A 72,089-nucleotide genomic window follows, 5' to 3' on the forward strand; every position below is an offset into this window, starting at 1 on the left:
GGCCTGGAACAGGGTCCAAGGCGATGAGAGGCATCGATCGTGCGGATAGTCAGAGGCTTTTTCACCGGGGCTGAAGTGGCTAGCACGGGGAGGCAGAGTTTTAAGGTGCTCTGGTCACCGAATTATAGGAAACATGTCAACAAAGTAGAGAGAGTACAGGGGAGATTTACTAGAATGTTACCTGGGTTTCACCACCTAAGTTACAGAGAAAGGTTGAACAAGTTAGGTCTTTATTATTTGGTGCGTAGAAGATTGAGGGGGAACTTGATAGAGGTATTTAAAATTATGAGGGGGATAGATAGAGTTGACGTGGATAGGCTTTTTCCATTGAGAGTAGGGGAGATTCAAACAAGAGGACATGAGTTGAGAGTTAGGAGGCCAAAGTTTAGGGGTAACACGAGGGGGGATTTCTTTACTCAGAGTGGTAGCTGTGTGGAACGAGCTTCCAGTAGTAGTGGTAGAGGCAGGTTCGGTATTGTCAATTAAAGTAAAATTGGATAGGTATAAGGACAGGAAAGAAATGGGGGGTTATGGGCTGAGTGCAGGTCGGTGGGACTAGGTGAGAGTAAGCGTTCGGCACGGACTAGAAGGGTCGAGATGGCCTGTTTCCGTGCTGTAATTGTTATATGGTTATATGGGTCGGTGGGACTAGGTGAGAGTCAGCGTTCGGCACGGACTAGAAGGGCCGAGATGGCCTGTTTCCGTGCTGTAATTGTGATATGGTTATTTGGGTCGGTGTGTTTATGTGAGAGTAAGCGTTCGGCACGGACTAGAAGGGCCGAGATGGCCTGTTCCCGTGCTGTAATTGTTATATGGTTATAGGATCAGTGGGACTAGGTGAGAGTAAGCGTTCGGCACGGACTAGAAGGGCCGAGATGGCCTGTTTCCGTGCTGTAATTGTTATATGGTTATATGGGTCGGTGGGACTAGGTGAGTGCGGATCAGTGGGACTAGGTGAGAGTAAGCGTTCGGCACGGACTAGAAGGGCCGAGATGGCCTGTTTCCGTGCTGTAATTGTTATATGGTTATATGGGTCGGTGGGACTAGGTGAGTGCGGATCAGTGGGACTAGGTGAGAGTAAGCGTTCGGCACGGACTAGAAGGGCCGAGATGGCCTGTTTCCGTGCTGTAATTGTTATATGGTTATAGGGTCAGTGGGACTAGGTGAGAGTAAGCGTTCGGCACAGACTAGAAGGGCCGAGATGGCCTGTTTCCGTGCTGTAATTGTTATATGGTTATATGGGCCAGTGGGACTAGGTGAGAGTAAGCGTTCAGCACGGACTAGAAGGGCCGAGATGGCCTGTTTCCCTGCTGTAATTGTGATACGGTTATAGGGTTGAGATGCTGGCAGGGATGACAGCAGAGCAGCAACGGGGTGAGTTTCTGGGGGAAAATGAGGAAGGTGCCAGAAAGATGTATTCCAGAAACAAAGAAAGTAAATGCTCAAATGGCGAAATAGTACAACCGGGCCTGACGAGGGAAGTCAAAACTAATGTTAAAGCAAAAAGAGAGCGGGCATCCAACAAAGCAAAAAAATGGCGAGAAGACAGAGAATTGGGAAGCTTTCAAAACCCGACAGAGAGCAACTGAAGAATCATCAGAAGGGAAAAGGTGAAACATGGAAACAAGCTCACAAACAATAGTCAGATTTGACAGTAAAAGATTGTTCAAGTATGAAAAAGTCAAAAGAGAGATGACAGTGGGCCAGGAAATAACATTGGGGGCCAAGGAGATGGCAGAGGATCTGAATGAGTATTTTGTGTCGGTCTTCACTGTGGAAGACACTAGCAGTGAGCCTGATGTTGTACTGAGTGAAGGAAGAGAAGTGGGTGCAGTTACTCTTACAAGAGAGAAGTTGTTCAAAATACTGAAAGACCTGAAGGTACATAAGTCACCCGGACCAGAGGAACTGCACCCTGAGGTTCTGAAAGAGGTATCGAAACATAGAAAATAGGTTCAGGAGTAGGCCATTCGGCCCCTCGAGCCTGCACCGCCATTCAGTATGATCATGGCTGATCATCCAACTCAGAACCCCGTACCTACTTTCTCTCCATACCCCCTGATCCCTTTAGCCACAAGGGCCATATCTAACTCCCTCTTAAATATAGCCAATGAACCGGCCTCAACTGTTTCCTGCGGCGGAGAATTCCACAGACTCACCACTCTCTGTGTGAAGAAGTTTCTCCTCATCTCGGTCCTAAAAGGCTTCCCCTTTATCCTTAAACTGTGACCCTTCGTTCTGGACTCCCCCAACATCGGAAACAATCTTCCCGCATCTAGCCTGCCCGATCCCTTTAGAATTTTATACGTTTCAATAAGATCCCCCCTCATTCTTCTAAATTCCAGTGAGTATAAGCCCAGTCGATCCAGTCTTTCTTCATATGAAAGTCCTGCCATCTCAGGAATCAATCTGGTGAACCTTCTCTGTACTCCCTCTATGGCAAGAATGTTTTTCCTCAGATTTGGGGACCAGAACTGCAAACAATTAGCGGTGGAGATTGTGGTGGCATTAGAAACGATCTTTGAAAACTCGTCGGACTCTGTCATGGTGCCGGAGGGCTGGAAAGCTGCAAACGTCACTCTGCTCTTTAGGAAAGGAGGAAGGCAGCAGAAAGGAAATTACAGACCAGTTCGCCTGGCCCCAGCGGTTGGGAAGACGTTGGAGTCAATTGTTAGGGGTGAGGTGATGGAGTACTTGGTGACACAGGACAAGATAGGACAAAGTCAGCAGGGTTTCCTTCAGGGAAAATCTTGTCTGATGAGTCTGTCGGAATGCCATGTGGGGATTACAGGTAGGACAGGTAAAGGGGATGCAGCGGATGCTGTATATCTGGACTTTCAGAAGGCCTTTAACAAGGTGCTCACCAAGTTAAGAGCCCGTGGCATTACAGGGAAGTTTCTAACACAGTTAGGGAATCGGCTGATTGGTAGGACGCAGCGAGTGGGAATGAAAGGATCCTTTTCTGGTCGGACGCCGGTGACTGGTGGTGTTCTGCAGGGGTCGATGCTGGGGCCTCTGCTTTTTGTGCCGTATATCAATGATTCAGACGGCGGAATGGACGGCTTTGTTGCCAAGTTTGCAGGCGATACGAAGGTCGGGGGAGGGGCAGGTAGTGTTGAGGAAACAGGTAGGATGCAGAGACTTAGATGAGGAGAACGGGCGAGAGAGTGGCAGAGGAAACACAATGTCGGAGAATGCACGGGGTCATGCACGTTGGTAGTTGAAGTAACTGTGCAGACTCTTTTCTAACTGGGGCGAAAATCGGAAAGTCTGACATGCGAAGGGAGGCGGGAGTCCGTGCGCAGAAAGTTCACCCTGCAGGCAGTGGTGAGGGTGGCAAACGCCATGTCCGTGTTCATCTGAAGAGGTCCAGACTCTTGGAGCAGGGACGTGATGCCGAGGCTTTATAAGGCACTCAAGCACCGTGAACAGCTTTGGGCCCCTCGCCTACGACAAGTCGTGCTGGCTTCAGAAGGATTTCACAGGAGGTCCGCGAGGATGATTCTGGGAATGAAAGGGTTATCAGAGGAGTGAGGCCGGGACAGAGTCGATGTGAAGAGGATGCTCCCCATGGTGGGGGAGTCTAGGACAACAGGGCACAGACTCAGAATAGAGGGGCGTCCATTTAAAACAGAGATGCGGAGAAATTTCTTTAGCCGGAAGGTGGTGATCGTGTGGAATGAATTACCGCTGGCCCAGTGGAGTCCGGGCCGTTGGGTGTATCTAAGACAGAGGCTGATGGGCTTTTGTTTGGGCACAGCATTAAAGGTCACGTGGACAAGGCTCCTCAGGGGTCACTGGGTCCAAAGGGTTCTTTTACCTCAAGCTGACTAATCACCCCCGGTTCATTACACGACACCCAATCTAGTGTCTAGGCTCAATGACAAATTACTGTAAAACGCCATCTCTTAGGCATTCAACAGACTCTCTCCCCTGAGATCCATTACCAACCTGAATTTCCCAATCGACCTGCATGTTAAAATCTCCCATGACTATCATAACATTGCCCTTTTAAACAGCTTTTCTATTTCATAGAAACATAGAAAACCTATAGCACAATACAGGCCCACAAGGTTGTGCCGAATATGTCCCTACCCTAGAAATTACTAGGCTTACCTATAGCCCTCTATTTTTCTAAGCTCCATGTACCTGTCCAAAAGTCTCTGAAAAGCCCCTGTCGTATCCGCCTCCACCACCATTGCGGGCAGCCCATTCCACGCACTCACCACTCTCTGAGTTTTTTTTTGAATCGAGAGGAAGTTACAGCTTGTGATTCAGCTGGGAGCTCAGAGAATTCGACCGTGTAGGTAGGATTTAAGCCTACCTGGTCAATACCTGTGGAGGAGGGGGAAACTGCGCAGGCGCGAGTGACGTCAGCGTCGAGCGCGCACTTTAAAATGCAGGACTTCTTGTCAGAGCGGGCAGCGGAGTCCGTGGAAGCAGAGTCCTGGGCTTTGAAGCAGAGATTGGTGAGTAAAATCAGAGCTCATGGCATTGGGGGCAGGGTTTCAACATGGATAGAAAACTGGTTGGCAGATAGAAAGCAAAGGGTAGCAGTGAATGGGTGTTTCTCGGACTGGCTGGAGGTGACTAGTGGGGTACCACAGGGCTCTGTATTGGGACCACAGCTCTTTACGATTTATGTCAATGATTTAGATGAGGGCATTGAAAACTATATCAGCAAGTTTGCTGATGATACTAAACTGGGTGGCAGTGTGACATGTGAAGAGGACGTTAGGAGAATACAGGGAGACTTGGATAGGCTGGGTGAGTGGGCAGATACTTGGCAGATGTCATTCAATGTGAATAAATGTGACGTTATCCACTTTGGAAGCAGGAACAAGAGGGCAGAGTATTGTCTGAACGGTGTAGAGTTAGGTAAGGGAGAAATGCAAAGAGACCTAGGAGTCCTAGTTCACCAGTTAATGAAGGTGAATGAGCAAGTGCAACAGGCAGTGAAGAGGGCAAATGGAATGTTGGCCTTTATTACAAGGGGAATTGTGTACAAGAGCAAGGATGTCCTTTTGCATTTGTACAGGGCCCTGGTGAGACCACACCTGGAATATTGTGTACAGTTTTGGTCTCCAGGTTTAAGGAAGGACATTCTGGCAGTTGAGGAAGTGCAGCGTAGATTCACTAGGTTGATTCCTGGGATGGCAGGGCTGTCTTACGCAGAGAGATTGGAGAGATTGGGCTTGTACACGCTGGAATTGAGGAGATTGAGAGGGGATCTGATTGAAACGTTTAAGATAATTAAAGGATTTGATAGGATTGAGGCAGGAAGTATGTTCCAGATGTTGGGAGAGTCCAGTACCAGAGGGCATGGATTGAGAATAAGAGGTCAGTTATTTAAAACAGAGTTGAGGAAGAGCTTTTTCTCCCAGAGAGTTGTGGAGGTGTGGAATGCACTGCCTCGGAAGACGGTGGAGGCCAATTCTCTGGATGCTTTCAAGAAGGAGCTAGATAGATATCTGATGGATAGGGGAATCAAGGGATATGGGGACAAGGCAGGGACTGGGTATTGATAGTGAATGATCAGCCATTATCTCAGAATGGCGGTGCAGTCTCGAGGGGCCGAATGGTCTACTTCTGCACCTATTGTCTATTATCTATTGTCTATTGAAAAACTTACCCCAACATCTCCTCTGTATCTACTCCCAAGGACGTTAAACCTGTGCCCTCTTGTGGCAACCATTTCAGCCCTGGGGAAAAAGCCTCTGACTATCCACACGATCAATTCCTCTCATCATCTTGTACACCTCTATCAGGTCACCTCTCACCCTCCGTCGCTCCGAGGAGAAAAGGCCGAGTTCACTCAACCTATTCTCATAAGGCACGCTCCCAAATCCAGGCAACGTCCTTGTCAATATCCTCTGCACCCTTTCTATGGCTTCCACATCCTTCCTGCAGTGAGGCGACCAGAACTGAGCACAGTACTCCAGGTGGGGTCTGACCAGGGTCCATTCCCATGGTAATCTTTGGCCCACATCCCAGCTACTGTTGGGAGGCCTGTGTATAACCGCCATCAACGTCCTTTGACCCGTGCAGTGTCCTAACTCAACCCACAAGGACTCAACATCTTCCGACCCGGTCACATCTTTCTACTGATATAATGCCAGTCTTCACCGGCAGAGCCACACCACCCCCTCCAACTACTGAGCCCTCTGATCAATTCCGGTTCGCTGAGCAACTCCCAATGCAGAATAGCTCTACAGGGGCTGCTCCAGAAACCCACAGAACACTACAGCACATTACAGGCCCTTCGGCCCACAATGTGGTGCCGACCCTCAATCCCTGCCTCCCATATAACTCCCCACCTTACGTTCCTCCATATACGTGTCTAGTAGTCTCTAGTGTATCTGCCTCCACAACTGACTCAAGCAGTGCATTCCATGCACCAACCACTCTCTGAGTGAAAAACCTTCCTCTAATATCCTCTTTGAACTTCCCTCCCCTTACCCTAAAGCCACGTCCTCTTGTACTGAGCAGTGGTGCCCTGGAGAAGAGGCGCTGGCTGTCCACTCTGTCTATTCCTCTTAATATCTTGTACACCTCAATCATGTCTCCTCTCATCCTCCTTCTCTACAAAGAGTAAAGCCCTAGCTCCCTTAATCTCTGATCATAATCCATACTCTCTAAACCAGGCAGCATCCTGGTAAATCTCCTCTATACCCTTTCCAATACTTCCACATCCTTCCTATAGTGAGGTGACCAGAACTGGACACAGTACTCCAAGTGTAGTACAGCACATTACAGGCCCTTCGGCCCACAATGTTGTGCTGACCCTCAAACCCTGCCTCCCATATAACACTCCAACTTAAATTCCTCCAGATACCTGTCCAGTAGTCTCTGAAATTTCACCAGGGTATCTGCCTCCACCACTGACTCAGGCAGTGCATTCCACGCACCAACCACTCTCTGAGTGAAAAACCTTCCTCTAATATCCCCCTTGAACTTCCCTTCCCTTACCTTAAAGCGGGGAGTGGTCGCTCCGTGCCCTCCTGAAGTCAACAACCATCTCCTTTGTTTTGTTCACATTCAGAGACAGATTTTTGGCTCTGCACCGGTCTGTTAGCCGCTGCACCTCCTCTCTGTAAGCTCGTTGTTCTTGCTGAAAAGGGGTACAACGAGATCTAGTTCTGGATACCCCCCACTATAAGGAACATCCTCTCCAATGCCCACCTTATCCACTCCTTTCAACGTTCGGTAGTTTCAATGAGATCTCCCCCCCACAACCCGCATTCGTCTAAATTCCAGTGAGACCAGGCCCAGAGCTGCCAAACGCTCCTCGTATATTAACCCCTTCGTTCCCGGAATCATCCTCGCACACCTCCTCTGGACTCTGTCCAACGACAACACATCCTTTCTGAGACGCAGGGCCCAGAACTGTTGACAATACTGCAAGTGCGGCTGACTAGTGTCTTATAAAGGCTCAGTATTATCTGTCTGCTTTTATATTCTATTCCTTTTGAAATGACCAGTGGGGTACCGCAAGGCTCGGTGCTGGGGCCGCAGCTATTTACGATATACATTAATGATTTACATGAAGGGGTTAAAAGTAACATTAGCAAATTTGCAGATGACACAAAGCTGGGTGGCAGTGTGAAATGTCAGGAGGATGTTAGGAGAATGCAGGGTGACTTGGACAGGTTGGGTGGGTGGGCAGATGCAGTTTACTGTGGATAAATGTGAGGTTATCCACTTTGGTGGCAAGAACAGGAAGGCAGATTTCTATCTAAATGGTGTCAAGTTAGGAAAAGGGGAAGTACAACGAGATCTAGGTGTTCTTGTTCATCAGTCACGGACAGTAAGCATGCAGGTACAGCAGGCAGTGAAGAAAGCTAATGGCATGTTGGCCTTCATAACAAGGGGAGTTGAGTATAGGAGCAAAGAGGTCCTTCTGTAGCTGAACAGGGCCCTGGTGAGACCTGGAGTACCTGGAGTATTGTGTGCGGATTTGGTCTCCAAATCTGAGGAAGGACATTCTTGCTATTGAGGGAGTGCAGCGTAGGTTCACGATGTTAATTCCCGGAATGGCGGGACTGTCATATGTTGAAAGATTGGAGCGGCTGGGCTTGTACACACTGGAATTTAGAAGGATGAGAGGGGATCCGATTGAAACAGATAAGATTATTAAGGGATTGGACACGCTGGAGGCAGAAAACATGTTCCTGATGTCGGGGGAGCCCTGAACCAGAGGCCACAGCTTAACAATCAGGGTTAGGCCATTTAGAATGGAGTTGAGGAAAAACTTTTTCACCCAGAGAGTGGTGGATATGTGGAATGCTCTGTCCCAGAAGGCAGTGGAGGCCAATTCTCTGGATGCCTTCAAGAAAGAGTTAGATAGAGCTCTTATAGATAGCGGAGCCCAGGGATAGGGGGAGAGGGCAGGAACGTGGTACTGATTGTGGATGGTCAGCCATGATCACAGTGAATGGCGGTGCTGGCTCGAAGGGCCGAATGGCCGACTCCTGCACTATTGTCTATTGACTTCTGGTTGTGGTTTATTTCATCTGTTTTGGGACTGTGAATGTGCTAAAACATTTAGGGTTGGTGTTTGTCAATTTATAGATCAATACATTAATATAGATTTTACTTTTTGTTTTGAAAACATTTCATTAGGGTTTACTAATAATACCAAATCTCATAGCAATCCTTATGCAGATGATACTAAGGTAGGTGGCGTTGTGGATAATGAAGTAGGTTTTCAAAGCTTGCAGAGAGATTTAGGCCAGTTAGAAGAGTGGGCTGAAAGAGGGCAGATGGAGTTTAATGCTGATAAGTGTGAGGTGCTACATTTTCGTAGGACTAATCCAAATAGGACAAACAGTGTAAGTGCATTGAAGAATACTGTAGAACAGAGTGATCTAGGAATAATGGTGCATAGTTCCCTGAAGGTGGAATCTCATGTGGACAGGGTGGTGAAGAAAGATTTTGGTATGCTGGTCTTATAAATCACAGCATTGAGTATAGGAGTTGGGATGTAATGTTAAAATTGTACAAGGCATTGATGAGGCCGAATTTGGAGTATTGTGTACAGTTCTGGTCACCGAATTATAGGAAAGATGTCAACAAAATAGAGAGAGTACAGAGGAGATTTACTAGAATGTTCCCTGGGTTTCAGCACCTAAGTTGCAGGGAATGGTTGAACAAGTTAGGTCTTTATTCTTTGGAGCGTAGAAGGTTGAGGGGGGACTTGATAGAGGTATTTGAAATTATGAGGGGGGTAGATAGAGTTGACGTGGATAGGCTTTTTTCCATTGAGAGTAGAGGAGTCAAACAAGAGGACGTCATTTGAGAGTTAGGGGGCAAAAGTTTAAGGGTAACACGAGGGGGAATTTCTTTACTCAGAGAGTGGTAGCTGTGTGGAACGAGCTTCCTGTAGAAGTGGTAGAGGCAGGTTCGGTATCGTCATTTAAAGTAAAATTGGATAGGTATATGGACAGGAAAGGAGTGGAGGGTCATGGGCTGAGTGCGGGTCGGTGGGACAAGGTGAGAGTAAGCGGTCGGCACGGACTAGAAGGGCCGAGATGGCCCGTTTCCGTGCTGTGGTTGTTATATGAGAAATAATCCTTTGTTTATCACAAATCTTCTGGTAATTTACGGCAAATTTTATTATCCATAAGTGTGAATAGGGCAATAAGAAACCTTCATTTGTATTTTTACGTCAGACTTCAAGACGATATATGATAACGATATGATAACGATACTCTGTCGTTGTTTGCGTTCAATAAAACTTTAACTTCAAAATAAACTCTCTCCGCCGAGGAGCAAGGGGGACGGTTCGTCGGCACCCGCAGTCCAATCAGAAGCGGAGCGTAAGTGCCCCACCAATGGACGTGGACGGGGGTCGGAACGATCGGCCAATGGGAGATTGGGGCGGGATTTCCGCGCGGCCAATGGGAGAGAGAGTTGGGGGGGGACGGCCGCGACAATTGAGCGAATGATGGCTGGACGCCCCGGCCAATGAGAGGGAGAGGACTGAAAGCCCCGACCAATGAGAGAAGAGGGAGGGAGAGCGAAGGCTGGAGTCCCGCCCCATGGGAGGGAGAGTGATGTTTTTCTGGTCCAATCGGAAGGGGACAGTCGGAGGCAGCAGGGCGTTGGGGCGGGAGAGTGATAGAAACACTGGCGAATCGGAGGGAGAGTGCTGAAGGACGCGAGGAAGGCAGGAAGCGCGACTCAGCCAATCAGAGACGGGGGGGCGGGACGTATGCGCGGGTGTTTGCCCCTCTCCAAGATGGCGGAGGTTTGCCGCGGGTTTGGAGGGAGCGGTAAACGCCAAGCACACTGCAGATGCTGGCGCCCAAGCAACAGGTACAAACAAAGCTGGAGGAACTCAGCATCCGCGGGAACGGGCAGTCAACGTTTCGGGCCGAGACCCTCTGTCTGGAGGGTTCCCCGAACAAAGGTGGCGCTGGGGCGGCCCCACGTGACCCGGTCGCGTTTCCGCTTCCGGGTGGAGGGACATCGAAGAGGTGAAGGTGAGTGAGAGAAGGAGGCAAGTGGTTGGGGGGAGGGAATGATGGAGTGAGGGAGAGGAGGGGGAGGGAATGGAGTGAGCGAGAGGAGGGAATGATGGAGTGAGGGAGAGGAGGGGAGAGAATGATGGAGTGAGGGAGAGGAGGGAATGATGGAGTGAGGGTGAGGAGGGGAGGGAATGATGGAGTGAGGGAGAGGAGGGAATGATGGAGTGAGGGAGAGGAGGGGAGAGAATGATGGAGTGAGGGAGAGGAGGGCCTGCTGTGTTGAGTGTGTGTGTGTGTTGAGGGGAGGGAATAATGGAGTGAGGGAGGGGAGGGAATGATGGAGTGAGGGAGAGGAGGGAATGATGGAGTGAGGGAGAGGAGGGGAGAGAATGATGGAGTGAGGGAGAGGAGGGGGAGGGAATGATGGAGTGAGGGAGAGGAGGGGGAGGGAATGATGGAGTGAGGGAGAGGAGGGAATGATGGAGTGAGGGAGAGGAGGGGAGGGAATGATGGAGTGAGGGAGAGGAGGGGGAGTGAGTGATGGATGGAGGGAGGGAGAGGAGGGAAATTAAAACCCAAACACGGAAGGGTCTCGGCCTGAGATGCCGACAGTGCTACTCCCTATGTATGCTGTGTTCCACCGGTGTTGTGTGTGTGTTGAGGGGAGGGAATGATGGAGTGAGGGAGAGGAGGGAATGATGGAGTGAGGGAGAGGAGGGAATGATGGAGTGAGGGAGAGGAGGGAATGATGGAGTGAGGGAAAGGAGGGAATGATGGAGTGAGGGAGAGGAGGGGGAGGGAATGATGGAGTGAGGGAGAGGAGGGGGAGGGAGTGATGGAGAGGAGGGGAGGGAATGTTGGAGTGAGGGAGAGGAGTGGGAGGGAATGATGGAGAGGAGGGGAGGGAATGATGGAGAGGAGGGGAGGGAATGATGGAGGGAGGGACAGGAAGAAAGGAGGGAGGAAATGAGGGATAGCAGTGGGGAAAGGGGAGGAGTGAAGGAGAGGAAGGGGAGAGAAGAAGACTGAGGGAGTGAACGAGAAAGGAGGGCGTCTGGAAAAAGCAGGCAGCTCTATGACCCGGCGAGGGCTGGGCGGCCAGTTTTGAGAGAGATTGAGTGTCAGTTCTGGGGACAAAGTGCCTCGAGTGTGTGAAGCACAGTGGGAGGGTTTCCCAGGGACACTGGGGTGGGGGAAGCTGGTTACGGAAGCCCGATGGGCTCAATAAGGGTGGAGGGGCATGGGTTGTTTTGATTTTTCAGCTTCAGGGGCAAATGACCTCCTTCTGTCTCTCTCTCCCCCCGCAGATGCTGTCGGTGACTCGGCTGTGGGGCTGCTTCCGCCCTCCCCTCCTCTCCCCGTCGTCCGCCTCCTCCGCGGTGCGCCACCTCACCTCGCCCCCCCAGCAGGTAAGCCTCCGGCCACCCTCTCCTCCCGTTCCAGCCCCGACTTCCACCCCCGCCACCACTCTTCTCAGAGTTCGGAAGTCAAGTGTGTTTGATCTCAGCTTTATCAAACTCTGGTTAGGCCACACCTGGAAAATTGTGGACAGCTCTGGCCGTCCCTCTGCAGGAAGGATGTTGAGGCTTTGGAGAGGGGGCAGAAGAGATTCACCAGGGGGCCGTCTGGTTTACATGTGCTGTCACAAGTGGCTGGATAAACGTGGGTTCCTTACGCCGGAGGCCGAGGGGATATCTGAGAGCGGTTTACAGGATTATGAGGGGCATAGATAGAGTGGACAGGGGGGTATCTGATTCCCAGGGTTGACATGTCTCATACCAGAGGGCAAGCACTGAAGGTGAGAGGGGGGATGTGAGGGGTAATAATACTGAGGAACTAATACTGCAGAAGAATTGAATAGAATTTTGAATTGACTTTATTACTTGCATCCTTTATGTACATGAGGAGTAATAAATCTTTAAGTTACACCTCCGTCTAAATGTGCAATTTATAGTAATTTATAATAAATCGTGTATGTACAACAGGACAGTCAATATAACGTATAAATACAATTGTATCAGTGTGAGTTAATCAGTCTGATGGCCTGGTGGGAGAAGCTGTCCCGGAGTCTGTCGGTCCTGGCTTTTATGCTGCGGTGCCGTTTCCCAGACGGTAGCGGCTGGAACAGTTTGTGGTTGGGGCGACTCGGGTCCCCAGTGATCCTTCGGGCCCCTTTTTACGCACCTGTCTCTGTAAGTGTCCGGAATCGTGGGAAGTTCACACTACAGATGGGCTGGGCTGTCCGCACCACTCTCTGCAGAGTCCTGCGATGGAGGGAGGTACCATTCCCGTACCGGGCAGTGATGCAGCCGGTCAGGATGCTCTCGATCGTGACCCCGTAGAAAGTTCTTGGGATCTGAGGGCCCGTCCCAAACTTCCTCAACCGTCTGAGGTGAAAGAGGCGCTGTCGTGTCTTTTTCACCACCTCAGAGCCGGTGTGTACAGACCATGTGAGATCCTCGGTGATGTTTATGCCAAGGAACTTAAAGCTGCTCACCCTCTCAACCCCAGATCCCGCTCACCTGCCTTCCCTCCTTGACCAATCAGTAAACATACCGATTTTTGCTTTTAGTCTACCCAAGGTCTTGGCCTCCGTGGCCGAGCGTTCCACAGCTTCACCGCTCTCTGGCGCAAAGAATTCCTCCTTCACCTCTGTCCTAAAGTGGCGCCCCTCAATTTTGAGGCTGTGCCCTCTAGTTCTGGATACCCCCCCCCCCCACCATAGGGAACATCCTCTCCAATGCCCACCTTAAACCAGTCCTTTCAAAGGGCTGAATGGCCGACTCCTGCACCTATAGTCTATTGTTTAAATAAGCGCCAGCATTGCATTTGCCTTCTTTCCCACAGACTCAGCCTCAGAATTAACCTTCCAGGAGTCCTGCACGAGGTCTCCCAAGTCGCTCTGCACCTCTTAATGTTCGAACCTTCTCCCCGGTGAGAGAATAGTCCGCACTCTTGTTCCTTTTTACCAAAATACTGTATTCCATCTGCCACTTTTTTGCCCAGTCTTCCAATTTGTCTAAGTCAATTACACTGTAATTGATTTAAGAACATAACATAAGAAATAGGGGCAGGAGTAGGCCATCCGGCCCATCGATCCTATTCCGCCCTTCAATGAGATGATGGCCGATCTGTCCGTAAACTCAGCTCCATCGACCGGCCTTTTCCCCAGAACACTTAATTACTTTGCTGTGTAAAAACCTACCTAACTGTTTCTTAAGTATATTTAGTGAGGAAGCCTCAGCTGCTTCCCTGGGCAGAGAATTCCACAGATTCACCACTCTCTGGGAAAAACAGTTTCTCCCCATCTCCGTCCTAAATCTTCTCCCCTGAACCTTGAGGCAATGTCCCCTAGTTCGAGTCTCACCCACCAATGGAAACAACTTTCCTACATCTATCTTATCTGTCCCTTTCAAAATTTTGTCTGTTTCTATAAGATCCCCTCTCATTCTTCTGAACTCCAGAGAGTACAGTCCCAGGTGACTCAATCTCTCCTCATAGGTTAACTCCTTCATCCCTGGAATCAGCCCGGTGAGCCTCCTCTGCACTGCCTCCAAAGCCAGTATATCCTTCCTCAAGTACGTAGACCGGAACTGCACACAGTACTCCCGGTGCGGCCTCACCAGTACCCTGTATAGTTACAGCATGACCTCCCTGCTCTTGAATTCGACCCCTCCAGCAACGAAGGCCAGCGTCCTATTTTCCTTCTTGATAGCCTGCTGCCCCTGCAAACCGACCTTTTGCGATTCCCACCCATGTACGCCGAGGTCCCCCCGTCCCTCGACACTCCCCACTGTTCACGGTGTGTGTCCTACCCTCGTACGCCGAGGTCCCCCCGTCCCTCGACACTCCCCACCGTTCACCGTGTGTGTCCTACCCTCATACGCCGAGGTCCCCCCGTCCCTCGATACTCCCCACTGTTCACGGTGTGTGTCCTACCCTTGTACGCCGAGGTCCCCCTGTCCCTCGACACTCCCCACCGTTCACGGTGTGTGTCCTACCCTCGTACGCCGAGTTCCCCCGTCCCTCGACACTCCCCACCGTCCATGGTGTGTGTCCTGCCCTCGTACGCCGAGGTCCCCCTGTCCCTCGACACTCCCCACCGTTCACGGTGTGTGTCCGACCCTCGTACGCCGAGGTCCCCCTGTCCCTCGACACTCCCCACCGTTCACGGTGTGTGTCCCACCCTCGTACGCCGAGGTCCCCCCGTCCCTCGACACTCCCCAACATTCACAGTGCATGTCCTACCCTCGTACCCCGAGGTCCCCCTGTCCCTCGACTCCCCACACCGGTCACAGTTGTCGGAGGGTGGGATCTCGCTGACGACTGTGCCCCTCCCTCCCATCACAGGAGGCTCCCGCCAAGACCAAATACGGCCCGCTGAAGGATGAGGACCGTATCTTCACCAACCTGTATGGCAGGCACGACTGGAGGTGAGAGGAATTCAGAGGCGATCCCTAACCGAGGGGAGATGGTCGCAGGCTCATGGAGGGAGGTGTCCTCTCACTGTGAGGGGAGGAAAACGGGGACGCTCTCTCACAGGGATAACATAACGGTGACGCTTCCAGACAGTGGAAGGGAAAATGCAGGCACTCCACTGAGGGGGGAGCGGGATGGAATTTGTGGACATTCCCTCATTCAGGGATTGGGGTATTTGTGGACGTTCCCACATTCCGGGATTGGGGAATTTGTGGACGTCCCCTAATTCAGGGGTTGGGGTATTTGTGGACATTCCCTAATTCAGGGGTTGGGGTATTTGTGAACGTCCCCTCATTCAGGGATTGGGAAATTTGTGGACCTTTCCTTATTCAGGGATTGGGGTATTTGAGGACGTTCCACCATTCAGGGTTTGGGGAATTTGTGGACGTTCCCTAATTCAGGGTTTCGGGTATTTGTGGACTTTCCCTAATGCAGAAGGTTGGGGTATTTGTGGACGTCCCCTAATTCAGGGGTTGGGATATTTGTGGACGTCCCCTAATTCAGGGGTTGGGGTATTTGTGGACATTCCCTAATTCAGGGGTTGGGGTATTTGTGGACATTCCCTAATTCAGGGCTTGGGGTATTTGTGGACATCCCCTTATTCAGGGGTTGGGGTATTTGTGGACATTCCCTAATTCAGGGTTGGGGTATTTGTGGACATTCCCTAATTCAGAAGGTTGTGTTATTTGTGGACGTCCCCTAATTCAGGGGTTGGGGTATTTGTGGACATTCCCTAATTCAGGGGTTGGGGTATTTGTGGACGTCCCCTAATTCAGGGGTTGGGGTATTTGTGGACATTCCCTAATTCAGAAGGTTGTGTTATTTGTGGACGTCCCCTTATTCAGGGGTTGGGGTATTTGTGGACATTCCCTAATTCAGGGTTGGGGTATTTGTGGACATTCCCTAATTCAGGGTTGGGGTATTTGTGGACATCCCCTTATTCAGGGGTTGGGGTATTTGTGGACATTCCCTAATTCAGGGTTGGGGTATTTGTGGACATTCCCTAATTCAGAAGGTTGGGGTATTTGTGAACGTCCCCTCATTCAGGGATTGGGAAATTTGTGGACCTTTCCTTATTCAGGGATTGGGGTATTTGAGGACGTTCCACCATTCAGGGTTTGGGGAATTTGTGGACGTTCCCTAATTCAGGGTTTCGGGTATTTGTGGACGTTCCCTAATGCAGAAGGTTGGGGTATTTGTGGACGTTCCCTAATTCCGGGATTGGGGAATTTGTGGACGTCCCCTAATTCAGGGGTTGGGGTATTTGTGGACATTCCCTAATTCAGGGGTTGGGGTATTTGTGAACGTCCCCTCATTCAGGGATTGGGAAATTTGTGGACCTTTCCTTATTCAGGGATTGGGGTATTTGAGGACGTTCCACCATTCAGGGTTTGGGGAATTTGTGGACGTTCCCTAATTCAGGGTTTCGGGTATTTGTGGACGTTCCCTAATGCAGAAGGTTGGGGTATTTGTGGACGTCCCCTAATTCAGGGGTTGGGATATTTGTGGACGTCCCCTAATTCAGGGGTTGGGGTATTTGTGGACATTCCCTAATTCAGGGGTTGGGGTATTTGTGGACATTCCCTAATTCAGGGCTTGGGGTATTTGTGGACATCCCCTTATTCAGGGGTTGGGGTATTTGTGGACATTCCCTAATTCAGGGTTGGGGTATTTGTGGACATTCCCTAATTCAGAAGGTTGTGTTATTTGTGGACGTCCCCTAATTCAGGGGTTGGGGTATTTGTGGACGTCCCCTAATTCAGGGGTTGGGGAATTTGTGGACATTCCCTAAATCAGGGTTGGGGTATTTGTGGACATTCCCTAATTCAGGGTTGGGGTATTTGTGGACATCCCCTTATTCAGGGGTTGGGGTATTTGTGGACGTCCCCTAATTCAGGGGTTGGGGTATTTGTGGACATTCCCTAATTCAGGGTTGGGGTATTTGTGGACATTCCCTAATTCAGGGTTGGGGTATTTGTGGACATCCCCTTATTCAGGGGTTGGGGTATTTGTGGACGTCCCCTAATTCAGGGGTTGGGGTATTTGTGGACATTCCCTAATTCAGAAGGTTGTGTTATTTGTGGACGTCCCCTTATTCAGGGGTTGGGGTATTTGTGGACATTCCCTAATTCAGGGTTGGGGTATTTGAGGACATTCCCTAATTCAGGGTTGGGGTATTTGTGGACATCCCCTTATTCAGGGGTTGGGGTATTTGTGGACATTCCCTAATTCAGGGTTGGGGTATTTGTGGACATTCCCTAATTCAGGGTTGGGGTATTGGTGCACATTCCCTCATTCAGGAGTTGGGGTATTTGCGGACGTCCCCTGTTTGAGTAATGGATCTTCCTGGCTGCTCATTTTTTACGGGCGGGGGAACTTGTGATGCCCCCGTACTTAACGGGAGGGGGTGTCTTTTCTGAAGCCCCCAAGGCGAAGGGTTATCAATTCTGAGTTGCCTCCATCTGGGACGTGAACGTCAGCACTCCCTGATCTGCCAGGGAAATTCGGACGCTCCATAACTCACAGGAAATTGGGGGCACATCCTCGCTATCAGGGTGATAACAGGACATAAATCTTTTTCAATCCCCCTCACTCTTTTCCCCTTCTTCCCACTCCCCTCCACTCTTGTCCCCCCAGGCTGAAGGGAGCGCTACGGCGGGGAGACTGGTACAAGACGAAGGAGATCCTGCTGAAGGGGGCGGACTGGATCCTCGGGGAGGTGAAGACGTCCGGGCTGAGGGGTCGGGGAGGGGCCGGGTTTCCGACCGGCATGAAGTGGGGCTTCATGAACAAGCCTTCAGATGGCAGGTGAGGAGGGAGATTCGCTCTGTGTCTGACCTGGGAGTGTGTGATGGGACGGTGAGGAGGGAGATTCACTCTGTGTCTGACCTGGGAGTGTGTGATGGGACGGTGAGGAGAGAGATTCACTCTGTGTCTGACCCCGGGAGTGTGTGATGGGACGGTGTGGAGGGAGATTCACTCTGTGTCTGACCCCGGGAGTGTGTGATGGGACGGTACGGAGGGAGATTCACTCTGTGTCTGACCCTGGGAGTGTGTGATGTGACGGTGTGGAGGGAGATTCACTCTGTGTCTGACCCCGGGAGTGTGTGATGGGACGGTGTGGAGGGAGATTCAGATCTGTGTCTGACCACGGGAGTGTGTGATGGGACGGTGTGGAGGGAGATTCACTCTGTGTCTGACCCCGGGAGTGTGTGATAGGACGGTGTGGAGGGAGATTCACTCTGTGTCTGACCACGGGAGTGTGTGATGGGACGGTGCGGAGGGAGATTCACTCTGTGTCTGACCACGGGAGTGTGTGATGGGACGGTGTGGAGGGAGATTCACTCTGTGTCTGACACCGGGAGTGTGTGATGGGACGGTGTGGAGGGAGATTCACTCTGTGTCTGACACCGGGAGTGTGTGATGGGACGGTGTGGAGGGAGATTCACACTGTGTCTGACCCCGGGAGTGTGTGATGGGACGGTGTGGAGGGAGATTCACTCTGTGTCTGACCCCGGGAGTGTGATGGGACGGTGCGGAGGGAGATTCACTCTGTGTCTGACCCCGGGAGTGTGTGATGGGACGGTGTGGTTGGAGATTCACTCTGTGTCTGACCACGGGAGTGTGTGATGGGACGGTGCGGAGGGAGATTCACTCTGTGTCTGACCCCGGGAGTGTGTGATGGGACGGTGTGGAGGGAGATTCACTCTGTGTCTGACACCGGGAGTGTGTGATCGGACGGAGTGGAGGGAGATTCACTCTGTGTCTGACCCCGGGAGTGTGTGATGGGACGGTGTGGAGGGAGATCCACTCTGTGTCTTACCCCGGGTGTGTGTGATGGGACGGTGTGGAGGGAGATTCACTCTGTGTCTGACCCCGGGATTGTGTGACGGGACGGTGTGGAGGGAGATTCACTCTGTGTCTGACCCCGGGATTGTGTGACGGGACGGTGTGGAGGGAGATTCACTCTGTGTCTGACCCCGGGTGTGTGTGATGGGACGGTATGGAGGGAGATTCACTCTGTGTCTGACCCCGGGAGTGTGTGATGGGACGGTGCGGAGGGGGATTCACTCTGTGTCTGACCTCGGGAGTGTGTGATGGGACGGTGTGGAGGGAGATTCACTCTGTGTCTGACCCAGGGAGTGTGTGATGGGACGGTGTGGAGGGAGATTCACTCTGTGTCTGACTCCTGTCACAGACCCAAGTACCTGGTGGTGAATGCGGATGAGGGGGAGCCCGGTACCTGCAAGGACCGGGAGATCATTCGACACGACCCCCACAAGTTAATCGAGGGGTGCCTGGTGGCAGGTCGGTCGATGGGAGCCCAAGCCGCCTATATCTACATCCGTGGGGAGTTCTACAATGAGGCTTCAAACCTTCAGGTGATTCTGTCCGTCCAGAACTCCCTACCTCGTCTCTGTCGTCCATTCCCTTCTCTGCAACCCTCCCTGTCTCCTTCACCCCCTCCCTCCTTGTCTCCATCCCTGTCTCTGTCAGCCCCTTATACCCCTGCACCCCTCCCAGTCTCCATAATATAACTGCCTTGACCACTTCCTCAGGCAGCTCCTTCCACAGACGGACCACCCGTATCCCTCTAAACGTTTCCTATCCGTGTCCCTGTCCGAGTGTCGTTAATGTACCTGCCTCGACCACTTCCTCCGGCAGCTCCTTCCACAGGCTGACCACCCGTATCCGTCTAAACCTTTCCTCTCCGCGTCCTGTCCGAGTGTCGTTAATGTACCTGCCTCGACCACTTCCTCCGGCAGCTCCTTCCACAGAGGGACCACCCGTATCCCTCTCAACCTTTCCTATCCGTGTCCCTGTCCGAGTGTCGTTAATGTACCTGCCTCGACCACTTCCTCGGGCCCTTTGGCCCATCTAGTCCATGCTGTACCATTTAAACGGCCGACTGCCATCGACCTGTGGGACCACAGCCCTCCGCACTCCCTCCCGCCCGGGTACCCGTCCAAGCTCCTCTCCGACACTGAAATTGAGCTCGCGTTCGCCACTTGTGCTGGCGGCTCGTCCCACAGCCTCACCTCCCTCTGAGTGAAGAGGTTTCCCCTCGCGTTCCCCTTCAGCCTCTCACCTTTCACCCTCGACCCCTGCCCTCTGGTCGCCATCCCAGCGGGTCGGTGGAGGGGCTGGTGCTGGTGAGGGTTTGAGGGCCTCGGCGGCCGACCTGACTCCGCTCCCCTCCCTCGGGCAGGTGGCCATCCGCGAGGCCTACGAGGCTGGCCTGGTCGGGAAGAACGCCTGCGGCTCCGGCTACGACTTCGACGTCTTCGTCTTCCGCGGGGCGGGCGCCTACATCTGCGGCGAGGAGACGGCCCTCATCGAGTCCATCGAGGGCAAGCAGGGCAAGCCCCGGATGAAGCCCCCCTTCCCGGCCGACGTGGGTAAGGGCGGAGGAGGGCGCGGTCGCGCTCGCGCAGATTGCCAGCGGGGAAAGGACGCTCCCGGAGCCCGGTTTTGCGGTTAACGGTCGCTGTTGTACTGTTGCGTTGAGCGTACATCCCACCTCTCCCGGAATTTCCGGGACTCTCCCGCGTTGATAGCGCCCCCCCCCCCTCCCCCACCCGGATCCGCGAGTTCCGCGTGCCCGGATTCAGCCGGCCGCGGATCGCGAAGGCCCGGAAGACACAGACTTTCTTCCCTTGTCGTTATTCCCGAAACGATGCAGCGTGACTGCCATTTTACACGGCATGTACACTGTGTTAGGTACTGTGAGTAACCGAGAGACGATTTAAATCATACGGGAGGATGTGCGTGGGTTATCGTGCATCGCGGTCGAAAAAGATCGGGAGTTCCCTTACTATGTCAGTCGGAACAGGTACATCCCGGTTTATTTGGCGTCAGTTATTCAAACGTTTGTCTTAGTGTACAGTATATATTTTACCTTTCTGTGCATGTAAAACACGTAAGAACGTATGTTTCAGCGCCGGGCTCGGGACAGATCGTTCCCAAGTGCACTCTCCACCGTGCCAGGTTGATGTGGGGGGTCAAAAACTCCAAAACCCAGTCACTATGCCACTGCGTTGCTTCGTAATAATTGTAGCTTTCATCAGGGCAGGGCCTTTCTCACTTGATCCTTTAAAATTGTTCCGACCGTTGACCGGCTGCAGCCCAACGCTTTTCCGATGGCCGATGGCGTCTCACCTCTTTCCCATTGCTTTATTAATCCAACTTTATTTTCGACCGCTATTATTTTCGCGAGCAGGAACGCCGTGGATCCTAATGTCCACCGCACTGAGAGACAGGTTAAATAAGGTCCGGGGTTCCGCCGGGTCCCCATGTCCACCGCACCGAGAGACAGGTTAAATAAGGTCCGGGGTTCCGCCGGGTCCCGACGTCCACCGCACCGAGAGACGGGTTAAATAAGGTCTGGGGTTCCGCCGGGTCCCCATGTCCACCGCACCGAGAGACGGGTTAAATAAGGTCCGGGGTTCCGCCGGGTCCCCATGTCCACCACACCGAGAGACAGGTTAAATAAGGTCCGGTGTTCCGCCTGGTCCCCATGTCCACCGCACCGACAGACGGGTTAAATAAGGTCCGGGGTTCCGCCGGGTCCCGACGTCCACCGCACTGAGAGACGGGTTAAATAAGGTCCGGGGTTCCGCCGGGTCCCCATGTCCACCGCACCGAGAGACGGGTTAAATAAGGTCCGGGGTTCCGCCGGGTCCCCATGTCCACCGCACCGAGAGACGGGTTAAATAAGGTCCGGGGTTCCGCCGGGTCCCGACGTCCACCGCACCGAGAGACGGGTTAAATAAGGTCCGGGGTTCCGCCGGGTCCCCATGTCCACCGCACCGAGAGACGGGTTAAATAAGGTCCGGGGTTCCGCCAGGTCCCCATGTCCACCGCACCGAGAGACGGGTTAAATAAGGTCCGGGGTTCCGCCGGGTCCCCATGTCCACCGCACTGAGAGACAGGTTAAATAAGGTCCGGGGTTCCGCCGGGTCCCCATGTCCACCGCACCGAGAGACAGGTTAAATAAGGTCCGGGGTTCCGCCGGGTCCCGACGTCCACCGCACCGAGAGACGGGTTAAATAAGGTCCGGGGTTCCGCCGGGTCCCCATGTCCACCGCACCGAGAGACGGGTTAAATAAGGTCCGGGGTTCCACCGGGTCCCCATGTCCACCGCACCGAGAGATGGGTTAAATAAGGTCTGGGGTTCCGCCGGGTCCCCATGTCCACCGCACCGAGAGGCAGGTTAAATAAGGTCCGGGGTTCCGCCGGGTCCCGACGTCCACCGCACCGAGAGACGGGTTAAATAAGGTCTGGGGTTTCGCCGGGTCCCCATGTCCACCGCACCGAGAGACAGGTTAAATAAGGTCCGGGGTTCCGCCGGGTCCCGACGTCCACCGCACCGAGAGACGGGTTAAATAAGGTCCAAGGTTCCGCCGGGTCCCCATGTCCACCGCACCGAGAGACGGGTTAAATAAGGTCCGGGGTTCCGCCGGGTCCCCATGTCCACAGCACCGACAGACGGGTTAAATAAGGTCCGGGGTTCCGCCGGGTCCCCATGTCCACCACACCGAGAGACAGGTTAAATAAGGTCCGGTGTTCCGCCTGGTCCCCATGTCCACCGCACCGACAGACGGGTTAAATAAGGTCCAGGGTTCCGCCGGGTCCCCATGTCCACCGCACCGAGAGACGGGTTAAATAAGGTCCGGGGTTCCGCCGGGTCCCCATGTCCACCGCACCGAGAGACGGGTTAAATAAGGTCCGGGGTTCCGCAGGGTCCCCATGTCCACCGCACCGAGAGACGGGTTAAATAAGGTCTGGGGTTCCGCCGGGTCCCGACGTCCACCGCACTGAGAGACAGGTTAAATAAGGTCCAGGGTTCCGCCTGGTCCCCATGTCCACCGCACCGAGAGACAGGTTAAATAAGGTCCGGGGTTACGCCAGGTCCCCATGTCCACCGCACCGAGAGACAGGTTAAATAAGGTCTGGGGTTCCGCCGGGTCCCGACGTCCACCGCACCGACAGACGGGTTAAATAAGGTCCGGGGTTCCGCCGGGTCCCCATGTCCACCGCACCGACAGACGGGTTAAATAAGGTCTGGGGTTCCGCCGGGTCCCCATGTCCACCGCACCGACAGACGGGTTAAATAAGGTCCGGGGTTCTGCCGGGTCCCGACGTCCACCGCACCGAGAGACGGGTTAAATAAGGTCCGGGGTTCCGCCGGGTCCCCATGTCCACCGCACCGAGAGACGGGTTAAATAAGGTCAGGGGTTCCGCCGGGTCCCCATGTCCACCGCACCGAGAGACGGGTTAAATAAGGTCCGGGGTTCCGCAGGGTCCCCATGTCCACCGCACCGAGAGACGGGTTAAATAAGGTCCGGGGTTCCGCCGGGTCCCCATGTCCACCGCACCGAGAGACGGGTTAAATAAGGTCCGGGGTTCCGCCGGGTCCCTATGTCCACCGCACCGAGAGACGGGTTAAATAAGGTCTGGGGTTCCGCCGGGTCCCTATGTCCACCGCACCGAGAGACAGGTTAAATAAGGTCCAGGGTTCCGCCGGGTCCTAATGTCCACCGCACCGACAGACGGGTTAAATAAGGTCCGGTGTTCCGCCGGGTCCTAATGTCCACCGCACGGAGAGACAGGTTAAATAAGGTCCGGGGTTCCGCCGGGTCCCCATGTCCACCGCACCGAGAGACAGGTTAAATAAGGTCCGGGGTTCCGCCGGGTCCCCATGTCCACCGCACCGAGAGACGGGTTAAATAAGGTCCAGTGTTCCGCCGGGTCGCCATGTCCACCGCACCGAGAGACGGGTTAAATAAGGTCCGGGGTTCCGCCGGGTCCCGACGTCCACCGCACTGACAGACGGGTTAAATTATGTCCGGGGTTCCGCTGGGTCCCCATGTCCACCGCACTGAGACAGGTTAAATAAGGTCCGGGGTTCCGCCGGGTCCTAATGTCCACCGCACTGAGACAGTTTAAATAAGGTCCGGGGTTCCGCCGGGTCCCCATGTCCACCGCACTGAGACAGGTTAAATAAGGTCCGGGGTTCCGCCGGGTCCTAATGTCCACCGCACTGAGACAGTTTAAATAAGGTCCGGGGTTCCGCCGGGTCCCCATGTCCACCGCACTGAGACAGGTTAAATAAGGTCCGGGGTTCCGCCGGGTCCTAATGTCCACCGCACTGAGACAGTTTAAATAAGGTCCGGGGTTCTGCCGGGTCCCGATGTCCACTGCACCAAGAGACAGGTTAAATAAGGTCCGGGGTTCCGCCGGGTTCCCATGTCCACCGCACTGATAGACAGTTTAAATAAGGTCCGGGGTTCCGCCGGGTCCCCATGTCCACCGCACTGATAGACAGTTTAAATAAGGTCCGGGGTTCTGCCGGATCCCCATGTCCACCGCACTGATAGACAGTTTAAATAAGGTCCGGGGTTCCGCCGGGTCCCCATGTCCACCGCACCGAGAGACAGTTTAAATAAGGTCCGGGGTTCCGCCGGGTCCCCATGTCCACCGCACCGAGAGACAGTTTAAATAAGGTCCGGGGTTCCGCCGGGTCCCCATGTCCACCGCACCGAGAGACGGGTTAAATAAGGTCCGGGGTTCCGCCGGGTCCCGATGTCCACCGCACTAAGAGACAAGTTAAATAAGGTCCGGGGTTCCGCCGGGTCCCCATGTCCACCGCACTGAGACGGGTTAAATAAGGTCCGGGGTTCCGCCGGGTCCCCATGTCCACCGCACCGAGAGACGGGTTAAATAAGGTCCGGTGTTCTGCCGGGTCCCCATGTCCACCGCACCGAGAGACGGGTTAAATAAGGTCCGGGGTTCCGCCGGGTCCCCATGTCCACCGCACTGAGACAGGTTAAATAAGGTCCGGGGTTCCGCCGGGTCCTAATGTCCACCGCACTGAGACAGTTTAAATAAGGTCCGGGGTTCCGCCGGGTCCCCATGTCCACCGCACTGAGACAGGTTAAATAAGGTCCGGGGTTCCGCCGGGTCCTAATGTCCACCGCACTGAGACAGTTTAAATAAGGTCCGGGGTTCTGCCGGGTCCCGATGTCCACTGCACCAAGAGACAGGTTAAATAAGGTCCGGGGTTCCGCCGGGTTCCCATGTCCACTGCACCAAGAGACAGTTTAAATAAGGTCCGGGGTTCCGCCGGGTCCCCATGTCCACCGCACTGATAGACAGTTTAAATAAGGTCCGGGGTTCTGCCGGATCCCCATGTCCACCGCACTGATAGACAGTTTAAATAAGGTCCGGGGTTCCGCCGGGTCCCCATGTCCACCGCACCGAGAGACAGTTTAAATAAGGTCCGGGGTTCCACCGGGTCCCCATGTCCACCGCACCGAGAGACAGTTTAAATAAGGTCCGGGGTTCCACCGGGTCCCCATGTCCACCGCACTAAGAGACAGGTTAAATAAGGTCCGGGGTTCCGCCGGGTCCCCATGTCCACCGCACTGAGACGGGTTAAATAAGGTCCGGGGTTCCGCCGGGTCCCCATGTCCACCGCACCGAGAGACGGGTTAAATAAGGTCCGGGGTTCCGCCGGGTCCCGATGTCCACCGCACCGAGAGACGGGTTAAATAAGGTCCGGTGTTCCGCCGGGTCCCCATGTCCACCGCACTGAGACGGGTTAAATAAGGTCCGGGGTTCCGCCGGGTCCCCATGTCCACCGCACCGAGAGACAGGTTAAATAAGGTCCGGGGTTCCGCCGGGTCCTAATGTCCACCGCACCGAGAGACAGGTTAAATAAGGTCCGGGGTTCCGCCGGGTCCTAATGTCCACCGCGTCGTGGCAGGTTGAATAAGGGACTTGAGCATCCGCGAATTTTGGTATCCACGAGGGGTCCCGGAACCAATCCCTCGCGGATAGGGAGGGCCGACTGTATATATATAATATCCCGGAAATTGATTTTTTTGAGAGCGAGAGAGAGAAACATGCAAGCGTGTTCCAGAGAAAGGAAAATATAAAATGTACTGCACCCCAGACTACTCTAAATTGTAGCCCTGCCTAATAGGGGTCAAAATAACGACCGTGTTGCCCGCTGCACTGTTCACAAATAGTGATTTTCTATTGCCCGTGGTGGGTTAAAATGTAAAAGACATGTTGAGGTGAGTTTAACGGGTGTCATTCGTCCACTGGTACAGCTAACGTTATTTAATCTAGCTGGCTGGCCGCAGACACCCCATCTCTCCCGGGAGTCTCCCGCAAACTGATGGCACCTCCTTCCTGAAATGGGTTTTTGCAGGGTGGGATGTCTGTGTCGGGGTACAGATAAAGCTCCCAAACCCACGCCGGCTCAGGCAGCAAAGGGCTACGGCCTCACGGCCGTGCGGAAGATGGTTCCGCTCTCCCCGCAGGACTGAGGCGAGGAGCGGTGTTTGTGATCCGAATAAACGGGGATCGTCGATCTTCCCCTCGTCCTTCAGCGGAGCCGACTGTGGCTCCACTAAGGGTAGCACCTCCAAGTGGTAAAACCGCAGCCCCAGGCGAGGGTTAGACGCACCAGTAGGTCCCGCGGGGTCACACTTACCGAATTAGAGGAAAGATGTCAAAAGAATAGAGGAGATTTACCAGAATGTTACCGGGGTTACAGGGAAAGATCGAACAAATTTGGAGTATTGTGTTAAGTTCTGGGCACCGAATTAGAGAAAAGACGACAACAAAATAGAGGAGATTTACCAGAATGTTACCCAGGTTACAGGGAAAGGCTGAACAAATTAGGTCTTCATTCTTTGGAGTATTGTGTACAGTTCTGGTCACCGAATTATAGGAAAGATGTCAACAAAATAGAGAGAGTACAGAGGAGATTTACTAGAATGTTACCTGGGTTCCAGCACCTAAGTCACAGGGAAAGGCTGAACAAGTTAGGTCTTTATTCTTTGGAGTATCGTGTACAGTTCTGGTCACCGAATTAGAGAAAAGACAACAAAATAGAGAGAGTACAGAGAAGATTTACCAGAATGTTACCTGGGTTTCAGCATCTAAGTTACAGGGAAAGGATGAACAAGTTAGGTCTTTATTCTTTGGAGCGTAGAAGGTTGAGGGGGGGACTTGATAGGGGTATTTAAAATTATGAGGGGGATAGATAGAGTTGACGTAGATAGGCTTTTTCCATTGAGAGTAGGGGAGTTTCAAACAAGAGGACATGAGTTGAGAGTGAGGGGGCAAAAGTTTAAGGGTAACACGAGGGGGAAATTCTTTACTCAGAGAGTGGTAGCTGTGTGGAACGAGCTTCCAGTAGAAGTGGTAGAGGCAGGTTCAGTATTGTCATTTAAAGTAAAATTGGATAGGTTTGTGGACAGGAAAGGAATGGAGGGTCATGGGCTGAGTGCGGGTAGGTGGGACAAGGTGAGAGTGAGCGGTCGGCACGGACTAGAAGGGCCGAGGTGGCCCGTTTCCGTGCTGGAGTCATTATCTGGTTACGCGCACTGTGACAGCCACTGATGGATCTCCCTTTACCCACCCTCGCGGGCACTCGGAGATCTCGTCCAGTGACGTTCGTCGCTCTGTGTGTGCGCGAGGAAGACGGTGGAGCTTCCGTAAATCCACACGTGCTCAGCACCAGCTATCACATCTCTCTCTCCCTCTCTCCCTCCCTCTCCCTCCCTCTCCCTCCCTCTCTCCCTCCCTCTCCCCCTCTCCCCCTCCCTCTCCCCCTCCCTCTCCCCCTCCCTCTCCCCCTCCCTCTCCCCCTCCCTCTCCCCCTCCCTCTCCCCCTCCCTCTCCCCCTCCCTCTCCCCCTCCCTCTCCCCCTCCCTCTCCCCCTCCCTCTCCCCCTCCCTCTCCCCCTCCCTCTCTCCCTCCCTCTCTCCCTCCCTCTCCCCCTCCCTCTCCCCCTCCCTCTCTCCCTCCCTCTCTCCCTCCCTCCCTCTCCCTCTCCCTCCCTCTCCCTCTCCCTCTCCCTCCCTCTCCCTCTCCCTCCCTCTCTCTCTCCCCCTCTCCCACTCTCCCTCCCTGTCTCCCTCCCTCTCCCCCTCTCCCCCTCCCTCTCCCCCTCCCTCTCCCTCCCTCTCCCTCCCTCTCTCCCTCCCTCTCTCCCTCCCTCTCCCCCTCCCTCTCCCCCTCCCTCTCCCCCTCCCTCTCCCCCTCCCTCTCCCCCTCCCTCTCCCCCTCCCTCTCTCCCTCCCTCTCCCCCTCCCTCTCCCCCTCCCTCTCTCCCTCCCTCCCTCTCCCTCTCCCTCCCTCTCTCTCTCCCCCCCTCCCTCTCTCCCTCCCTCTCCCCCTCTCCCCCTCCCTCTCCCCCTCCCTCTCCCCCTCCCTCTCCCCCTCCCCCTCCCTCTCCCCCTCCCTCTCTCCCTCCCCCTCCCTCTCCCCCTCCCTCTCCCCCTCCCCCTCCCCCTCCCCCTCCCTCTCCCCCTCCCCCTCCCCCTCCCCCTCCCTCTCTCCCTCCCTCTCTCCCTCCCTCTCTCCCTCCCTCTCCCTCCCTCCCTCTCCCTCCCTCTCCCCCCCTCTCACCCCCTCTCACCCCGTCTCCCCCCTCTCACCCCCTCCCCCCCTCTCACCCCCTCTCACCCCGTCTCCCCCCTCTCCCTCTCTCACCCTCTCTCTCCTCTCCCTCCCTCTCTCTATCTCTCTCCCTCTCTCCCTCCCTCTCTCCCTCCCTCTCTCCCTCCCTCCCTCTCCCTCCCTCTCTCTCTCTCCCTCTCCCCCTCTCCCTCTCTCCCCCTCTCCCCCTCTCCCCCTCTCCCCCTCTCCCCCTCTCCCCCTCTCTCCCTCTCACCCCGTCTCCCCCCTCTCCCTCTCTCACCCTCCCTCTCTCCTCTCCCTCCCTCCCTCTCTCCTCTCCCTCCCTCCCTCTCTCTATCTCTCTCCCTCTCTCTCTCTATCTCTCTCCCTCTCTCCTCTCCCTCCCTCCCTCTCTCTATCTCTCTCCCTCTCTCCCTCACTCCCTCTCTCCCACTCCCTCCCTCTCTCCCACTCCCTCCCTCTCTCCTTCCCTCCCTCACTCCCTCTCCCCACTCCTCCTCTCCCCCTCTCCCTCTAACCCTCCCTCCCTCACCCCCTCTCCCTCCCTCTCTCCCACTCCCCCTCTACCTCTCTCCCTCCCTCCTCGGACAGTGGCAGGAGACAGCTGCTTTCCGTAATGCTGTTTTCAGTCTTTCTCTCCTTAAAGTAGTAGTCCACAGTCCATGTCCAAGTTGAGATCTCATCACGTGGAGTGGGGGGAGGGGGGGGGGGATGATCATCACTTCATCAGCTTCTCATCTCAGGCAGGGGCAGTAGCCAGCCGATGGGGCGGGGAGGGAAAGAGGGGAGAGCACCAGGGACAGTGCCAAATTAATCTCGGGGTACGAATCCCCCTGCCCCTTCTCTCCCTCTCCCCGCAGGGGTCTTCGGCTGCCCCACCACGGTGGCGAACGTGGAGACGGTGGCTGTGTCTCCGACGATCTGCCGGCGCGGCGGGGCCTGGTTCCACGGCTTCGGGCGGGAGAGGAACTCGGGCACCAAGCTCTTCAACATCTCGGGCCACGTCAACAACCCCTGCACGGTGGAGGAGGAGATGTCCGTCCCCCTCCGGGAGCTGATCGAGAGGCACGCCGGTGAGTGGAGGCGGGCGGGCGTCGGTGACCTCGCAGGGCGAAAGAATATAGGAAACTTCCTCTCCACATCCGCTCTGTCTGTGTCCTCTTGTCCTAGACTCCCCCACTATAGGAAACTTCCTCTCCTCATCCACTCTATCTGTGTCCTCTGGTCCCAGACTCCCCCACTATAGGAAACATCCTCTCCACATCCACTCTATCTGTGGTCCTAGACTCCCCGACTATAGGAAACATCCTCTCCACATCCAATCTATCTGTGTCCTCTGGTCCTAGACTCCCCGACCGCAGGAAACATCCTCTCCACATCCACTGTATCTGTGTCCTCTGGTCCTAGACTCCCCCACTATAGGAAACATCCTCTCCACATCCACTCAATCTGTGTCCTCTGGTCCTAGACTCCCCCACTATAGAAAACATCCTCTCCACATCCACTCTTTCTGTGTCCTCTGGTCCTAGACTCCCCCACTATAGGAAACATCCTCTCCACATCCATTCTCTCTGTGTCCTCTGGTCCTCGACTCCCCCACTACAGTAAACACCCTCTCCACATCCACTCTTATCTGTGTCCTCTGGTCCTAGACTCCCCCACTATAGTAAACACCCTCTCCACATCCACTCTTATCTGTGTCCTCTGGTCCTAGACTCTCCCGCTATTGGAAACATCCTCTCCACATCCACTCCATATGTGTCTGCTGGTCCTAGACTCCCCTACTACAGGAAACATCCTCTCCACATCCACTCTTATCTGTGTCCTCTGGTCCCAGTCTCCCCCACTATAGGAAACATCCTCTCCACATCCACTCTATCTGTGTCCTCTGGTCCTAGACTCCCCCACTATAGGAAACATCCTCTCCACATCCATTCTCTCTGTGTCCTCTGGTCCTAGACTCTCTCCACATCCACTCTATATGTGTCTGCTGGTCCTAGACTCCCCTACTACAGGAAACATCCTCTCCACATCCACTCTTATCTGTGTCCTCTGGTCCCAGACTCCCCCACTATAGCAAACATCCTCTCCACATCCACTCTATCTGTGTCCTCTGGTCCGAGACTCCTCGACTATAGGAAACATCCTCTCCACATCCACTCTATCTGTGTCCTCTGGTCCCAGACTCCCCCACTATAGGAAACATCCTCTCCACATCCACTCTATCTCTGTCCTCTGGTCATAGACTCCCCCACTATAGGAAACATCCTCTCCACATCCACTCTATCTCTGTCCTCTGGTCCTGGACTCCCCCACTATAGGAAACATCCTCTCCACATCCACTCTTTCTGTGTTCTCTGGTCCTGGACTCCCCCACTACAGGAAACATCCTCTCCACATCCACTCTATCTGTGTCCTCTGGTCCTAGACTCCCCCACTATAGGAAACATCCTCTCCACATCCACTCTATCTGTGTCCTCTGGTCCTAGCCTCCCCCACTATAGGAAACATCCTCTCCACATCCACTCAATCTGTGTCCTCTGGTCCTAGCCTCCCCCACTATAGAAAACATCCTCTCCACATCCACTCTTTCTGTGTCCTCTGGTCCTAGACTCCCCCACTATAGGAAACATCCTCTCCACATCCATTCTCTCTGTGTCCTCTGGTCCTCGACTCCCCCACTACAGTAAACACCCTCTCCACATCCACTCTTATCTGTGTCCTCTGGTCCTAGACTCCCCCACTATAGTAAACACCCTCTCCACATCCACTCTTATCTGTGTCCTCTGGTCCTAGACTCTCCCGCTATTGGAAACATCCTCTCCACATCCACTCCATATGTGTCTGCTGGTCCTAGACTCCCCTACTACAGGAAACATCCTCTCCACATCCACTCTTATCTGTGTCCTCTGGTCCCAGTCTCCCCCACTATAGGAAACATCCTCTCCACATCCACTCTATCTGTGTCCTCTGGTCCTAGACTCCCCCACTATAGGAAACATCCTCTCCACATCCATTCTCTCTGTGTCCTCTGGTCCTAGACTCCCCCACTACAGTAAACACCCTCTCCACATCCACTCTATATGTGTCTGCTGGTCCTAGACTCCCCTACTACAGGAAACATCCTCTCCACATCCACTCTTATCTGTGTCCTCTGGTCCGAGACTCCTCGACTATAGGAAACATCCTCTCCACATCCACTCTATCTGTGTCCTCTGGTCCCAGACTCCCCCACTATAGGAAACATCCTCTCCACATCCACTCTATCTGTGTCCTCTTCTCCCAGACTCCCCCACTACAGGAAACCTCCTCTCCACATCCACTCTATCGGTGTTCTCTGGTCCCAGACTCCCCCACTATAGGAAACATCTTCTCCACATCCACTCTATCTCTGTCCTCTGGTCATAGACTCCCCCACTATAGGAAACATCCTCTCCACATCCACTCTATCTCTGTCCTCTGGTCCTGGACTCCCCCACTATAGGAAACATCCTCTCCACATCCACTCTTTCTGTGTCCTCTGGTCCTGGACTCCCCCACTATAGGAAACATCCTCTCCACATCCACTCTATCTGTGTCCTCTGGTCCTAGACTCCCCCACTATAGGAAACATCCTCTCCACATCCATTCTCTCTGTGTCCTCTGGTCCTCGACTCCCCCACTACAGTAAACACCCTCTCCACATCCACTCTTATCTGTGTCCTCTGGTCCTAGACTCCCCCACTATAGTAAACACCCTCTCCACATCCACTCTTATCTGTGTCCTCTGGTCCTAGACTCTCCCGCTATTGGAAACATCCTCTCCACATCCACTCCATATGTGTCTGCTGGTCCTAGACTCCCCTACTACAGGAAACATCCTCTCCACATCCACTCTTATCTGTGTCCTCTGGTCCCAGTCTCCCCCACTATAGGAAACATCCTCTCCACATCCACTCTATCTGTGTCCTCTGGTCCTAGACTCCCCCACTATAGGAAACATCCTCTCCACATCCATTCTCTCTGTGTCCTCTGGTCCTAGACTCTCTCCACATCCACTCTATATGTGTCTGCTGGTCCTAGACTCCCCTACTACAGGAAACATCCTCTCCACATCCACTCTTATCTGTGTCCTCTGGTCCCAGACTCCCCCACTATAGCAAACATCCTCTCCACATCCACTCTATCTGTGTCCTCTGGTCCGAGACTCCTCGACTATAGGAAACATCCTCTCCACATCCACTTTATCTGTGTCCTCTGGTCCCAGACTCCCCCACTATAGGAAACATCCTCTCCACATCCACTCTATCTGTGTCCTCTTCTCCCAGACTCCCCCACTACAGGAAACCTCCTCTCCACATCCACTCTATCGGTGTTCTCTGGTCCCAGACTCCCCCACTATAGGAAACATCTTCTCCACATCCACTCTATCTCTGTCCTCTGGTCATAGACTCCCCCACTATAGGAAACATCCTCTCCACATCCACTCTATCTCTGTCCTCTGGTCCTGGACTCCCCCACTATAGGAAACATCCTCTCCACATCCACTCTTTCTGTGTCCTCTGGTCCTGGACTCCCCCACTATAGGAAACATCCTCTCCACATCCACTCTATCTGTGTCCTCTGGTCCTAGACTCCCCCACTATAGGAAACATCCTCTCCACATCCACTCTATCTGTGGTCCTAGACTCCCCGACTATAGGAAACATCCTCTCCACATCCACTCTATCTGTGTCCTCTGGTCCTAGACTCCCCCACTATAGGAAACATCCTCTCCACATCCACTCTATCTGTGTCCTCTGGTCCTAGCCTCCCCCACTATAGGAAACATCCTCTCCACATCCACTCTTATCTGTGTCCTCTGGTCCTAGACTCCCCCACTATAGTAAACACCCTCTCCACATCCACTCTTATCTGTGTCCTCTGGTCCTAGACTCTCCCGCTATTGGAAACATCCTCTCCACATCCACTCCATATGTGTCTGCTGGTCCTAGACTCCCCTACTACAGGAAACATCCTCTCCACATCCACTCTTATCTGTGTCCTCTGGTCCCAGTCTCCCCCACTATAGGAAACATCCTCTCCACATCCACTCTATCTGTGTCCTCTGGTCCTAGACTCCCCCACTATAGGAAACATCCTCTCCACATCCATTCTCTCTGTGTCCTCTGGTCCTAGACTCCCCCACTACAGTAAACACCCTCTCCACATCCACTCTATATGTGTCTGCTGGTCCTAGACTCCCCTACTACAGGAAACATCCTCTCCACATCCACTCTTATCTGTGTCCTCTGGTCCCAGACTCCCCCACTATAGGAAACATCCTCTCCACATCCACTCTATCTGTGTCCTCTGGTCCGAGACTCCTCGACTATAGGAAACATCCTCTCCACATCCACTCTATCTGTGTCCTCTGGTCCCAGACTTCCCCACTATAGGAAACATCCTCTCCACATCCACTCTATCTGTGTCCTCTTCTCCCAGACTCCCCCACTACAGGAAACCTCCTCTCCACATCCACTCTATCGGTGTTCTCTGGTCCCAGACTCCCCCACTATAGGAAACATCTTCTCCACATCCACTCTATCTGTGTCCTCTGGTCCTAGCCTCCCCCACTATAGGAAACATCCTCTCCACATCCACTCAATCTGTGTCCTCTGGTCCTAGCCTCCCCCACTATAGAAAACATCCTCTCCACATCCACTCTTTCTGTGTCCTCTGGTCCTAGACTCCCCCACTATAGGAAACATCCTCTCCACATCCATTCTCTCTGTGTCCTCTGGTCCTCGACTCCCCCACTACAGTAAACACCCTCTCCACATCCACTCTTATCTGTGTCCTCTGGTCCTAGACTCCCCCACTATAGTAAACACCCTCTCCACATCCACTCTTATCTGTGTCCTCTGGTCCTAGACTCTCCCGCTATTGGAAACATCCTCTCCACATCCACTCCATATGTGTCTGCTGGTCCTAGACTCCCCTACTACAGGAAACATCCTCTCCACATCCACTCTTATCTGTGTCCTCTGGTCCCAGTCTCCCCCACTATAGGAAACATCCTCTCCACATCCACTCTATCTTTGTCCTCTGGTCCTAGACTCCCCCACTATAGGAAACATCCTCTCCACATCCATTCTCTCTGTGTCCTCTGGTCCTAGACTCCCCCCACTACAGTAAACACCCTCTCCACATCCACTCTATATGTGTCTGCTGGTCCTAGACTCCCCTACTACAGGAAACATCCTCTCCACATCCACTCTTATCTGTGTCCTCTGGTCCGAGACTCCTCGACTATAGGAAACATCCTCTCCACATCCACTCTATCTGTGTCCTCTGGTCCCAGACTCCCCCACTATAGGAAACATCCTCTCCACATCCACTCTATCTGTGTCCTCTTCTCCCAGACTCCCCCACTACAGGAAACCTCCTCTCCACATCCACTCTATCGGTGTTCTCTGGTCCCAGACTCCCCCACTATAGGAAACATCTTCTCCACATCCACTCTATCTCTGTCCTCTGGTCATAGACTCCCCCACTATAGGAAACATCCTCTCCACATCCACTCTATCTCTGTCCTCTGGTCCTGGACTCCCCCACTATAGGAAACATCCTCTCCACATCCACTCTTTCTGTGTCCTCTGGTCCTGGACTCCCCCACTATAGGAAACATCCTCTCCACATCCACTCTATCTGTGTCCTCTGGTCCTAGACTCCCCCACTATAGGAAACATCCTCTCCACATCCATTCTCTCTGTGTCCTCTGGTCCTCGACTCCCCCACTACAGTAAACACCCTCTCCACATCCACTCTTATCTGTGTCCTCTGGTCCTAGACTCCCCCACTATAGTAAACACCCTCTCCACATCCACTCTTATCTGTGTCCTCTGGTCCTAGACTCTCCCGCTATTGGAAACATCCTCTCCACATCCACTCCATATGTGTCTGCTGGTCCTAGACTCCCCTACTACAGGAAACATCCTCTCCACATCCACTCTTATCTGTGTCCTCTGGTCCCAGTCTCCCCCACTATAGGAAACATCCTCTCCACATCCACTCTATCTGTGTCCTCTGGTCCTAGACTCCCCCACTATAGGAAACATCCTCTCCACATCCATTCTCTCTGTGTCCTCTGGTCCTAGACTCTCTCCACATCCACTCTATATGTGTCTGCTGGTCCTAGACTCCCCTACTACAGGAAACATCCTCTCCACATCCACTCTTATCTGTGTCCTCTGGTCCCAGACTCCCCCACTATAGCAAACATCCTCTCCACATCCACTCTATCTGTGTCCTCTGGTCCGAGACTCCTCGACTATAGGAAACATCCTCTCCACATCCACTCTATCTGTGTCCTCTGGTCCCAGACTCCCCCACTATAGGAAACATCCTCTCCACATCCACTCTATCTGTGTCCTCTTCTCCCAGACTCCCCCACTACAGGAAACCTCCTCTCCACATCCACTCTATCGGTGTTCTCTGGTCCCAGACTCCCCCACTATAGGAAACATCTTCTCCACATCCACTCTATCTCTGTCCTCTGGTCATAGACTCCCCCACTATAGGAAACATCCTCTCCACATCCACTCTATCTCTGTCCTCTGGTCCTGGACTCCCCCACTATAGGAAACATCCTCTCCACATCCACTCTTTCTGTGTCCTCTGGTCCTGGACTCCCCCACTATAGGAAACATCCTCTCCACATCCACTCTATCTGTGTCCTCTGGTCCTAGACTCCCCCACTATAGGAAACATCCTCTCCACATCCACTCTATCTGTGGTCCTAGACTCCCCGACTATAGGAAACATCCTCTCCACATCCACTCTATCTGTGTCCTCTGGTCCTAGACTCCCCCACTATAGGAAACATCCTCTCCACATCCACTCTATCTGTGTCCTCTGGTCCTAGCCTCCCCCACTATAGGAAACATCCTCTCCACATCCACTCTTATCTGTGTCCTCTGGTCCTAGACTCCCCCACTATAGTAAACACCCTCTCCACATCCACTCTTATCTGTGTCCTCTGGTCCTAGACTCTCCCGCTATTGGAAACATCCTCTCCACATCCACTCCATATGTGTCTGCTGGTCCTAGACTCCCCTACTACAGGAAACATCCTCTCCACATCCACTCTTATCTGTGTCCTCTGGTCCCAGTCTCCCCCACTATAGGAAACATCCTCTCCACATCCACTCTATCTGTGTCCTCTGGTCCTAGACTCCCCCACTATAGGAAACATCCTCTCCACATCCATTCTCTCTGTGTCCTCTGGTCCTAGACTCCCCCACTACAGTAAACACCCTCTCCACATCCACTCTATATGTGTCTGCTGGTCCTAGACTCCCCTACTACAGGAAACATCCTCTCCACATCCACTCTTATCTGTGTCCTCTGGTCCCAGACTCCCCCACTATAGGAATCATCCTCTCCACATCCACTCTATCTGTGTCCTCTGGTCCGAGACTCCTCGACTATAGGAAACATCCTCTCCACATCCACTCTATCTGTGTCCTCTGGTCCCAGACTTCCCCACTATAGGAAACATCCTCTCCACATCCACTCTATCTGTGTCCTCTTCTCCCAGACTCCCCCACTACAGGAAACCTCCTCTCCACATCCACTCTATCGGTGTTCTCTGGTCCCAGACTCCCCCACTATAGGAAACATCTTCTCCACATCCACTCTATCTCTGTCCTCTGGTCATAGACTCCCCCACTATAGGAAACATCCTCTCCACATCCACTCTATCTCTGTCCTCTGGTCCTGGACTCCCCCACTATAGGAAACATCCTCTCCACATCCACTCTTTCTGTGTCCTCTGGTCCTGGACTCCCCCACTATAGGAAACATCCTCTCCACATCCACTCTATCTGTGTCCTCTGGTCCTAGACTCCCCCACTATAGGAAACATCCTCTCCACATCCACTCTATCTGTGGTCCTAGACTCCCCGACTATAGGAAACATCCTCTCCACATCCACTCTATCTGTGTCCTCTGGTCCTAGACTCCCCGACCGCAGGAAACATCCTCTCCACATCCACTGTATCTGTGTCCTCTGGTCCTAGACTCCCCCACTATAGGAAACATCCTGTCCACATCCACTCAATCTGTGTCCTCTGGTCCTAGCCTCCCCCACTATAGAAAACATCCTCTCCACATCCACTCTTTCTGTGTCCTCTGGTCCTAGACTCCCCCACTACAGTAAACACCCTCTCCACATCCACTCTTATCTGTGTCCTCTGGTCCTAGACTCCCCCACTATAGTAAACACCCTCTCCACATCCACTCTTATCTGTGTCCTCTGGTCCTAGACTCTCCCGCTATTGGAAACATCCTCTCCACATCCACTCCATATGTGTCTGCTGGTCCTAGACTCCCCTACTACAGGAAACATCCTCTCCACATCCACTCTTATCTGTGTCCTCTGGTCCCAGTCTCCCCCACTATAGGAAACATCCTCTCCACATCCACTCTATCTGTGTCCTCTGGTCCTAGACTCCCCCACTATAGGAAACATCCTCTCCACATCCATTCTCTCTGTGTCCTCTGGTCCTAGACTCTCTCCACATCCACTCTATATGTGTCTGCTGGTCCTAGACTCCCCTACTACAGGAAACATCCTCTCCACATCCACTCTTATCTGTGTCCTCTGGTCCCAGACTCCCCCACTATAGCAAACATCCTCTCCACATCCACTCTATCTGTGTCCTCTGGTCCGAGACTCCTCGACTATAGGAAACATCCTCTCCACATCCACTCTATCTGTGTCCTCTGGTCCCAGACTCCCCCACTATAGGAAACATCCTCTCCACATCCACTCTATCTGTGTCCTCTTCTCCCAGACTCCCCCACTACAGGAAACCTCCTCTCCACATCCACTCTATCGGTGTTCTCTGGTCCCAGACTCCCCCACTATAGGAAACATCTTCTCCACATCCACTCTATCTCTGTCCTCTGGTCATAGACTCCCACACTATAGGAAACATCCTCTCCACATCCACTCTATCTCTGTCCTCTGGTCCTGGACTCCCCCACTATAGGAAACATCCTCTCCACATCCACTCTTTCTGTGTTCTCTGGTCCTGGACTCCCCCACTACAGGAAACATCCTCTCCACATCCACTCTATCTGTGTCCTCTGGTCCTAGACTCCCCCACTATAGGAAACATCCTCTCCACATCCACTCTATCTGTGTCCTCTGGTCCTAGCCTCCCCCACTATAGGAAACATCCTCTCCACATCCACTCAATCTGTGTCCTCTGGTCCTAGCCTCCCCCACTATAGAAAACATCCTCTCCACATCCACTCTTTCTGTGTCCTCTGGTCCTAGACTCCCCCACTATAGGAAACATCCTCTCCACATCCATTCTCTCTGTGTCCTCTGGTCCTCGACTCCCCCACTACAGTAAACACCCTCTCCACATCCACTCTATATGTGTCTGCTGGTCCTAGACTCCCCTACTACAGGAAACATCCTCTCCACATCCACTCTTATCTGTGTCCTCTGGTCCTAGACTCCCCCACTATAGTAAACACCCTCTCCACATCCACTCTTATCTGTGTCCTCTGGTCCTAGACTCTCCCGCTATTGGAAACATCCTCTCCACATCCACTCCATATGTGTCTGCTGGTCCTAGACTCCCCTACTACAGGAAACATCCTCTCCACATCCACTCTTATCTGTGTCCTCTGGTCCCAGTCTCCCCCACTATAGGAAACATCCTCTCCACATCCACTCTATCTGTGTCCTCTGGTCCTAGACTCCCCCACTATAGGAAACATCCTCTCCACATCCACTCTATCTGTGGTCCTAGACTCCCCGACTATAGGAAACATCCTCTCCACATCCACTCTATCTGTGTCCTCTGGTCCTAGACTCCCCCACTATAGGAAACATCCTCTCCACATCCACTCTATCTGTGTCCTCTGGTCCTAGCCTCCCCCACTATAGGAAACATCCTCTCCACATCCACTCAATCTGTGTCCTCTGGTCCTAGCCTCCCCCACTATAGAAAACATCCTCTCCACATCCACTCTTTCTGTGTCCTCTGGTCCTAGACTCCCCCACTATAGGAAACATCCTCTCCACATCCACTCTATCGGTGTTCTCTGGTCCCAGACTCCCCCACTATAGGAAACATCTTCTCCACATCCACTCTATCTCTGTCCTCTGGTCATAGACTCCCCCACTATAGGAAACATCCTCTCCACATCCACTCTATCTCTGTCCTCTGGTCCTGGACTCCCCCACTATAGGAAACATCCTCTCCACATCCACTCTTTCTGTGTCCTCTGGTCCTGGACTCCCCCACTATAGGAAACATCCTCTCCACATCCACTCTATCTGTGTCCTCTGGTCCTAGACTCCCCCACTATAGGAAACATCCTCTCCACATCCATTCTCTCTGTGTCCTCTGGTCCTCGACTCCCCCACTACAGTAAACACCCTCTCCACATCCACTCTTATCTGTGTCCTCTGGTCCTAGACTCCCCCACTATAGTAAACACCCTCTCCACATCCACTCTTATCTGTGTCCTCTGGTCCTAGACTCTCCCGCTATTGGAAACATCCTCTCCACATCCACTCCATATGTGTCTGCTGGTCCTAGACTCCCCTACTACAGGAAACATCCTCTCCACATCCACTCTTATCTGTGTCCTCTGGTCCCAGTCTCCCCCACTATAGGAAACATCCTCTCCACATCCACTCTATCTGTGTCCTCTGGTCCTAGACTCCCCCACTATAGGAAACATCCTCTCCACATCCATTCTCTCTGTGTCCTCTGGTCCTAGACTCTCTCCACATCCACTCTATATGTGTCTGCTGGTCCTAGACTCCCCTACTACAGGAAACATCCTCTCCACATCCACTCTTATCTGTGTCCTCTGGTCCCAGACTCCCCCACTATAGCAAACATCCTCTCCACATCCACTCTATCTGTGTCCTCTGGTCCGAGACTCCTCGACTATAGGAAACATCCTCTCCACATCCACTCTATCTGTGTCCTCTGGTCCCAGACTCCCCCACTATAGGAAACATCCTCTCCACATCCACTCTATCTGTGTCCTCTTCTCCCAGACTCCCCCACTACAGGAAACCTCCTCTCCACATCCACTCTATCGGTGTTCTCTGGTCCCAGACTCCCCCACTATAGGAAACATCTTCTCCACATCCACTCTATCTCTGTCCTCTGGTCATAGACTCCCCCACTATAGGAAACATCCTCTCCACATCCACTCTATCTCTGTCCTCTGGTCCTGGACTCCCCCACTATAGGAAACATCCTCTCCACATCCACTCTTTCTGTGTCCTCTGGTCCTGGACTCCCCCACTATAGGAAACATCCTCTCCACATCCACTCTATCTGTGTCCTCTGGTCCTAGACTCCCCCACTATAGGAAACATCCTCTCCACATCCACTCTATCTGTGGTCCTAGACTCCCCGACTATAGGAAACATCCTCTCCACATCCACTGTATCTGTGTCCTCTGGTCCTAGACTCCCCCACTATAGGAAACATCCTCTCCACATCCACTCTATCTGTGTCCTCTGGTCCTAGCCTCCCCCACTATAGGAAACATCCTCTCCACATCCACTCAATCTGTGTCCTCTGGTCCTAGCCTCCCCCACTATAGAAAACATCCTCTCCACATCCACTCTTTCTGTGTCCTCTGGTCCTAGACTCCCCCACTATAGGAAACATCCTCTCCACATCCATTCTCTCTGTGTCCTCTGGTCCTCGACTCCCCCACTACAGTAAACACCCTCTCCACATCCACTCTTATCTGTGTCCTCTGGTCCTAGACTCCCCCACTATAGTAAACACCCTCTCCACATCCACTCTTATCTGTGTCCTCTGGTCCTAGACTCTCCCGCTATTGGAAACATCCTCTCCACATCCACTCCATATGTGTCTGCTGGTCCTAGACTCCCCTACTACAGGAAACATCCTCTCCACATCCACTCTTATCTGTGTCCTCTGGTCCCAGACTCCCCCACTATAGGAAACATCCTCTCCACATCCACTCTATCTGTGTCCTCTGGTCCGAGACTCCTCGACTATAGGAAACATCCTCTCCACATCCACTCTATCTGTGTCCTCTGGTCCCAGACTTCCCCACTATAGGAAACATCCTCTCCACATCCACTCTATCTGTGTCCTCTTCTCCCAGACTCCCCCACTACAGGAAACCTCCTCTCCACATCCACTCTATCGGTGTTCTCTGGTCCCAGACTCCCCCACTATAGGAAACATCTTCTCCACATCCACTCTATCTCTGTCCTCTGGTCATAGACTCCCCCACTATAGGAAACATCCTCTCCACATCCACTCTATCTCTGTCCTCTGGTCCTGGACTCCCCCACTATAGGAAACATCCTCTCCACATCCACTCTTTCTGTGTCCTCTGGTCCTGGACTCCCCCACTATAGGAAACATCCTCTCCACATCCACTCTATTTGTGTCCTCTGGTCCTAGACTCCCCCACTATAGGAAACATCCTCTCCACATCCACTCTATCTGTGTCCTCTGGTCCTAGACTCCCCGACCGCAGGAAACATCCTCTCCACATCCACTGTATCTGTGTCCTCTGGTCCTAGACTCCCCCACTATAGGAAACATCCTCTCCACATCCACTCAATCTGTGTCCTCTGGTCCTAGCCTCCCCCACTATAGAAAACATCCTCTCCACATCCACTCTTTCTGTGTCCTCTGGTCCTAGACTCCCCCACTATAGGAAACATCCTCTCCACATCCATTCTCTCTGTGTCCTCTGGTCCTAGACTCCCCCACTACAGTAAACACCCTCTCCACATCCACTCTTATCTGTGTCCTCTGGTCCTAGACTCTCCCGCTATTGGAAACATCCTCTCCACATCCACTCTATATGTGTCTGCTTGTCCTAGACTCCCCTACTACAGGAAACATCCTCTCCACATCCACTCTTATCTGTGTCCTCTGGTCCCAGTCTCCCCCACTATAGGAAACATCCTCTCCACATCCACTCTATCTGTGTCTTCTGGTCCTAGACTCCCCCACTATAGGAAACATCCTCTCCACATCCATTCTCTCTGTGTCCTCTGGTCCGAGACTCCTCGACTATAGGAAACATCCTCTCCACATCCACTCTATCTGTGTCCTCTGGTCCCAGACTCCCCCACTATAGGAAACATCCTCTCCACATCCACTCTATCTGTGTCCTCTTCTCCCAGACTCCCCCACTACAGGAAACCTCCTCTCCACATCCACTCTATCGGTGTTCTCTGGTCCCAGACTCCCCCACTATAGGAAACATCTTCTCCACATCCACTCTATCTCTGTCCTCTGGTCATAGACTCCCCCACTATAGGAAACATCCTCTCCACATCCACTCTATCTCTGTCCTATGGTCCTGGACTCTCCCACTATAGGAAACATCCTCTCCACATCCACTCTATCTGTGTCCTCTGGTCCTAGACTCCCCCACTATAGGAAACATCCTTTCCACATCCACTCTATCTGTGGTCCTAGACTCCCCGACTATAGGAAACATCCTCTCCACATCCACTCTATCTGTGTCCTCTGGTCCTAGACTCCCCGACCGCAGGAAACATCCTCTCCACATCCACTGTATCTGTGTCCTCTGGTCCTAGACTCCCCCACTATAGGAAACATCCTCTCCACATCCACTCTATCTGTGTCCTCTGGTCCTAGCCTCCCCCACTATAGAAAACATCCTCTCCACATCCACTCTTTCTGTGTCCTCTGGTCCTAGACTCCTCCACTATAGGAAACATCCTCTCCACATCCACTCTATCTGTGTCCTCTGGTCCTAGACTCCCCCACTACAGGACGCATCCTCTCCACATCCACTCTATCTGTGTCCTCTGGTCCTAGGCTCCCCCACTATAGGAAACATCCTCTCCACATCCATTCTCTCTGTGTCCTCTGGTCCTAGACTCCCCCACTACAGTAAACTCCCTCTCCACATCCACTCTTATCTGTGTCCTCTGGTCCTAGACTCTCCCACTATTGGAAACATCCTCTCCACATCCACTCTTTCTGTGTCCTCTGGTCCTAGACTCCCCCACTACAGGAAACATCCTCTCCACTTCCACTCTACATGTGTCTGCTGGTCCTAGACTCCCTTACTACAGGAAACATCCTCTCCACATCCACTCTTATCTGTGTCCTCTGGTCCCAGACTCCCCCACTATAGGAAACATCCTCTCCACATCCACTCTATCTGTGTCCTCTGGTCCTAGACTCACCCACTACAGGAAAAATCCTCTCCACATCCACTCTATCTGTGTCCTCTGGTCCTAGCCTCACCCACGATAGGAATCATCCTCTCCACATCCACTGTATCTGTGTCCTCTGGTCCCAGACTCCCCCACTACAGGAAACCTCCTCTCCACATCCACTCTATCTGTGTCCTCTGGTCCCAGACTCTCCCACTATAGGAAACATCCTCTCCACATCCACTCTATCTGTGTCCTCTGGTCCTACACTCCCCCACTATAGGAAACATCCTCTCCACATCCAGTCTATCTCTGTCCTCTGGTCCTAGACACCCCCACTATAGGAAACATCCTCTCCACATCCACTCTTTCTGTGTCCTCTGGTCCTGGACTCCCCCACTATAGGAAACATCCTCTCCACATCCACTCTTTCTGTGTCCTCTGGTCCTAGACTCCCCCACTATAGGAAACATCCTCTCCACATCCAGTCTATCTCTGTCCTCTGGTCCTAGACACCCCCACTATAGGAAACATCCTCTCCACATCCACTCTGTCTGTGTCCTCTGGTCCTGGACTCCCCCACTATAGGAAACATCCTCTCCACATCCAGTCTATCTCTGTCCTCTGGTCCTAGACACCCCCACTATAGGAAACATCCTCTCCACATCCACTCTATCTGTGTCCTCTGGTCCTAGACTCCCTCACTACAGTAAACATCCTCTCCACATCCTCTCTATTTGTGTCCTCTGTTCTCTGAATCTCCCATTAAAAGAAATATCCACTCCATATCCACTCTTTCGAGGCCTTTCAACATTTGAGAGATTTAAATGAGATCTAGCTCCTCCTGACCCTTTCAAATTCGGAATCATTCATGTGATCCTCTCCAATGTCAGCAGATACTTTCTCAGATACGGGGCCCAAAACTTCTCCGGAAATGTGTTCCCAGTGAGAGTACTTTTTCTGTGTTACACACAGTTGAGTTATATGTGCTGTCCTCTGCTGCAGGAATGTTCTCCTGTTTGTCTGTGTAGTTAGTGCCCGCTTCAGAGTTGGACGCCATTTTCCCGACAGCCCATTCACCGCTGGCTCTCTCCCTCTTTGACTCTCACTCTTTCTCTCTCTCTCTGTCTCTCTCTGGCCGCAGGTGGGGTTACCGGGGGCTGGGACAACCTACTGGCCGTGATTCCCGGCGGCTCCTCCACCCCCCTCATCCCGAAATCCGTCTGCGAAGACGTCATGATGGACTTCGACGCCCTGATCCAGGCGCAGACCGGCCTGGGGACGGCCGCCGTCATCGTCATGGACAAGTCGGTGAGAAAAGACTCCCGGTCTCGGGCCGTAGATTCACTCTGTGTCTGACCTCGGGAGTGTGTGATGGGACGGTGAGGAGGGAGATTCACTCTGTGTCTGACCCCGGGAGTGTGTGATGGGACGGTGCGGAGGGAGATTCACTCTGTGTCTGACCCCGGGAGTGTGTGATGGGACGGTGTGGAGGGAGATTCACTCTGTGTCTGACCCCGGGAGTGTGTGATGGGACGGTGTGGAGGGAGATTCACTCTGTGTCTTTGACACCGGGAGTGTGTGATGGGACGGTGCGGAGGGAGATTCACTCTGTGTCTGACTCCAGGAGTGTGTGATGGGACGGTGCGGAGGGAGATTCACTCTGTGTCTGACTCCAGGAGTGTGTGATGGGACGGTGTGGAGGGAGATTCACTCTGTGTATGACCCCGGGAGTGTGTGATCGGACGGTGTGGAGGGAGATTCACTCTGTGTCTGACCCCCGGGAGTGTGTGATGGGACGGTGCGGAGGGAGATTCACTCTGTGTCTGACCCCGGGACTGTGTGATGGGACGGTGTGGAGGGAGATTCACTCTGTGTCTGACCACGGGAGTGTGTGATGGGACGGTGCGGAGGGAGATTCACTCTGTGTCTGACCCCGGGAGTGTGTGATGGGACGGGGTGGAGGGAGATTCACTCTGTGTCTGACCCCGGGAGTGTGTGATGGGACGGTGTGGAGGGAGATTCACTCTGTGTCTGACCCCGGGAGTGTGTGATGGGACGGTGTGGAGGGATATTCGCTCTGTGTCTGACCCCGGGTGTGTGTGATGGGACGGTGCGGAGGGAGATTCACTCTGTGTCTGACTCCAGGAGTGTGTGATGGGACGGTGCGGAGGGAGATTCACTCTGTGTCTGACTCCGGGAGTGTGTGATGGGACGGTGTGGAGGGAGATTCACTCTGTGTCTGACCCCGGGAGTGTGTGATCGGACGGTGTGGAGGGAGATTCACTCTGTGTCTGACCCCCGGGAGTGTGTGATGGGACGGTGCGGAGGGAGATTCACTCTGTGTCTGACCCCGGGACTGTGTGATGGGACGGTGTGGAGGGAGATTCGCTCTGTGTCTGACCCCGGGAGTGTGTGATGGGACGGTGTGGAGGGAGATTCGCTCTGTGTCTGACCCCGGGAGTGTGTGATGGGACGGTGCGGAGGGAGATTCATTCTGTGTCTGACTACGGGAGTGTGTGATGGGACGGTGCGGAGGGAGATTCACTCTGTGTCTGACCCCGGGAGTGTGTGATGGGACGGTGTGGAGGGAGATTCACTCTGTGTCTGACCCCGGGAGTGTGTGATGGGACGGTGTGGAGGGAGATTCACTCTGTGTCTAACCCCGGGAGTGTGGGTTAGGACGGTGTGGAGGGAGATTCACTGTGTCTGACCCCGGGAGTGTGTGATGGGACGGTGTGGAGGTAGATTCACTCTGTGTCTGACCCCGGGAGTGTGTGATGGGACGGTGTGGAGGGAGATTCACTCTGTGTCTAACCCCGGGAGTGTGGGTTAGGACGGTGTGGAGGGAGATTCACTGTGTCTGACCCCGGGAGTGTGTGATGGGACGGTGTGGAGGTAGATTCACTCTGTGTCTGACCCCGGGAGTGTGTGATGGGACGGTGTGGAGGGAGATTCACTCCGTGTCTGACCCCGGGCGTGTGTGATGGGACGGTGTGGAGGGAGATTCACTCTGTGTCTGACCCTGGGAGTGTGTGATGGGACGGTGTGGAGGGAGATTCGCTCTGTGTCTGACCCCGGGAGTGTGTGATGGGACGGTGAGGAGGGTGTTTCACTCTGTGTCTGACCCCGGGAGTGTGTGATGGGACGGTGTGGAGTGAGATTCACTCTGTGTCTGACCCCGGGAGTGTGTGATGGGACAGTGTGGAGGGAGATTCACTCTGTGTCTGACCCCGGGAGTGTGTGATGGGACGGTGTGGAGGGAGATTCACTCTGTGTCTGACCCCGGGAGTGTGTGATGGGACGGTGTGGAGGGAGATTCACTCTGTGTCTGACACCGGGAGTGTGTGATGGGACGGTGTGGAGGGAGATTCACTCTGTGTCTGACCCCGGGAGTGTGTGATGGGACGGTGTGGAGTGAGATTCACTCTGTGTCTGACCCCGGGAGTGTGTGATGGGACGGTGTGGGGGGAGCTTCACTCTGATCCTGGGAGTGTGTGATGGGACGGTGTGGGGGGAGCTTCACTCTGACCCCGGGAGTGTGTGATGGGACGGTGTGGAGGGAGATTCACTCTGTGTCTGACCCCGGGAGTGTGTGATGGGACGGTGCGGAGGGAGATTCACTCTGTGTCTGACACCGGGAGTGTGTGATGGGACGGTGTGGAGGGAGATTCACTCTGTGTCTGACCCCGGGAGTGTGTGATGGGACGGTGTGGAGGGAGATTCACTCTGTGTCTGACCCCGGGAGTGTGTGATGGGCCGGTGTGGAGGGAGATTCACTCTGTGTCTGACCCCGGGAGTGTGTGATGGGACAGTGTGGAGGGAGATTCACTCTGTGTCTGACCCCGGGAGTGTGTGATGGGACGGTGTGGAGGGAGATTCACTCTGTGTCTGACCCCGGGAGTGTGTGATGGGACGGTGTGGATGGAGATTCACTCTGTGTCTGACCCCGGGAGTGTGTGATGGGACGGTGTGTAGGGAGCTTCACTCTGTGTCTGACCCAGGGAGTGTGTGATGGGTCGGTGCGGAGGGAGATTCACTCTGTGTCTGACCCCGGGAGTGTGTGATGGGACGGTGTGGATGGAGATTCACTCTGTGTCTGACCCCGGGAGTGTGTGATGGGACGGTGTGTAGGGAGCTTCACTCTGTGTCTGACCCTGGGAATGTGTGATGGGACGGTGTGGAGGGAGATTCACTCTGTGTCTGACCCCGGGAGAGTGTGATGGGACGGTGAGGAGGGAGATTCACTCTGTGTCTGACCCCGGGAGTGTGTGATGGGACGGTGTGTAGGGAGCTTCACTCTGTGTCTGACCCTGGGAATGTGTGATGGGACGGTGTGGAGTGAGATTCACTCTGTGTCTGACCCCGGGAGTGTGTGATGGGACAGTGTGGAGGGAGATTCACTCTGTGTCTGACCCCGGGAGTGTGTGATGGGACGGTGTGGAGGGAGATTCACTCTGTGTCTGACCCCGGGAGTGTGTGATGGGACGGTGTGGAGGGAGATTCACTCTGTGTCTGACACCGGGAGTGTGTGATGGGACGGTGTGGAGGGAGATTCACTCTGTGTCTGACCCCGGGAGTGTGTGATGGGACGGTGTGGAGTGAGATTCACTCTGTGTCTGACCCCGGGAGTGTGTGATGGGACGGTGTGGGGGGAGCTTCACTCTGATCCTGGGAGTGTGTGATGGGACGGTGTGGGGGGAGCTTCACTCTGACCCCGGGAGTGTGTGATGGGACGGTGTGGAGGGAGATTCACTCTGTGTCTGACCCCGGGAGTGTGTGATGGGACGGTGCGGAGGGAGATTCACTCTGTGTCTGACACCGGGAGTGTGTGATGGGACGGTGTGGAGGGAGATTCACTCTGTGTCTGACACCGGGAGTGTGTGATGGGACGGTGTGGAGGGAGATTCACTCTGTGTCTGACCCCGGGAGTGTGTGATGGGACGGTGTGGAGGGAGATTCACTCTGTGTCTGACCCCGGGAGTGTGTGATGGGCCGGTGTGGAGGGAGATTCACTCTGTGTCTGACCCCGGGAGTGTGTGATGGGACGGTGTGGAGGGAGATTCACTCTGTGTCTGACCCCGGGAGTGTGTGATGGGACGGTGTGGAGGGAGATTCACTCTGTGTCTGACCCCGGGAGTGTGTGATGGGACGGTGTGGATGGAGATTCACTCTGTGTCTGACCCCGGGAGTGTGTGATGGGACGGTGTGTAGGGAGCTTCACTCTGTGTCTGACCCAGGGAGTGTGTGATGGGTCGGTGCGGAGGGAGATTCACTCTGTGTCTGACCCCGGGAGTGTGTGATGGGACGGTGTGGATGGAGATTCACTCTGTGTCTGACCCCGGGAGTGTGTGATGGGACGGTGTGTAGGGAGCTTCACTCTGTGTCTGACCCTGGGAATGTGTGATGGGACGGTGTGGAGGGAGATTCACTCTGTGTCTGACCCCGGGAGTGTGTGATGGGACGGTGTGGAGGGAGATTCACTCTGTGTCTGACCCCGGGAGTGTGTGATGGGACGGTGTGGAGGGATATTCGCTCTGTGTCTGACCCCGGGTGTGTGTGATGGGACGGTGTGGAGGGAGATTCACTCTGTGTCTAACCCCGGGAGTGTGGGTTAGGACGGTGTGGAGGGAGATTCACTGTGTCTGACCCCGGGAGTGTGTGATGGGACGGTGTGGAGGTAGATTCACTCTGTGTCTGACCCCGGGAGTGTGTGATGGGACGGTGTGGAGGGAGATTCACTCTGTGTCTAACCCCGGGAGTGTGGGTTAGGACGGTGTGGAGGGAGATTCACTGTGTCTGACCCCGGGAGTGTGTGATGGGACGGTGTGGAGGTAGATTCACTCTGTGTCTGACCCCGGGAGTGTGTGATGGGACGGTGTGGAGGGAGATTCACTCCGTGTCTGACCCCGGGCGTGTGTGATGGGACGGTGTGGAGGGAGATTCACTCTGTGTCTGACCCTGGGAGTGTGTGATGGGACGGTGTGGAGGGAGATTCGCTCTGTGTCTGACCCCGGGAGTGTGTGATGGGACGGTGAGGAGGGTGTTTCACTCTGTGTCTGACCCCGGGAGTGTGTGATGGGACGGTGTGGAGTGAGATTCACTCTGTGTCTGACCCCGGGAGTGTGTGATGGGACAGTGTGGAGGGAGATTCACTCTGTGTCTGACCCCGGGAGTGTGTGATGGGACGGTGTGGAGGGAGATTCACTCTGTGTCTGACCCCGGGAGTGTGTGATGGGACGGTGTGGAGGGAGATTCACTCTGTGTCTGACACCGGGAGTGTGTGATGGGACGGTGTGGAGGGAGATTCACTCTGTGTCTGACCCCGGGAGTGTGTGATGGGACGGTGTGGAGTGAGATTCACTCTGTGTCTGACCCCGGGAGTGTGTGATGGGACGGTGTGGGGGGAGCTTCACTCTGATCCTGGGAGTGTGTGATGGGACGGTGTGGGGGGAGCTTCACTCTGACCCCGGGAGTGTGTGATGGGACGGTGTGGAGGGAGATTCACTCTGTGTCTGACCCCGGGAGTGTGTGATGGGACGGTGCGGAGGGAGATTCACTCTGTGTCTGACACCGGGAGTGTGTGATGGGACGGTGTGGAGGGAGATTCACTCTGTGTCTGACCCCGGGAGTGTGTGATGGGACGGTGTGGAGGGAGATTCACTCTGTGTCTGACCCCGGGAGTGTGTGATGGGCCGGTGTGGAGGGAGATTCACTCTGTGTCTGACCCCGGGAGTGTGTGATGGGACAGTGTGGAGGGAGATTCACTCTGTGTCTGACCCCGGGAGTGTGTGATGGGACGGTGTGTAGGGAGCTTCACTCTGTGTCTGACCCTGGGAATGTGTGATGGGACGGTGTGGAGGGAGATTCACTCTGTGTCTGACCCCGGGAGAGTGTGATGGGACGGTGAGGAGGGAGATTCACTCTGTGTCTGACCCCGGGAGTGTGTGATGGGACGGTGTGTAGGGAGCTTCACTCTGTGTCTGACCCTGGGAATGTGTGATGGGACGGTGTGGAGTGAGATTCACTCTGTGTCTGACCCCGGGAGTGTGTGATGGGACAGTGTGGAGGGAGATTCACTCTGTGTCTGACCCCGGGAGTGTGTGATGGGACGGTGTGGAGGGAGATTCACTCTGTGTCTGACCCCGGGAGTGTGTGATGGGACGGTGTGGAGGGAGATTCACTCTGTGTCTGACACCGGGAGTGTGTGATGGGACGGTGTGGAGGGAGATTCACTCTGTGTCTGACCCCGGGAGTGTGTGATGGGACGGTGTGGAGTGAGATTCACTCTGTGTCTGACCCCGGGAGTGTGTGATGGGACGGTGTGGGGGGAGCTTCACTCTGATCCTGGGAGTGTGTGATGGGACGGTGTGGGGGGAGCTTCACTCTGACCCCGGGAGTGTGTGATGGGACGGTGTGGAGGGAGATTCACTCTGTGTCTGACCCCGGGAGTGTGTGATGGGACGGTGCGGAGGGAGATTCACTCTGTGTCTGACACCGGGAGTGTGTGATGGGACGGTGTGGAGGGAGATTCACTCTGTGTCTGACCCCGGGAGTGTGTGATGGGACGGTGTGGAGGGAGATTCACTCTGTGTCTGACCCCGGGAGTGTGTGATGGGACGGTGTGGAGGGAGATTCACTCTGTGTCTGACCCCGGGAGTGTGTGATGGGACGGTGTGGAGGGAGATTCACTCTGTGTCTGACACCGGGAGTGTGTGATGGGACGGTGTGGAGGGAGATTCACTCTGTGTCTGACCCCGGGAGTGTGTGATGGGACGGTGTGGAGTGAGATTCACTCTGTGTCTGACCCCGGGAGTGTGTGATGGGACGGTGTGGGGGGAGCTTCACTCTGATCCTGGGAGTGTGTGATGGGACGGTGTGGGGGGAGCTTCACTCTGACCCCGGGAGTGTGTGATGGGACGGTGTGGAGGGAGATTCACTCTGTGTCTGACCCCGGGAGTGTGTGATGGGACGGTGCGGAGGGAGATTCACTCTGTGTCTGACACCGGGAGTGTGTGATGGGACGGTGTGGAGGGAGATTCACTCTGTGTCTGACCCCGGGAGTGTGTGATGGGACGGTGTGGAGGGAGATTCACTCTGTGTCTGACCCAGGGAGTGTGTGATGGGTCGGTGCGGAGGGAGATTCACTCTGTGTCTGACCCCGGGAGTGTGTGATGGGACGGTGTGGATGGAGATTCACTCTGTGTCTGACCCCGGGAGTGTGTGATGGGACGGTGTGTAGGGAGCTTCACTCTGTGTCTGACCCTGGGAATGTGTGATGGGACGGTGTGGAGGGAGATTCACTCTGTGACTGACCCCGGGAGTGTGTGATGGGACGGTGTGGAGTGAGATTCACTCTGTGTCTGACCCCGGGAGAGTGTGATGGGACGGTGAGGAGGGAGATTCACTCTGTGTCTGACCCCGGGAGTGTGTGATGGGACGGTGCGGAGGGAGATTCACTCTGTGTCTGACCCCGGGAGAGTGTGATGGGACGGTGTGGAGGGAGATTCACTCTGTGTCTGACCACAGGAGTGTGTGATGGGACGGTGCGGAGGGAGATTCGCCTTGTGTATGAATTAAATTTTGAATCTTGTCCCTTGTCCAGTCAGATGTGATTCGCTGTATTGCCCGGTTACTGGAATTTTATAAGCACGAGAGTTGTGGACAGTGTACACCGTGCCGTGAAGGTCAGGGAGCTTCAAAAACCATCCAACTCACACCGAGTCCCCCGTCACTCGACACTCCCCACCGTTCACGGTTTGTGTCCTACCCTCGTACGCCGAGGTCCCCCGTCCCTCGACACTCCCCACCATTCATGGTGCGTGTCCTACCCTCGTACCCCGAGGACCCCCGTCCCTCGACACTCCCCACATTTCACGGTGTGTGTCCTACCCTCGTACCCCGAGGTCCCCCCGTCCCTCGACACTCCCCACCGTTCACGGTGTGTGTCCGACCCTCATACACCGAGGTCCCCCCGTCCCTCGACACTCCCCACCGTTCACGGTGTCTGTCCTACCCTCGTACGCCGAGGTCCCCCTGTCCCTCGACACTCCCCACCGTTCACGGTGCGTGTCCCACCCTCGTACCCCGAGGTCCCCCCGTCCCTCGACACTCCCCACCGTTCACGGTGTGTGTCCGACCCTCGTACGCCGAGGTCCCCCCGTCTCTCGACACTCCCCACCGTTCACGGTGCGTGTCCGACCCTCGTACACTGATGTCCCCCCATCCCTCGACAGTCCCCATCGTTCAGGGTGTGTGTCTTACCCTCGTACGCCAAGGTCCCCCTGTCCCTCGACACTCCCCACCGTTCACGGTGTGTGTCCCACCGTCGTACGCCGAGGTCCCCCCGTCCCTCGACACTCCCCACCATTCACGGTGCGTGTCCTACCCTCGTACGCCGAGGTCCCCCCGTCCCTCGACACTCCCCACCGTTCACGGTGTGTGTCCGACCCTCGTACGCCGAGGTCCCCCCGTCTCTCGACACTCCCCACCGTTCACGGTGCGTGTCCGACCCTCGTACACTGATGTCCCCCCATCCCTCGACAGTCCCCATCGTTCAGGGTGTGTGTCTTACCCTCGTACGCCAAGGTCCCCCTGTCCCTCGACACTCCCCACCGTTCACGGTGTGTGTCCCACCGTCGTACGCCGAGGTCCCCCCGTCCCTCGACACTCCCCACCATTCACGGTGCGTGTCCTACCCTCGTACGCCGAGGTCCCCCCGTCCCTCGACACTCCTCACCGTTCACGGTGCGTGTCCTACCCTCGTACGCCAAGGTCCCCCCCGTCCCTCGACACTCCCCACCGTTCACGGCCCATGTCCTACCCTCGTACCCCGAGGTCCCCCCGTCCCTCGACACTCCCCACCGTTCACGGTCCGTGTTCTACCCTCGTACCCCGAGGTCCCCCCGTCCCTCGACACTCCCCACCGTTCACGGTGCGTGTCCCACCCTCGTACGCCGAGGTCCCCCTGTCCCTCGACACTCCCCACCGTTCACGGTGTGTGTCCGACCCTGGTACGCCAAGGTCCCCCTGTCCCTCGACACTCCCCACCGTTCACGGTGTGTGTCCTACCCTCGTACACCGAGGTCCCCCCGTCTTTCGACACTCTCCACCGTTCACGGTGTGTGTCCTACCCTCGTACGCCGAGGCCCCCGTCCCTCGACACTCCCCACCATTCATGGTGCGTGTCCTTCCCTCGTACCCCGAGGACCCCCGTCCTTCGACACTCCCCACATTTCACGATGTGTGTCCCACCCTCGTACACCGAGGGCCCCCGGTCCCTCGACACTCCCTACTGTTCACGGAGCGTATCCGACCCTCGTACGCCGAGGTCCCCCCGTCTCTCGACACTCCCCGCCGTTCACGGTGTGTGTCCTACCCTCGAACGCCGAGTTCCCCCATCCCTCGACACTCCCCACCGTTCACGGTGTGTGTCCGACCCTTGTACGCCGAGGTCCCCCTATCCCTCGACACTCCCCACCGTTCACGGTGTGTGTCCGACCCTTGTACGCCGAGGTCCCCCCGTCCCTCGACACTCCCCACCGTTCACGGTGTGTCCTACCCGCGTACGCCGAGGTCCCCCCGTCCCTCGACACTCCCCACCGTTCACGGTGCGTGTCCCACCCTCGTACGCCGAGGTCCCCCCGTCCCTCGACTTCCCCACCATTCACGGTCCGTGTCCTACCCTCGTGTGCCGTGGTTCTCCCTCGAGACCCCCTCACCCCCTCTTGCTCTTCCCTCCGCCAGGGGTGGACTGGATGAACCAGATGATGTGGCGTTTCGTGAAGGGGAACGCGCGCGAGGCGGAGATCGACATGCTGTGGGAGGTCAGCAAGCAAGTGGAGGGGCACACCATCTGCGCGCTGGGGGACGGCGCCGCCTGGCCCGTGCAGGTACCACGCCTCCCCTCCTTCCCCCTCTCTCGCTCCTCCATCTCTTCAGTCTCTCCCTCTCCCTAACTGTTCTTCTCCCCCCGCAGGGTCTCATCCGCCACTTCCGGCCGGAGATGGAGAGCAGGATCCGAGCATTCCAGCCGCTCGCTCGCTCCGCCAACTGACCGCTCCCCCAACTCCTCCTCGTTCAAACTCAGCGTCCGCGAGGGGAGTCTGCTAGAGAACGCGTTTCTGTAAATTGCTGAAGTTTAAATAAATGTTGCCCAGAGAGAGATTCTTTTGCAGAGCAATTAACTACAACGACATGGCCAACATCTTTGGACCTGCCGCGACCACTTCCTCCAGCAGCTCCTTCCACAGTCTGTCCACCCGTATCCCTCTAAACCTTCCCTCTCCGTGTCCCTGTCCGAGTGTCGTTAATGTACCTGCCGCGACCACTTCCTCCGGCAGCTCCTTCCACAGTCTGACCACCCGTATCCCTCTAAACCTTCCCTCTCCGTGTCCCTGTCCGAGTGTCGTTAATGTACCTGCCGCGACCACTTCCTCCGGCAGCTCCTTCCACAGTCTGACCACCCGTATCCCTCTAAACCTTTCCTATCCGTGTCCCTGTCCGAGTGTCGTTAATGTACCTGCCTCGACCACTTCCTCAGGCAGCTCCTTCCACAGACGGACCACCCGTATCCCTCTAAACCTTTCCTATCCGTGTCCCTGTCCGAGTGTCGTTAATGTACCTGCCCCGACCACTTCCTCCGGCAGCTCCTTCCACAGACGGACCACCCGTATCCCTCTAAACCTTTCCTATCCGTGTCCCTGTCCGAGTGTCGTTAATGTACCCGCCTCGACCACTTCCTCCGGCAGCTCCTTTCACAGATGGACCACCCGTATCCCTCTAAACCTTTCCTGTCCGTATCCCTGTCTGAGTGTCGTTAATGTACCTGCCTCGACCACTTCCTCCGGCAGCTCCTTGCACAGATGGACCACCCGTATCCCTCTAAACCTTTCCTATCCGTGTCACTGTCAGAGTGTCGTTAATGTACCTGCCTCGAGCACTTCCTCCGGCAGCTCCTTCCACAGACGGACCAGCCGTATCCCTCTAAACCTTTCCTATCCGTGTCACTGTCAGAGTGTCGTTAATGTACCTGCCCCGACCACTTCCTCTGGCAGCTCCTTCCACAGACGGACCACCCGTATCCCTCTAAACCTTTCCTCTCCGTGTCCCTGTCTGAGTGTTGTTAATGTACCTGCCTCGACCACTTCCTCCGGCAGCTCCTTCCACAGACGGACCACCCGTATCCCTCTAAACCTTTCCTATCCGTGTCACTGTCCGAGTGTCGTTAATGTCCCTGCCTCGACCACTTCCTCCGGCAGCTCCTTCCACAGACGGACCACCCGTATCCCTCTAAACCTTTCCTATCCGTGTCCCTGTCCGAGTGTCGTTAATGTACCTGCCTCGACCACTTCCTCAGGCAGCTCCTTCCACAGACGGACCACCCGTATCCCTCTAAACCTTTCCTATCCGTGTCCCTGTCCGAGTGTCGTTAATGTACCTGCCTCGACCACTTCCTCAGGCAGCTCCTTCCACAGACGGACCACCCGTATCCCTCTAAACCTTTCCTATCCGTGTCCCTGTCCGAGTGTCGTTAATGTACCTGCCCCGACCACTTCCTCCGGCAGCTCCTTCCACAGACTGACCACCCGTATCCCTCTAAACCTTTCCTATCCATGTCCCTGTCCGAGTGTCGTTAATGTACCTGCCTCGACCACTTCCTCTGGCAGCTCCTTCCACAGACCAACAACCCTGTGGGTGAAAAAGTTGCCGTTTGGGTCCCTAATTTCACAAGCAGTATTTTGTGCTATCCAATATAGATTTTTGCAAATCAAGAGTTCAGTATAAACTTATTGTCAAAGTCCATATATGTCACCCCATAGCAACTTGAGGTTCATTTTCTTGCGGGCATGATTCATAAACCCATCGGGCGATCAACAACAAACTGCGCAAATACACAAAGATATAAACAATAATAATAAATAAATAAGCCATAAATATCGAGCATGTGAGATGAAGAGTCCCTGAAAGTCAGTCCATTGGTTGGAGCGAGTGAAGTTATCCGCTCTGGTTCAGGAGCCTGATGGGTGAGGGGTTATAACTGTCCCTGAACCTGGTGGTGTGGGTCCTGAGGCTCCTGTACCTCCTTCCTGATGGTTGAGGGGTGATAACCGTCCCTGAACTTGGTGGTGTGGGTCCTGAGGCTCCTGTACCTCCTATCTGATGCTTGAGGGGTGATAACTGTCCCTGAACCTGGTGGTGTGGGTCCTGAGGCTCCTGTACCTCCTTCCTGATGGTTGAGGGGTGATGACTGTCCCTGAACCTGGTGGTGTGGGTCCTGAGGCTCCTGTACCTCCTTCCTGATGGTTGAGGGGTGATAACCGTTCCTGAACCTGGTGGTGTAGGTCCCGAGGCTCCTGTACCTCCTTCCTGATGATTGAGGGGTGATAACCATACCTGAACCTGGTGGTGTGGGTCCCGAGGCTCCTGTACCTCCTTCCTGATGATTGAGGGGTTATAACTGTCCCTGAACCTGGTGGTGTGGGTCCCGGGGTTCCTGTACCTCCTTCCAGATGGTTGAGGGGTGATAACTGTCCCTGAACCTGTTGGTGTGGGTCCTGAGGCTCCAGTAGCTCCTTCCAGATGGTTGAGGGTTGATAACTGTCCCTGAACCTGGTGGTGTGGATCCTGAGGCTCCTGTACCTCCTTCTGCATGTTTGAGGGGTAATACCTGTCCCTGAACCTGGTGGTGTGGGTCCTGAGGCTCCTGTACCTCCTTCCTGATGGTTGAGGTGTGATAACTGTTCCTGAACCTGGTGGTGTGGGTCCTGAGGCTCCTGTACCTCCTTCCTGATGGTTGAGGGGTGATAACTGTCCCTGAACCTGGTGGTGTGGATCCTGAGGCTCCTGTACCTCTTTCCTGATGTCAGCGGTGAGAAGAGAGCATGTCCTGGGTGGTGGGGGTCCCTGACGATGGACGCTGCTTTCCTGTGACAACGCTCCGTGTCGATGTGCTCACTGGTGGGGAGGGCTCTACCCGTGTCGGACTGGGCCGTCTCCACTACTTTCTGTAGGGTTTTCCGTTCCAGGGCATTGGTGTTCCCACCCCAGGCTGTGGATGCACTCCCCACCACACATCAGTAGAAGTTTGTCAAAGTTTTATTAGACTTTGGAAACTCCCGAGGAAGTGGAGATGCTGCCGTGGTTTCTCCGTGACCGCTGCTCCGTGCTGGGCCCGGGACAGGTCTCTGAAACGATCAGACCGAGGGGACCCTCGATGGGGACTGGCTCACGGACCCCTGGTTTCCCCCTCCCGAAGTCGGTGGTCAGCTCCTCGGTCTTGCTGACTTTGAGTGAGTGACACCACTCAGACAGACTTTCAATCTCCCTCCGCTGTGCTGGTCCATCGCCAGCTTTGATTCGGCCCCTGACGGTGGGGTCATCGGCGAACTTGATATGGCATCGGAGCTGTGCTTAGCCTCGTAGTCGTCAGTGTAAACTCCATCGAGGTGGGTAATCGTACAGCTTTGTGGTGTAGATAAATACTTTATTGATCCCAAATGAAATTAGTGTCACAGTAGCATTTGCAGTGCACAGATAGACAAATATTAGACAATAGACAGTAGGTGCAGGAGCAGGCCATTCGGCCCTTCCAGCCAGCACCACCATTCATTGAGATCATGGCTGATCATGCACAATCAGTACCCCGTTCCTGCCCTCTCCCCACATCCCTTGACTCTGCTATCTATAAGAGCTCTATCTAACTCTCTCTTGAATGCATCCAGAGAATTGGCCTCCACTGCCTTCTGGGGCAGAGCATTCCACATATCCACCACTCTTTGGGTGAGAAAGTTTTTCCGCATCTGTCTTCTAAATGGCCTAACCCTGATTCTTAAACCGTGGCCTCTAGTTCTGGACTCACCCATCAGCGGGAACATGCTACCTGCCTCCAGCGTGTCCAATCCCTTAATGATCTTACATGTTTCAATCAGATCCCCTCTCATCCTTCTAAATCCCAGTGTGTACAAGCCCAGTCGCTCCAATCTTTCAACGTATGACAGTCCCGCCATCCCGGGAATTAACCTCCTGAACCTATGCTGCACTCCCTCAATAGCAAGAATGTCCTTGCTCAAATTTGCAGACCAAAACTGCACACAATACTCCAGGTGGGGTCTCACGAGGGCCCTGTACAGCTACAGAAGGACCTCTTTACTCCTATACTCAATTCCTCTTGTTATAACGGCCAGCATGCCATTAGCTTCCTTCACTGCCTGCTGTACCTGCATGCTTGCTTTCATTGACTAATGTACAAGAACACCTAGATCTCATTGTACTTCCCCTTTTCCTAACTTGACTCCATTCAGATAGTAATCTGCCTTCCTGTTCTTGCCACCAAAGTGGATAACCTCACATTTATCCACACTAAACTGCATCTGCCATGCATCTGCCCACTCGCTCAATACTCCAGGTGGAGTCTCAACAAGGCCCTGTACAGCTGCAGAAGGACCTCTTTGCTCCTGCACTCAACTCCCCTTGAAGAGAAGGTTAGAAGAGAGGTAAAAAAGAATAAAAGATGAATTACCTCAAATTGTTTAATAGGAGGGGGTCATCTCCTCCCCGACTACAGATTGACTCATTGCGGATCCCGACGGCCGAGAGTAGGAGTGATCTCGTACGACCAGCACGGTTGTCTCAGTCCGTTACTGAAAGTGCTCCACAACTCCAAAACAACACAAAACCCACACCAGACTGTGTGAGACAGCACAAAACTACACTAGAATGTGTGAGACAACACAAAACTACACTAGAATGTGTGAGACAACACAAAACCACACTAGACTGTGTGAGACAGCGCAAAACTACACTAGACTGTGTGAGACAGCACAAAACCACACTAGACTGTGTGAGACAGCACAAAACTGCACGAGGCTGTGTGAGACAGCACAAAACCAGACTAGACTGCGTGAGACAGCACAAAACTACACCAGACTGTGTGAGACAGCACAAAACCAGACTAGACTGTGTGAGACAGCACAAAACCACACTAGACTGTGTGAGACAGCACAAAACCACACTAGACTGTGTGAGACAGCACAAAACTACACTAGACTGTGTGAGACAGCACAAAACTACACTAGACTGTGTGAGACAGCACAAAACTACACCAGACTGTGTGAGATAACACAAAACTACACCAGACTGTGTGAGACAGCACAAAACCACACTAGACTGTGTGAGACAGCACAAAACCACACTAGACTGTGTGAGACAGCACAAAACCACACTAGACTGTGTGAGACAGCACAAAACTACACCGGACTGTGTGAGACAACACAAAACTACACCAGACTGTGTGAGACAACACAAAACTACACTAGACTGTGTCAGACAGCACAAAACTACACCAGACTGTGTGAGACAGCACAAACCCACACTAGACTGTCTGGGACAGCACAAAACTACACTAGACCGTGTGAGACAGCACAAAACTACACTAGACCGTGTGAGACAGCACAAAACCACACTAGACCGTGTGAGACAGCACAAAACTACACTAGACCGTGTGAGACAGCACAAAACCACACTAGACTGTATGAGACAGCACAAAACCACACTAGACTGTATGAGACAGCACAAAACTACACTAGACTGTGTGAGACAGCACAAAACTACACTAGACTGTGTGAGACAGCACAAAACTACACCAGACTGTGTGAGACAGCACAAAACCACACCAGACTGTGTGAGACAGCACAAAACCACACTAGACTGTGTGAGACAGCAGAAAACCACACTAGACTGTGTGAGACAGCACAAAACCACACCAGACTGTGTGAGACAGCACAAAACCACACAAGACTGTGTGAGACAGCAGGAAACCACACCAGACTGTGAGACAGCACAAAACCACACTAGACTGTGTGAGAGCACAAAACTACACTAGACTGTGAGACAGCACAAAACCACACTAGACTGTGTGAGACAACACAAAACCAGACAAGACTGTGTGAGACAGCACAAAACCACACTAGACTGTGGGAGACAGCACAAAACTACACCAGACTGTGTGTGACAGCACAAAACCGCACTAGACTGTGTGAGACAGCACAAGACTACACTAGACTGTGTGAGACAACACAAAACCGCACTAGAATGTGTGAGACAGCACAAGACTACACTAGACTATGAGACAGCACAAGACTACACTAGACTGTGTGAGACAGCACAAAACCACACTACACAGTGTGAGACAGCACAAGACTACACTAAACTGTGTGAGACAATACTACACTAGACTGTGTGAGACAGCACTAAACCACACCAGACTGTGTGAGACAACACAAAACTACACTAGACTGTGTGAGACAGCACAAAACCGCACTAGACTGTGTCAGACAGCACAAAACCACACTAGACTGTGTGAGACAGCACAAAACCACACTAGAGTGTGTGAGACAGCACAAAACCAGACTAGACTGTGTGAGACAACACAAAACCACACTAGACTGTGTGAGACAGCACAAAACCGCACTAGACTGTGTGAGACAGCACAAAACCGCACTAGACTGTGTGAGACAGCACAAAACCGCATTAGACTGTGTGAGACAGCACAAAACCGCACTAGACTGTGTGATACAGCTGACAACTTCACTAGACTGTGATACAGTACAAAACTACACTAGACTGTGAGACAGCACAAACCACACTAGACTGTCTGAGACAGCACAAAACCACACTAGACTGTCTGAGACAGCACAAAACCACACTAGACTGTGTGAGACAGCACAAAACCACACCAGACTGTGTGAGACAGCACAAAACCACACCAGACTGTGTGAGACAGCACAAAACCACATCAGACTGTGTGAGACAGCACAAAACCACATCAGACTGTGAGACAACACAAAACCACACTAGACTGTGAGACAGCACAAAACCACACTGGACTGTGTGAGACAGCACAAAACCACACTAGACTGTATGAGACAGCACAAAACCACACTAGACTGTGTGAGACAACACAGAACCACACTAGACTGTGTGAGACAGCACAAAACCGCACTAGACTGTGTGAGACAGCACAAAACCACATTAGACTGTGTGAGACAACACAAAACCACACTAGACTGTGTGATACAGCTGACAACTACACTAGACTGTGAGACAGTACAAAACTACACTAGACTGTGAGACAGCACAAACCACACTAGACTGTCTGAGACAGCACAAAACCACACCAGACTGTGTGAGACAGCACAAAACCGCACCAGACTGTGTGAGACAGCACAAAACCGCACCAGACTGTGTGAGACAGCACAAAACCGCACCAGACTGTGTGAGACAGCACAAAACCACACCAGACTGTGTGAGACAGCACAAAACTACACCAGACTGTGTGAGACAGCACAAAACCGCACTAGACTGTGTGAGACAGCACAAAACCACACTAGACTGTGAGACAGCACAAAACCACACTGGACTGTGTGAGACAGCACAAAACCACACTAGACTGTATGAGACAGCACAAAACCACACTAGACTGTGTGAGACAACACAGAACCACACTAGACTGTGTGAGACAGCACAAAACCGCACTAGACTGTGTGAGACAGCACAAAACCACATTAGACTGTGTGAGACAACACAAAACCACACTAGACTGTGTGATACAGCTGACAACTACACTAGACTGTGAGACAGTACAAAACTACACTAGACTGTGAGACAGCACAAACCACACTAGACTGTCTGAGACAGCACAAAACCACACCAGACTGTGTGAGACAGCACAAAACCGCACCAGACTGTGTGAGACAGCACAAAACCGCACCAGACTGTGTGAGACAGCACAAAACCGCACCAGACTGTGTGAGACAGCACAAAACCACACCAGACTGTGTGAGACAGCACAAAACTACACCAGACTGTGTGAGACAGCACAAAACCGCACTAGACTGTGTGAGACAGCACAAAACCACACTAGACTGTGTGAGACAACACAAAACCGCACTAGACTGTGAGACAGCACAAAACCGCACTAGACTGTGTGAGACAGCACAAGACTACACTAGACTGTGTGAGACAGCACAAAACCACACTAGACTGTGTGAGACAGCACAAAACCACACTAGACTGTGTGAGACAGCACAAGACTACACTACACAGTGTGAGACAGCACAAGACTACACTAAACTGTGTGAGACAACACTACACTACACTGTGTGAGACAACACAAAACCACACCAGACCGTGTGAGACAACACAAAACTACACTAGACCGTGTGAGACAGCACAAAACTACACTAGACCGTGCGAGACAGCATAAAACCACACTAGACTGTGTGAGACAGCACAAAACCACACCAGACTCTGTGAGATAGCACAAAACCACACAAGACTGTGTGAGATAACACAAAACCACACAAGACTGTGTGAGACAACACAAAAGTACAGCAGACTGTGTGAGACAGCACAAAACCACACTAGACTGTGTGAGACAGCACAAAACTACACTAGACCGTGTTGGACAGCACAAAACTACACTAGACCGTGTGAAACAACACAAAACCACACTAGACTGTGTGAGAGCACAAAACCACACTAGACTGTGTGAGAGCACAAAACCACACTAGACTGTCTGAGACAGCACAAATCCACACCAGAATGTGAGACAGTACAAAACTACACTAGACTGTGTGAGACAGCACAAACCCACACTAGACTGTGTGAGACAGCACAAGACTACATTAGACTGTGTGAGACAACACAAGACTACATTAGACTGTGTGAGACAACACAAGACTACACTACACTGTGTGAGACAACACAAAAGTACACTACACTGTGTGAGACAACACAAAACTACACCAGACTGTGTGAGACAGCACAAAACCACACTAGAGTGTGTGAGACAGCACAAAACCACACCAGAGTGTGTGAGACAACACAAAACTACACGAGACTGTGTGAGACAGTACGAAACTACACGAGACTGTGTGAGACAGTACAAAACTACACTAGACTGTGTGTGACAACACAAAACTACACTAGACTGTGTGAGACAGCACAAAACCACACTAGACTGTGTGAGACAGCACAAAACTACACTAGACTGTGTGAGACAGCACAAAACCAGACTAGACTGTGTGAGACAACACAAAACTACACTAGACTGTGTGAGACAGCACAAAACCGCACTAGACTGTGTGAGACAGCACAAAACCGCATTAGACTGTGTGAGACAGCACAAAACCACACTAGACTGTGTGATACAGCTGACAACTACACCAGACTGTGAGACAGTACAAAACTACACTAGACTGTGAGACAGCACAAACCACACTAGACTGTCTGAGACAGCACAAAACCACATTAGACTGTGTGAGACAGCAAAAAACAACACCAGACTGTGTGAGACAGCACAAAACCACACCAGACTGTGAGACAACACAAAACTACACTAGACTGTGAGACAGCACAAAACCACACTAGACTGTGTGAGACAGCACAAAACCACACTAGACTGTGTGAGACAGTACAAAACCACACTAGACTGTGTGAGACAACACAAAACCACACTAGACTGTGTGAGACAGCACAAAACCGCACTAGACTGTGAGACAACACAAAACTACACTAGACTGTGAGACAGCACAAAACTACACTAGACTGTGTAAAAACAACACAAAACTACACTAGTGTAAAAACAACACAAAACTACACTAGACTGTGTAAAAACAACATAAAACTACACTAGACTGTGTAAAAACAACACAAAACTACACTAGACTGTGGAAAAACAACACAAAACTACACTAGTGTAAAAACAACACAAAACTACACTAGACTGTGTAAAAACAACACAAAACTACACTAGTGTAAAAACAACACAAAACTACACTAGACTGTGTAAAAACAACACAAAACTACACTAGTGTAAAAACAACACAAAACTACACTAGACTGTGCGAGACAGCACAAACCCACACTAGACTGTGTGAGACAGCACAAAACTACACTAGACTGTGTGAGACAGCACAAAACTACACTAGACTGTGTGAGACAGCACAAAACTACACTAGACTGTGTGAGACAACACAAAACCACACTAGACTGTGTGAGACAGCACAAAACCACACTAGACTGTGTGAGAAAGCACAAGACTACACTAGACTGTGTGAGACAGCACAAGACTACACTACACTGTGTGAGACAACACAAAACTACACTACACTGTGTGAGACAACACAAAACTACACCAGACCGTGTGAGACAGCACAAAACCACACTAGAGTGTGTGAGAGAGCACAAAACTACACTAGACAGTGTGAGACAACACAAAACTACACCAGACTGTGTGAGCCAGTACAAAACTACACTAGACTGTGTGAGACACCACAAAACTACACTAGACTGTGTGAGACACCACAAAACTACACCAGACTGTGTGAAACAGTACAAAACTACACTAGACTGTGTGAGACAGCACAAAACTACACTAGACTGTGTGAGACAGCACAAAACCACACTAGACTGTGTGAGACAGCACAAAACCACACTAGACTGTGTGAGACAGCACAAAACCACACTAGACTGTGTGAGACAGCACAAAACTACACTTGACTGTGTAAAAACAACACAAAACTACACTAGTGTAAAAACAACACAAAACTACACTAGACTGTGTAAAAACAACACAAAACTACACTAGTGTAAAAACAACACAAAACTACACTAGACTGTGTAAAAACAACACAAAACTACACTAGACTGTGCGAGACAGCACAAAACCACACCAGACTGTGTGAGACAGCACAAAACCACACTAGACTGTGTGAGACAGCACAAAACTACACTAGACTGTGTAAAAACAAAACAAAACTACACTAGTGTAAAAACAACACAACACTACACTAGACTGTGTAAAAACAACACAAAACTACACTAGACTGTGTCAAAACAACACAAAACTACACTAGTGTAAAAACAACACAAAACTACACTAGACTGTGCGAGACAGCACAAAACTACACCAGACTGTGTGAGACAGCACAAAACTACACCAGACTGTGTGAGACACCACAAAACTACACTAGACTGTGTGAGACAGCACAAAACTACACTAGACTGTGTGAGACAGCACAAAACTACACTACACTGTGTGAGACAGGACAAAACTACACCAGACTGTGTGAGACAGCACAAAACTACACCAGTCTGTCTGAGACAGCACAAAACTACACTAGACTGTGTGAGACAGCACAAAACTACACCAGACTGTGTGAGACAGCACAAAACTACACTAGACTGTGTGAGACAGTACAAAACCACACTAGACTGTGTGAGACAGTACAAAACTACACTAGACTGTGTGAGACAGCACAAAACCACACTAGACTGTGTGAGACAGCACAAAACCAGACTAGACTGTGTGAGACAACACAAAACTACACTAGACTGTGTGAGACAGCACAAAACCACACTAGACTGTGTGAGAAAGCACAAGACTACACTAGACTGTGTGAGACAGCACAAGACTACACTACACTGTGTGAGACAACACAAAACTACACTACACTGTGTGAGACAACACAAAACTACACCAGACCGTGTGAGACAGCACAAAACCACACTAGAGTGTGTGAGAGAGCACAAAACTACACTAGACAGTGTGAGACAACACAAAACTACACCAGACTGTGTGAGCCAGTACAAAACTACACTAGACTGTGTGAGACACCACAAAACTACACTAGACTGTGTGAGACACCACAAAACTACACCAGACTGTGTGAAACAGTACAAAACTACACTAGACTGTGTGAGACAGCACAAAACTACACTAGACTGTGTGAGACAGCACAAAACCACACTAGACTGTGTGAGACAGCACAAAACCACACTAGACTGTGTGAGACAGCACAAAACCACACTAGACTGTGTGAGACAGCACAAAACTACACTTGACTGTGTAAAAACAACACAAAACTACACTAGTGTAAAAACAACACAAAACTACACTAGACTGTGTAAAAACAACACAAAACTACACTAGTGTAAAAACAACACAAAACTACACTAGACTGTGTAAAAACAACACAAAACTACACTAGACTGTGCGAGACAGCACAAAACCACACCAGACTGTGTGAGACAGCACAAAACCACACTAGACTGTGTGAGACAGCACAAAACTACACTAGACTGTGTAAAAACAAAACAAAACTACACTAGTGTAAAAACAACACAACACTACACTAGACTGTGTAAAAACAACACAAAACTACACTAGACTGTGTCAAAACAACACAAAACTACACTAGTGTAAAAACAACACAAAACTACACTAGACTGTGCGAGACAGCACAAAACTACACCAGACTGTGTGAGACAGCACAAAACTACACCAGACTGTGTGAGACACCACAAAACTACACTAGACTGTGTGAGACAGCACAAAACTACACTAGACTGTGTGAGACAGCACAAAACTACACTACACTGTGTGAGACAGGACAAAACTACACCAGACTGTGTGAGACAGCACAAAACTACACCAGTCTGTCTGAGACAGCACAAAACTACACTAGACTGTGTGAGACAGCACAAAACTACACCAGACTGTGTGAGACAGCACAAAACTACACTAGACTGTGTGAGACAGTACAAAACCACACTAGACTGTGTGAGACAGTACAAAACTACACTAGACTGTGTGAGACAGCACAAAACCACACTAGACTGTGTGAGACAGCACAAAACCAGACTAGACTGTGTGAGACAACACAAAACTACACTAGACTGTGTGAGACAACACAAAACTACACTAGACTGTGTGAGACAGCACAAAACCGCACTAGACTGTGTGAGACAGCACAAAACCACATTAGACTGTGTGAGACAGCACAAAACCACACTAGACTGTGTGATACAGCTGACAACTACACTAGACTGTGAGACAGTACAAAACTACACTAGACTGTGAGACAGCACAAACCACACTAGACTGTCTGAGACAGCACAAAACCACACTAGACTGTGTGAGAGCACAAAACTACACTAGACTGTGAGACAGCACAAAACCACACCAGACTGTGTGAGACAGCACAAAACCGCACTAGACTGTGTGAGACAGCACAAAACCGCACCAGACTGTGTGAGACAGCACAAAACCGCACTAGACTGTGAGACAACACAAAACCACACTAGACTGTGTGAGACAGCACAAAACCGCACTAGACTGTGAGACAACACAAAACCACACTAGACTGTGTGAGACAGCACAAAACCGCACCAGACTGTGTGAGACAGCACAAAACCGCACTAGACTGTGGGACAGCACAAAACCGCACTAGACTGTGGGACAGCACAAAACCACACCAGACTGTGTGAGACAGCACAAAACTACACCAGACTGTGTGAGACAGCACAAAACCGCACTAGACTGTGTGAGACTGCACAAGACTACACTAGACTGTGTGAGACAGCACAAAACAACACCAGACTGTGTGAGACAGCACAAAACCACACTAGACTGTGTGAGACCGCACAAAACCACACTAAACTGTGTGAGACAACACTACACTAAACTGTGTGAGACAACACAAAACCACACCAGACTGTGTGAGACAACACAAAACTACACTAGACCGTGTGAGACAGCACAAAACCACACTAGACTGTGTGAGACAACACAAAACCGCACTAGACTGTGTGAGACAACACAAAACCGCACTAGACTGTGTGAGACAACACAAAACCGCACTAGACTGTGTGAGACAACACAAAACCGCACTAGACTGTGTGAGACAACACAAAACCGCACTAGACTGTGTGAGTCAACACAAAACCACACTAGACTGTGTGAGACAACACAAAACCGCACTAGACTGTGTGAGACAGCACAAAACCGCACTAGACTGTGAGACAGCACAAGACTACACTAGACTGTGTGAGACAGCACAAAACCACACTAGACTGTGTGAGACCGCACAAGACTACACTAAACTGTGTGAGACAACACTACACTAAACTGTGTGAGACAACACAAAACCACACCAGACCGTGCGAGACAACACAAAACTACACTAGACCGTGCGAGACAGCACAAAACTACACTAGACCGTGCGAGACAGCATAAAACCACACTAGACAGTGTGAGACAGCACAAAACCACACAAGACTGTGTGAGATAACACAAAACCACACAAGACTGTGTGAGACAACACAAAACTACACCAGACTGTGTGAGACAGCACAAAACCACACTAGACTGTGTGAGTCAGCACAAAACTACACTAGACCGTGTTGGACAGCACAAAACTACACTAGACCGTGTGAAACAACACAGAACCACAGGAGACTGTGTGAGAGCACAAAACCACACTAGACTGTCTGAGACAGCACAAAACCACACCAGACTGTGAGACAGTACAAAACTACACTAGACTGTGTGAGACAGCACAAACCCACACTAGACTGTGTGAGACAGGACAAGACTACACTAGACTGTGTGAGACAGGACAAGACTACACTACACTGTGTGAGACAACACAAAAGTACACTGGACTGTGTGAGACAACACAAAACTACACTACACTGTGTGAGACAACACAAAACTACACCAGACTGTGTGAGACAACACAAAACCACACTAGAGTGTGTGAGACAGCACAAAACTACACTAGACTGTGTGAGACAGCACAAAACTACACTAGACTGTGTGAGACAAGACAAAACTACACTAGACTGTGTGAGACAAGACAAAACTACACCAGACTGTGTGAGACAGCACAAAACCACACCAGAGTGTGTGAGACAGCACAAAACCACACCAGAGTGTGTGAGACAACACAAAACCACACCAGACTGTGTGAGACAACACAAAACTACACGAGACTGTGTGAGACAGCATAAAACCACACTAGACTGTGTGAGACAGCACAAAACCACACCAGACTGTGTGAGACAGCACAAAACCACACTAGACTGTGTGAGACAGCACAAAACCACACCAGACTGTGTGAGACAGCACAAAACCACACTAGACTGTGTGAGACAGCACAAGACTACACCAGACTGTGTGAGACAACACAAAACTACACCAGACTGTGTGAGACAGCACAAAACTACACTAGACCGTGTGAGACAACACAAAACTACACCAGACTGTGTGAGACAGTACAAAACTACACTAGACTGTGTGAGACACCACAAAACTACACTAGACTGTGTGAGACACCACAAAACTACACCAGACTGTGTGAAACAGTACAAAACTACACTAGCCTGTGTGAGACAGCACAAAACTACACTAGACTGTGTGAGACAGCACAAAACCACACTAGACTGTGTGAGACAGCACAAAACCACACTAGACTGTGTGAGACAGCACAAAACCACACTAGACTGTGTGAGACAGCACAAAACTACACTTGACTGTGTAAAAACAACACAAAACTACACTAGTGTAAAAACAACACAAAACTACACTAGACTGTGTAAAAACAACACAAAACTACACTAGTGTAAAAACAACACAAAACTACACTAGACTGTGTAAAAACAACACAAAACTACACTAGACTGTGCGAGACAGCACAAAACCACACCAGACTGTGTGAGACAGCACAAAACCACACTAGACTGTGTGAGACAGCACAAAACTACACTAGACTGTTTAAAAACAAAACAAAACTACACTAGTGTAAAAACAACACAAAACTACACTAGACTGTGTAAAAACAACACAAAACTACACTAGTGTAAAAACAACACAAAACTACACTAGACTGTGTAAAAACAACACAAAACTACACTAGACTGTGCGAGACAGCACAAAACCACACCAGACTGTGTGAGACAGCACAAAACCACACTAGACTGTGTGAGACAGCACAAAACTACACTAGACTGTGTAAAAACAAAACAAAACTACACTAGTGTAAAAACAACACAACACTACACTAGACTGTGTAAAAACAACACAAAACTACACTAGACTGTGTCAAAACAACACAAAACTACACTAGTGTAAAAACAACACAAAACTACACTAGACTGTGCGAGACAGCACAAAACTACACCAGACTGTGTGAGACAGCACAAAACTACACCAGACTGTGTGAGACACCACAAAACTACACTAGACTGTGTGAGACAGCACAAAACTACACTAGACTGTGTGAGACAGCACAAAACTACACTACACTGTGTGAGACAGGACAAAACTACACCAGACTGTGTGAGACAGCACAAAACTACACCAGTCTGTCTGAGACAGCACAAAACTACACTAGACTGTGTGAGACAGCACAAAACTACACCAGACTGTGTGAGACAGCACAAAACTACACTAGACTGTGTGAGACAGTACAAAACCACACTAGACTGTGTGAGACAGTACAAAACTACACTAGACTGTGTGAGACAGCACAAAACCACACTAGACTGTGTGAGACAGCACAAAACCAGACTAGACTGTGTGAGACAACACAAAACTACACTAGACTGTGTGAGACAACACAAAACTACACTAGACTGTGTGAGACAGCACAAAACCGCACTAGACTGTGTGAGACAGCACAAAACCACATTAGACTGTGTGAGACAGCACAAAACCACACTAGACTGTGTGATACAGCTGACAACTACACTAGACTGTGAGACAGTACAAAACTACACTAGACTGTGAGACAGCACAAACCACACTAGACTGTCTGAGACAGCACAAAACCACACTAGACTGTGTGAGAGCACAAAACTACACTAGACTGTGAGACAGCACAAAACCACACCAGACTGTGTGAGACAGCACAAAACCGCACTAGACTGTGTGAGACAGCACAAAACCGCACCAGACTGTGTGAGACAGCACAAAACCGCACTAGACTGTGAGACAACACAAAACCACACTAGACTGTGTGAGACAGCACAAAACCGCACTAGACTGTGAGACAACACAAAACCACACTAGACTGTGTGAGACAGCACAAAACCGCACCAGACTGTGTGAGACAGCACAAAACCGCACTAGACTGTGGGACAGCACAAAACCGCACTAGACTGTGGGACAGCACAAAACCACACCAGACTGTGTGAGACAGCACAAAACTACACCAGACTGTGTGAGACAGCACAAAACCGCACTAGACTGTGTGAGACTGCACAAGACTACACTAGACTGTGTGAGACAGCACAAAACAACACCAGACTGTGTGAGACAGCACAAAACCACACTAGACTGTGTGAGACCGCACAAAACCACACTAAACTGTGTGAGACAACACTACACTAAACTGTGTGAGACAACACAAAACCACACCAGACTGTGTGAGACAACACAAAACTACACTAGACCGTGTGAGACAGCACAAAACCACACTAGACTGTGTGAGACAACACAAAACCGCACTAGACTGTGTGAGACAACACAAAACCGCACTAGACTGTGTGAGACAACACAAAACCGCACTAGACTGTGTGAGACAACACAAAACCGCACTAGACTGTGTGAGACAACACAAAACCGCACTAGACTGTGTGAGTCAACACAAAACCACACTAGA

At 52.6% G+C, this 72,089-nt stretch overlaps 1 protein-coding gene across 1 annotated transcript; it reads left to right on the plus strand.

Moving 5' to 3' along the window:
* The first annotated feature begins 10,378 nt into the window (after positions 1-10,378).
* Positions 10,379-54,750, plus strand: ndufv1 (NADH:ubiquinone oxidoreductase core subunit V1). Its single transcript, XM_059961739.1, has 11 exons — positions 10,379-10,484; positions 11,777-11,878; positions 14,820-14,902; positions 17,586-17,756; positions 19,147-19,330; positions 20,158-20,347; positions 29,249-29,461; positions 44,729-44,895; positions 52,190-52,271; positions 54,331-54,476; positions 54,563-54,750. The coding sequence occupies exons 2-11, from the start codon at positions 11,777-11,779 to the stop codon at positions 54,638-54,640; spliced, it is 1,416 nt and encodes a 471-aa protein (XP_059817722.1). The 5' UTR covers positions 10,379-10,484; the 3' UTR covers positions 54,641-54,750.
* Positions 54,751-72,089: the final 17,339 nt, after the last annotated feature.

This window comes from Hypanus sabinus, unplaced genomic scaffold (genome assembly GCF_030144855.1).
Source record: "Hypanus sabinus isolate sHypSab1 unplaced genomic scaffold, sHypSab1.hap1 scaffold_515, whole genome shotgun sequence".
NCBI classification, from domain to species: domain Eukaryota; kingdom Metazoa; phylum Chordata; class Chondrichthyes; order Myliobatiformes; family Dasyatidae; genus Hypanus; species Hypanus sabinus.

Bases quoted from the DNA above. Each gene is read 5' to 3' on its own strand.
- ndufv1 (XM_059961739.1), top strand. From the start codon at position 11,777: ATGCTGTCGGTGACTCGGCTGTGGGGCTGCTTCCGCCCTCCCCTCCTC. The intron at 14,903-17,585 runs GTGAGAGGAATT...TTGTCCCCCCAG, and splicing joins TATGGCAGGCACGACTGGAG to GCTGAAGGGAGCGCTACGGC. The intron at 52,272-54,330 runs GTCAGGGAGCTT...TCCCTCCGCCAG, and splicing joins GTGTACACCGTGCCGTGAAG to GGGTGGACTGGATGAACCAG.